We start from the raw sequence: 72089 nt of genomic DNA on the forward strand, positions 1-72089 counted from the left end.
AAAGGCTGCTGAAAAGAGTCTCGCCTCATAAGTAGACCAGCAAATAAGCCTCAAGGGACCTACCAATCGGGTGTTGTGGCTATCCAATCGTACCCACCCACCACACAAGGGTTTGGCTACCAGGTCTCACCGCAACACATGCCCTCTTAGAGGGAGGACACGATTTCCGGGATTCTGGGGTGTGTGTGTACTTTAAATGTATAGTGTGTATGCAGTCTTAGTTACAATAATCCTCAAGGCAAACATTATATATAAACAAGAGGAATATGAAGACCAGTATAACAGAAAGAAGCAGGGGGGGGGTGCATAGTAGTAGTAGTAGTAATACTTTTTTATTTGTATCCTGCCCATCTGCCTGGGTTTCCCCAGCCACTCTGGGCAGCTTACAGAGTGAAAATAAAGTGTAAGATTGCACACTGTCTTGGAATGTATGTATTTCAATAATTTACAAAAAGGCTTCACCTACCAAGAAGCTTATTGGTCTCTCACCCTTCTCTGATTCTTCTATAAATGTGTGAGCTTAGCTGGAAAAGTTACTTTCTAAATTCTGCTCCACTGTTCACATATATACAGTACTTAAACGATTTCTAATTAATGTGATGATCATTAGTTCTGGTTTGATTTAGTTTTGATGTAGTTTTAGGTTAACTGTAAATATAAACTGTCTATAAACTCCAATTTATATTTTGTTAATTTTATGGTGTGTGTAGGCTTTTAGTACTGGATTCGTTGCTTTTTTATATGTTTTAAGCTTTGTATATTGTGTGTGTGTGTCTGTGTTTTGTGTGTACTGTATATATTCTCTCTCTGTCGATCCTTTTTTGGTGATGTTTGATATTTTTTCTTGTCTGATATATTGGCAGGAAGTATGTGATCTATTTTCTGATGAAAAACACTGATGTTTAAAATTGTTTTTTTTTCCCTCTTGGCATTTTTGTGTCTTTGTGACATAGCATTCCAGGTAATAGAAGCCTGGGCTGTAGCATCTTCTTGCCATGTGCTGCCAGGTCTGGCTGGCTTCGGTTCCTGGGTCAAAAGCTCCAGAACTGCTTTAAAAAGGCAAGTCTTGGGTTTGTGGAGTGAAGCAAGGATACTCCACTGCTTGGAAAGTAGCACTACTCTGCTGGGAAGACACAAGCCAGCCTTGCAGATGTGTGTCAGTTTCAGAGAGGTTGGCAGAGTGCAACAGAGCTCAGCTGGGAGAACTGCCTGCTTGTGGCAACTTGGCAGGAAGTCTTACAAATAAATACAAAAGCAAACACTGGCCAGGATCCCAAGGCGGCTTTGGACTTGTAGTTCTCAAATAACATCCCCATCCCACACTCCGCATGGCAAACCTCTTTGGAAATGGAGAGGTTTCAAAAACTGATGGTGCATGACAGTATCCTAACCACGATCCACTGCACACCATTTTCAGTACTGTATGAGGAACAGTATGGGACCCAGGTGGCGCTGTGGGTTAAACCACAGATTCTAGGGCTTGCTGATCAGAAGGTCAGTGGTTCGAATCCCTGCGACGGGGTGAGCTCCCATTGCTCGGTCCCAGCTCCTGCCCACCTAGCAGTTCGAAAGCACATCAAAGTGCAAGTAGATAAATAGGGACCGCTCTGGCGGGAAGGTAAACGGCATTTCCGTGTGCTGCTCTGGTTCACCAGAAGCAGCTTTGTCATGCTGCCACATGACCCGGAAGTTGTCTGTGGACAAACGCCGGCTCCCTCGGCCTATAGAGCGAGATGAGCGCCGCAACCCCAGAGTCGTACACGACTGGACCTGATGGTCAGGGGCCCCTTTGCCTTTACTTTATGAGGAACAGGGCTACAACATAAATCCACATGCCACCAGATCCCATTTTGTGCTGATTCAAGGATTATTACTACATGCCTTGCAAGAGGGATAGGGACCCTGTGGCTATCCAGAGGTTGTTCAGTTCTCAATCCCATCACCCAGCCAGCTTGGCCAATGGTTAGGGATGGTTTTTAGTCCCGTTCTATCTGGAAAGCTACAGGTTCCCCATTTGTGCCTTATACTGAGTACTTGAAGAAGTGTCTCCACCCCTATCATTCAGCTAGGAGGGAGATTACAGGGAACCAGGCAGAAGACCTTCTCAGTAGCTGTACCCAGCCTTGTGGAATGCCCTCCGCTCAGATGTCAAGGAAATAAAAAACGATCTGACTTTTAGAAGACATCTGAAGGCAGTCCTGTATAGGGAAGTTCTCAATGTTTGAGTGTGTGTGTGTGTGTGTGTGTGTGTGTGTGTGTGTGTGTGGTTTTCTAATTTGTTGGAAGCTACCGAGAGTGGCTGGGGCAACCCAGTTAGATGGAAATCCCCCCCTCCTCCTCCTCCTTCCTTCCCCACTGAGTTCAATGAAACTTACCCCCAAGTATGTATGCATATGGTCACACTCACAATATAGAGGAGGACCTCAGTGTCCGGGCTAAGCAATGGAAGTGGAGATGCTCCTTCAGGTATACTGGGACGATGCCATTTAGGGCTTTAAAGATCAGCACCAACACTTTGAATTGTGCTCAGAAACATACTGGGAGCCAGTGAAGATCCTAAAAGATAGAATTGTGCTCTCATTTTGGAGCTCTGTGTAAAAGGTTAAAAATAAGTAAATCCAAATATATTAATGGAATGAATCAGGGGTGGAAAACCTTTGACCCTCCAGATGTTGCTTGACTACAACTTCCATCATCCCTGACTGCTGGCCACGCCCATGTTTAACACTCCTAATAAAACTTGGGTTGTGATTATGCCCTATTTATAGAGATAGATAGATAGATAGATAGATAGAGATAGATAGATTTTATTCTTGGGACAAAAGGGGAACTAGCTTTCTCTGAGCTTCATCCCAGCCTAGAAGATGAGCTCAACATGTACGCAAGTGTGGTGAACTCAAGGGATTTACTAAGCATCAATGAAAGCATTTTATTGTGCGCTCCAATGCTGTCATTCAGTTAACTAACAAATATGATAGGTTTTTAACCTAATCCACCGTGTCCTTGCCAAAGCTCCTTGAGTATTACGTCACCTTGCTTTGGGCCAAGAGTCTGATTCCCCCAGATGGTCATCACAGAGCTGCTGACAGGTCTTCTGACTGAGACACCAGAGAACAGGAACTCTCCCGTTTATCTAGTACTACTGACAAAGGGGGAGAGAACTGCTGATATGCTTATGCAAAAGCACTCTATCAGGCATTACATACTGTCTGTGTTCTCGGAATGTTTGGGGTGTGATAAATCAGAGCACATGCTTTCTGACATCTTCCTGCTTTTTCTCCACAGTGTAGAGTTTCCCTCAGTTGAAACCAGGGTGACAGAAAAAGATGTGGAAAAAGCCAAGTGTGACATCATCAGCCAACTGGTAGCAGTCACGGAACAATAAATAATACTTTGTAGGCTTGTAAAAGTGAATCCCAGATAATATGCGCTCCATAATTCCTCTGATCTGCACATTTGACCTGTTATGCAATCTATGATATTAAATATCAACCTGCTTTATCAAATATTGGGGATGATGGCTGCTTGGAAGCATGGAAGGCAGGAGGGGAGAACATTACAGGCTGGCTTGGACATCAAACAATATTGCAGTGCAAAGCCCCATTTACTATATGTGTTCATACTAGATTTATTATTTATTATTTTAATTATTAATTTTCATTTATTTATAAAATATCTATTTTATTTGCATTGCACCATGAATGTATCAGGAAGTTTTAAATATTTGACATTTTATTATTTTTTTATATTTTGCTGGAAGCTGTCCAGAGTGGCTGGGGAAACCCAGCCAGGTAGGCAGGGTATAAATAATAAAAATATTATTGAATGAGCATGGCACTGTGCAGAAGGACACAAGCAGAAAGAAAGAAAGAAAGAAAGAAAGAAAGAAAGAAAGAAAGAAAGAAAGAAAGAAAGAAAACCCAGCAAGCCTTTCACAACAACAGTGATGACTTGTAGAACCCCAGAACTGAAGGCCAGCCGGACCTGGCAGCACATGGCAAGAAGATGCTACAACCCAAACCTATTTGTATATCACTGGGTGGCCAGTCAGTGCCTCTCAGCCTAACTTTCTTCACAGGGTTGTTGTGGGGATTAAATGAGGAGAGAAGAGAACTCTGCATGCCACCTTGAGCTTCTTGGAGAAAATGGCAGCATATAAGTCCCATAAATATAAGGATCCAGGTGGCGCTGTGGGTTAAACCACAGAGTCTAGGGCTTGCTGATCAGAAGGTCGGCAGTTCGAATCCCTGCAACGGGGTGAGCTCCTGTTGCTTGGTCCCAGCTCCTGCCCGCCTAGCAGTTCGAAAGCAAGTAGATAAATAGGGACCGCTCCGGCGGGAAGGTAAACAGCGTTTCAGGGCACTGCTCTGGTTCGCCAGAAATAGCTTTGTCATGCTGGCCACATGACCCAGAAGCTGTCTGCGGACAAACGGCGGCTCCCTCGGCCTATAGAGCGAGATGAGCGCCGCAACCCCAGAGTCGGACACGACTGGACCTGATGGTCAGGGGCCCCTTTACCTTTACCTTAAGTCCCATAAATAAATAATAAATACATCCCACTATTGATATATGCATGGCACTTTACAGAGTATAAGGGGAATAGCCCCAGGCCTGGGGAACTTACACTCTGAAGTCCGCCACAGAGGAAAGAACAGCAATGGGAGGGAGATGTAGGACTAGGAAGCAGTATCTAGGGAAGAATATACTTCATGACAGATACATTTACCTGGGCTTATGTGGGGTAAATTAGTTGTACCAAAGGCTTCATGGAAAAGGTAGGCCTTTGAGTAAGGTAGCCTCAGGAATTTGTTCTTTGTGAAGAACCAAAGGTGTTGCAGCAACAGGACAAACCAAGCATGCACTTCTATTTTATCCAGAGGCAGCTGAGAAATCAGTTGTCAGTCGGATAGAAGAAATATTTGTTTTAAATGGAATGTGTTTCATGCAGTTTTAGGTCTTGTGGCTCAGTCTCTCGTGGAGGAGAGCTCCGATCACATTGGCCATCCACACATTACTGAAACCCCGATCGTGCTGAATTCCAGGACTCAGGGAAGTCTGTGTGCATATTGAGACTGCCTCACCTCTGACACTTCCCTTTTAGTGCATTGTTTTTGGCATGCTGACCAGCTTTATTTGTGACTGGTACCTGGAGTTGCTTGGGAATTCTAAGAAGCTAAAAATAATCAGAGCAGTTTTGAAAAGTTCATGCCATTGTCTTGATTCACTGTGGCATCCAATTGTAGCCAAACCTGCTCCTTGATCTCAGGTACCATCCCAGGAAACATTGTGGGTGGCTATCTGTCATGTATCATCTAGGCGAGCTTCCTGCTTTGCAGGGGGTTGGACTAGATGACCCTTGAGCGCCCTTCCAACTCTACAATTCTAAGATCCTTCAAAGCTTCTCCATGTGTCTGGTGCATACGCATAGCAAAGAGAATCTTTCCAAAATCCTTCTGTGTATGAATAGCTGATACTCAGATTTGCTGCTTCCCAAATAGTCTCAGTTGCAGCAGTGTAGTGTGGGTTGTAGCGGGGGGCAAGCTACTAATGCCGCCTGAGTAACCCCCCTACTAGCCTGTAGACTGAAGAGAAGCCTGGCCTCAAAAAATTGTCCTTGTGAGCACAAGGAAGGTGGATGGAGCCCTCTGCCTGGCCTGCACAGAGCTTCTGCCTCTGCACAGAGCCCTCTGCCAGCCTCTTCTGGGGAAGTGGCAGCAAGGCCACACTGGGCTCCTGGGCACAGAGACCCCCAGAGGAAGGCAGGCAGGGAAGGATGGGGAGCTGGAGATGGGACCTGCCAGGATGTGGCTGGGCAGCAGCAGCCTACCAACAGACTGCTCTGCTGCCTTCACCAGGGTGGGGTGGGGATCCTCGCAGAAGCTGGCGTCTGTGTGGGGACGCCTTGTTGCATCCCCTCAGAATTGGGCCATGCGCCCCCCCGGGCCTCGCCATGCTGCTCAGTTGCGCTTCCAACCCATGGAATGGGAAGTGTGTGAGAGAGAATGGCAATATATTAATGCTTCCAGGAGCATGCATGGGGCATTAAGATACAGGGACCAGCTACCGTACGTTGCACAGAGCAAAATACTTGGATCAGAAGAGACCATCAAATACTGGATATACTCAGTGGGCCTTGCCTTCATATTAAAGGGCAGCTGAAACAATCTGCTCCATTTTATGGAAATTAGATGCAGCTGTTGCACTCCTGGCAAGTTGTTCCTCCAGAAATATTGGATATCCCGAGTCTATAAATACTGATGCCAATATATATTTAGTCATATCTGTGTTTATTTAAAAGAAACATAAATGGAGGGCCCTTCCCCACCACTCAGGGAGCATTTGAAAGACAAACTATGTGAGTTCATCTCATTCATCTCCTTTCTGTTTTGGCCTACTGTAAGATTTTCAATTTTGGAACAGCCCTTGTTTGAAACTTGCATGGTAACGTAATAAGAAGTGGGTTGTGCTGCAGATGAGAGATTTGGCACAGGGTGGAGTAGGAACAAGTGAGGCCATTGTATCTCTCTGAAGAATGTATGTTCTAGGATCAAAAAACCCTTTGGTGTGAGTGAAAGGGTAAGGCAGGCATCCCCAAACTGCGGCCCTCCAGATGTTTTGGCCTACAACTCCCATGATCCCTAGCTAACAGGACCAGTGGTCGGGGAAGATGGGAATTGTAGTCCAAAACATCTGGTGGGCCGAAGTTTGGGGATGCCTGGGGTAAGGCATTTAAAGAGTCGCTTGTCCATTAAAAAGTCTAGAAATCATAGGTTAAGGTTCCCATCTTAAGTTTTGTGCCATGCAGACTTTAAACACTCCCTACATCTTGGAGTCGCTTCCAACTTAGCCTTCATGTGCCCACTCTTCAGCAATGAGTAGGATGCCTACTTATGCCTGATTCTTCTTCAGGTGTAATTTTTGTGTGTGACCTGAAAAGTGGGGAGGGAGGGAATTGGGAGTGGATACAAAGAAATGCTAGTGGAAACACAGTAAATGTGTGCTTAGAATTTGTCATTTGTGATGATCCAGCAATTGGGTGCTAACTGGGAACAGGGGTAGTGCATCGTGAATCAGGAAGTACTGCCCCCCCTGCCATTGCCATGCCGCACCACCCCCACTGAAGACTCTCATATCTAGGTTACGTGGTGGTGCAGGTTCCAACGAGATCTCAGGCAGATCTTGCCAGAATTTGGTGCTTCTCCACTGGTGCTGTTTCTTCACCAGCAGTGGAGGTGGCATAGCAGACAAGACACTTGAAATGGCTGCTTCACCCCATCTCATGGGTGGGCTGACACCTGATTAAGTGAATTGGAAGATCCCTTATCAAGATCTTTATTCACTACTGCCAGGTTTGAGAATGCTGTCAGCTGGGCCCCCTGTGGTGGCCAACCCATAGTGGTGGCCCTGTTGACAGCATTCTCAAACCTGGCAGTAGTGAATAAAGATCTTGATAAGGGAGGGAGAATGGCCTTCATTCTGCCTGGCAACATACTAGGAGGGTGAGTCAAAATTACATTGGGAGAAATGTTGGTCCAAATCTGTAAAATGCAGTGTAAATCTGTGATGTAATCCAAGTCCATTAGAGTTTTCATGGCAATGTGACCCACGGTATACAAAATGGAGCTGGAGTCTCTTTTTGGATAAAACAGATCCCTTTGCTTCAAACCCACTCCACAGAGTTGAATGCAATTCAAGACAGCAGCCCAAGTTGCCTATTGAAAATGGGATTGTCATGGAAGTTTATTTCATAGGAAATCTAAGCTTAGAGTGTTTGTCATGCCTGCCTCCCCCCTCTGTCTGTCTGTCTGTCTGTCTGTCTGTCTGTCTGTCTGTCTGTCTGTCTCTCTCGCGCGCCTGTTTTTATGGTCTACATAGATATGTTGTGGGGTCAGCTGAAACATTATACTGTAATTCAGCCCCTAAGGTTGGCAAGTATCACCTTAGATTAGAGTCACGACATTTCATGGACAGCTTTTTTTGTGCTCCTAAGTTCGGGATCTTGAAAAGAAGTCTCTTATTTCTGGGTGGTCACTGTCGAGGTAGCTTCAAGCATACAAAATATAAAAAGTATGCATGAAATATGCCAGTATATTAAATTAACATCCTGCAAAAAGCTCCCTTTTTAAAATCCAGATGCTTATATTGCTTTTGACAGACTCTCGGCGGTAAAGTTTTAACTTTAAAGAAGGAGCTTTCTGTTTCTGTTTTCAAGTTAAAAATAATGAAAGGAAAACACACTGAAATTCCCACATTATTAAATAAAACATTTAAATGGCCGAGGGCCAATAATTGTCACGCCATGAACAAATGCCTTACGGTAATATGTTCCATAACTGTTTGCTAAAAACTACCAATTTTAACACATTTGCACATGATTAGACACAATAAAAAGTTACTTATTGAAGCCAGTGAGACAGAAGACTTGTGCCCAGGGGAAGGAAAACTTCACTGCACAACTCAAGGAGAGAGGTGGTTTTGAAATAAGTTCCATGCTGTGAAAACAGATCATAAATACGCAGGCACTGTGTGATTGCCTTTGTTCTTCTGGTCAGGAGTTCATAACACTGCCACTTCGTGACTGCATCCTGGGGGGAATTAAGGAATAAAAGAAATTTTAACAATAAGTATTGGGTAAAACAAGCATGACCCTAGGCAAAATGTATAATTAAAACATCATTTTAATATTTTAATCGTTCTTTTTTAAAAAAAAGAGAAATCAGAAATGTCTTTTATCAAACAGTATGGCTTAAGGTTGATGCATGCATTTAGATTTGTGGTTCAACACACTTTTCAAGGTTTGGGTGCCATTTTGCATTCTTATGAAATTGATGGGGTTGCTTCACCTATTCTCAAGCCATCCCAGGAGGGAGGTGAAGCTGGGAGATGGGTGATTTGTCCATAATTATCCAGGGTGCTTCATTGATGGAGGGAGGCTTAAATCCACATGGTCCTGGCCAAATCCAAATCAATCCACCATAGCACATTGACTTTCTTATTTAGTCTTTTGACAAATCTTGTGGAATCATGATGTGTGTGTGGGATTAGACCCCATATTTCATAGACCCCGGTATTTCATGCCGGGACAACTTAGTGCAAGGTAATGCATTTGAAAATGCTGTATTTAGACCCCAGCTCAAATTAGGGTAAGATATTAATTTCATCCTCACGTTTTGTTTTGAGTAGTCCAGTTAATGTAGGATGTTTGTATTCAGGACACAATTCCCAAACACTTTTAGAGAACATTTTTCCTTCCTAATACCCAGCTTCCAGTAATATTCCTGCTTAATGAGCTTCAAGTTCCTGAGCAAAAGTCCACCTTCAAGAAACAAGCAGCAGAAACTCAGCTCTCTGTGCACAGAAGCAGACGACATTTCTGGAAATGGATGATTGAACATGCACCAGCCGTGGAGCATCAGCACGACACATCAGCATGCCCTGTGGCATATGCTAGTGATGTCAACATGCCCTGCAGCATGTTCAACGCAGCCTCTGAGACCAGCTCTCTCAGCTCAGGCAGGGAGACTGCTGGGCAGTGAGGCAGGCAGCAAACCTAATATGTCCCAATTGCCCAATGTCAGGAACAAACACTGCAGATTCTGTCCCCCGCCCAGCAATTGCACAGAGAACCTGCAACGAGGCTGAGCATCCCTGGATCCCAATGAGTTGTAGTTTGCCCCATGGCAAAACATATTGGTACCCATGACGCGTATAAGAGCTCCAGGAGAGATTTGGATTGGTTCTGTGTTGACCCTTTAAAACCCACAGGGTATCCGATCTCAATTGCACCCGCAGTGGCACCAGTTTAAGGACAAAGGTGCATAAAATCAGAATACTCAATTTACGCAGACAGTAAACCAAAATTAAACTCTGACTGCTGAGTGCCAGCTCAAACTTTGCAATTGGTGGTGGATGGGTCAACCTTCGGAAAAGTAACTGCTCTGTTTCTGGCTGCCAAGCCTGAGACACTGAATTTAGGGTCTGTCTTTCAAAAACTGCTGAGTGCTTACAATCTGAGAAAACAAGCTCTGTAACAGCATTTTAAGAAGGCCATCCAAAATCAATGGTTGTTTTAAATAATATTGGTTTAGTTTTCAGAGATGCTGGGCAACTGTAGCTGCTATTGAGTTCAAATGGAGGTGTTGATACTCAAGACTTCTTAATCCGAGACGACCTCTTTTCATTTGCCTTGCAAAAAGAAGGTCCAGTGTTCAGGATACAGTATGCTCTCCAACCCCCAACCCCACCCCCCGCTGAAATAAGCTATATTTCCTAGCAGTGATATTGTTGCATAGCTCATGAATGGTTTGAGAGAGCTTCCTCAAAACACGCTGCTGAATCAGAAATATTAATAGCAACCAAAAACATTATTTCACAACTTCTGAGTAAACATGGTTAGGATAGCAGCCTCAGCCATTAAGGACACACAGTAAATGAATGTGCTCTCTATTTTGTGCTGCAAATTAGCAAAACCTATTCATCCTCCAGTAGCTGCATGCTTGATGACTGTGGTTTCCTTTCTGCCATAGTTGCTTGACAACGTTTGGAATGCTGTTGTTCGGAATGCTGGGAATGCTGCCGAAATCCAAAAATAACCCAATTCAGGTATGTAGGCCAACGTCAACATTTTCCCCTGAATATATAGGCATGTTTCCTGGAGTCTGGAAATCCTAGCTTCCATCTCTTTTAGTCAATGCACTCCACAGAAAGACATTTCTGCCCAGCAAGGTGCGAACACATTACTTAGTAGTCGCAGAAGGTGACAGCAGCGTGCGCGTTCACCTGCACCCTGCTGTCTTGCATCATTGTTGCTGGCAAATGGTGGTGTACATCTTTCAAGACAGCCAGGATCACTCCCTTCTACAAGGATGCATTGAACACACCCTGAATCTGCTTGGTCGTAACCCCTCTGCAAATTTTCATAATCTGAACGGGACAAAGGGCAAGGAGACATGTTGCTGGCCAGATCATCTCAAGGACCTTGTCCGTTTCCAATGCTGTGGTTTGCAATAAGAGCACATTAGGCATAGGAGCCAATTCCTAGGTGCTGTGGGGAGCTCAGAATAAAATATTTGAGGGGAACGGGCCCCTGCAAAGTTGATGGGCACTCCCATTCAAATAGTTTGTGTGCACTGCGTCATGTGATTTATTACACATGGTGGGGCTTAACTGGGCCCCACAATTTTTTATTCAAGTTGGCATCCCTGCTGCTGACCTGCTTCTTCAAAATGAAAAAAGCAAAGGAAAAAAATCAATCTGTATAAAAACTTGAATTGACTTCATGGGCGGGAGAAATTACAGGTTTTCTGCAGTCACACAATTTCACTAACTCAGAAGTCGGTGAATTACAAATCCGAATGTTTATTTTAGGTGCAGTTAATAACTGTAATACAAGTATTCTATCTAATTAACTTACAAGCAGTACAGGGAAAGTATTCCTATTTTCACATGCCACTTAATGTTTCCAGAGAACAAAGAGTTTGAGTCTTGGTTCTGATGCCATCTGTAGGATGTACACTTTGAAAGGAGGAGGAGGAGCAAAAATGAAAAAGAGAAGCAAAAATGAAGGTGGGGGGAGAGATTAGTAAAAGAAAAGAAGCCAGTAGGAGCTATATGTTCCAGGCAGAACTTTCTCCTGGGGGCTAGCCTAGATGGTGAAGCTTGAAGTGTTTGGTGAATATTAATAAGATGAATTGATTTTTCTCACAGGTTTATTGTCTTTTCCTTCTGTGTATGATGCTAGGAAAAAAGAGGCGCTGAACTACAGTCAGCTACAGTGCAGTTTTTTAAGGAAATATTAAAATTATCTCTAGCAGAGGCAGATTTAGGGGAGTGTGAGTGATTCCACCGCACTGGGCACTGAGCTTGGGTGCCACAACTAGGACATATTGAATCGAGCAGAATGGAAACAAAATTTGGGCCTCACACAGCGCAGCACTGGAATTTGGAAGACCAAAGTCCTTCCCGGTCTCTAGCATTCATATAAGGCATTTGATGTGCAAGCTCTTGAGACCCTGGAGGTTTTTTAAAAAATAAACATCAACCTCCATTTAGGTGGTCCACAAAAAGGTTGTGGTATAGTCCAGAAACTCTGTACTTTGCCCTGCACTTGCGAGACAGAGAGTCTACCCACCAACAATGGAGATCAAGGCCATTTTGACGGTCTAACACAAGGCCCTATTCCAGGGTCCATGGTTTTCATAATATGGTGCTAGGATGGTCTAAAATGACCCTTGGCAGCAGCCTGGCCTAGAGCCTGTGATTTTCATAGCACAGTACTAGATTTGACAATGGCTACATTCATACCATAAATTTTAAGCACTATGATACCACTTTGAACAGTCATGAATTATGGGAGCTGAAGTTTGTTAAGGGTGATGAGAATTGTAGGAGACTCCATATTTCTCACAGAGCTACAATTCCCAGAGTTCCCACTCCCAGGGAATGGGAATTGACTGCTAAAGCACTCTGGGGAATAAGGGTCTCCTAACACAGTGGTCCTCAACCTTGGGCCTCCAGATGTTTTGAGACTACAATTCCCATCATCCCTGACCACTGGTCCTGCTAGCTAGGGATCATGGGAGTTGTAGGCCAAAAACATCTGGAGGCCCAAGGTTGAGGACCACTGTCCTAACACATCTCAGCATATGGAACAAACTACAACTCCCATAATTCTTTGGGGGAAGCCATGACTGTTTAAAGTGGTACCATAGTGTTTTAAATGCATGCTGTGAATGTGGCCAATGAGACTGGTACTGACTGGTACATTGTCTTGAAAGATGTCCAGCAATTCCAAGTGACCCACATGGGGGGGGGGGGAATTGAGCCCGAGGGCCTAGGGAGAGGAGTGCCAGATTAGGAATTTATATGATTCTGCCCTTCCTCGTTTCATTTTTCCTCAGCATCCTTCATCCTGTCAAGCAAATTAATAAGAGTTTGCAGTTGCTGAAAATCTAATTATTTGTCCCGATGCCAAGTCTCTGAAGGTGGACAAATTGCTAGTACAAGGATTCCTGCACTGAATATTCAAGTATCACTTCTCTCTGGTTTTTACTGACCAAACTCCAATTATAATATTTGCCAAAGCCAAGCGGAAGGAGTTATGCACACCAGGGAAAACACATTCTTCTCTTTTGATTTCTTTTTTTTTTAGCAACAAAATATTTTTATGCTGCTTTTTTACATCTCAGTAGAGGACACACTCTGCACACAGAGAGAGAACACTTTTTTTAAAAAAAAGCAACTGTCTTTTAAATTTTTAAACACTTATTTTTAGTAACTTTTACTGCGGGAAATAACAGGACGAGAAAATGGTTCATGTATAGAGAAGTAAGCAAAGTAGGTGCAAGTAGTGACTTTAAATTGGACATTAAACTAATCCAGGGCTATACCTTAATAAAGGCTAGAGCTGGGAATTCTTATGGATTTTCTAGCTCATTGCTGGGATGACAGAGAAATGCAATAAATGTTCTATTACTTACACAAGCTGCTAGTTTTCAGAAAATTAGTCACCAGTGACCTTTTACCCTTTGTCTTGCTCTCCCCCCACAGTAAATGCAAATGAAGCTCCAGGTTTATTTGATGGAGTTTCTCTAGTTTATGCAGTTAGACTCGCCATTGTTATGCTACTCCCATTTTCAGCATTAAAGTTTTTAAATGTTGTTTGTTTGTTTGCCTTTTACAAACGAAAAAGTCAAGTCCTAGTACTTGACTAAGCCATCTCAAATCCAGATCATCTATTGAAAGACTAATCACCATTAGAAATACAAAACTTAACTTCAGCTCGTTGTGCAGGAAAAATAACAATATTTTATTTGAGTACTGAAATTTAACATTTATATTCCGTTGAAGGAGGCACATAGACTGGGCTGGAGAAGGAGGGAGGGGGAAGGTTTACATCGCTCTGTGTGTGCCAACTCCATGGTGGAATTATATTGATTAGTTTTCCAGTTAGCAGGTAGACCTCCTTCTGACCCTATTTTCAGGGTCACTAGATCATAATGCGATAGCACTAAGAGGCTGACGTCCCTCCCATATTGGTTTTTGAGAAAAATATGGACACTGGGACAGGGAGAAATCACACTCTCATTTATTTATTTATTTAGGGAGGCATAAATGCATATATAAATTGCATGCGCAATGTAATAGCATGTGGATGTGGCACATATAAGATAGAAAAATTAATCCAGCCTTCAGCACAGAGAGACCTTTAAAAATTGAATCTTGCCCAACCCTGCTCTGTCTTGTCTAGATCAGAAATATAGCTGTAGATAATCTCTACATAGCTATAGATACAAAATGTTGGCCTTCATATTATATATTATGATAGATAGGTGGAGAGAGAGAGAGAGAGAGAGAGAGAGAGAGAGAGAGAGAGAGAGAGAGAGAGAGAGAGAGAGAGAGAGAGAGAGATCTGCACCTGAGAAATGCAACTTTCCCTAGGGAACTTTTATATAACTTTTTGTTATTCTTCAGCTATTTGCACATCAAGCGAATAAAGAATCCCCCCAAAAGAGGGGAAATACCTTTATTTCCCTCTTCCTCTGTGTGTCAGGCATATGTGCCACTGTTTATTTGTGGGAAATAATTTTGTTAAAGCTCAACACAGGGTTCATAGCTGACATTTTCCATGGCAGGTGCGCAACCCTGGAGAAAAAGCAAAGAACAAGCAAAGAAAGTGTCTAAAGAATGCTTTTAGGTGCTATTTCTGATTGTTATTTGAGTTCTGTAAAGGCACAAAGTCTGGACGCAAGGACTCAAATATCCTCTCCTTAACGTTGGACCTTTCAGTATGCCTTTGAACTCGGGGCTCTCTGAACGTGTTGTAACTGTAGGAGAGCGCATGGATGGTCAGTCGGAGTGGGGTTCTTTTAAAAAATGAAAAAGGCTTAGTTTCCAGCAGTTGCAGCAGCTGTTGCATCTGTCCCTGAGTTTCCTTAACTGAAATATAAGCAGGAAGAGAACAATGAAGAACATGTTACTAGTACAATTATCATTTATGCAGGGGTTGTTGTTTTTTTTAAGAGTCTAGGCAGTGCTGAACAGAAATATTTCACAGCAAATGGCTTCATGCCTTCTTTGGGTAAAGCAATCCATCTCTGGAAAGGAGCAAGGAGAATTTGTTAGGTGGGCAGAAGTCTCTGTTGTGTGGCAAATCAGCAAATGGGGTTGGCAAGGTGAGTATTAGGCAGGCTTCTGCTCTGGCACATTGGAGCATAATGTTCATTTGTTAGAGCAAATAAATGTGCCACCAGAGTTAACAGGCGAAGGATGTTCAGAGAATATCTCACTCCCATGTACACACACATTTTGGAGAAAACAAAAATGAGATATTCCTATATATTTCCTGATCATATATGGAGGAGACCTCAGTTTTGCTTGCCTGATGGAGAAATCTCCCCTCTCCCTCCCCTGAATGTTGTTCTGGGGGTTCTCCCACCCCACCCCAACAATTTGGTGAGGGATCAGGGGGAGCAGAGCAGGGGAACCCTGTCGCACTAGCAAAAGTTCCTGTGCAGACTTCCACTATCAGGACCACTACAGACCCTCTTGATTGTTAAGAGCAGCTCTGGGTAGTGCCACCATACTCAGAAATTTAGGGTTGGTGGGCTGGTAGAGGGCATTTTCTGTGGCAGCCCTCAAATGTCAGGGACTGTGCTGAGGAGGGCTGCACTGAGGAAGAATGGCTGGAGCTACTCCCTCCCCTGATCCTGATCCTGAATCTTCCCAGGAGCAGTAGGACAGTATAGATTTAGAACAGCGGTTTGCAGAGGGGCATAGTTCAGAAGGCAGAAGCTGGGAAATACTGGATGGGGAACATCTAGCAGAAGAAACACTAGAAGAAAGAGAGTAAACAGATTCACAGTCTCTGGATAGCATCCACCCCCTTCTCCAAAGTCACAGAGAGCTCAGAAAGTGTCAGAACAGAAAGCACAGAGGATACAAGCTCAGATTGCAAGACGTAGGAGTGACGTAGATTAATAGGGACAGAAGTGGGGGGGGTAGCCTTAATTGGGAGCACCACCATTTATAGGAAATGTGTTTTTTGTTCTCTCACTGTGATTATTAAAGATTCTAACTAGTAAGGCATTCCTTTCGTTTGATCTCTTATCTATTGCCATGGGGGGGGGAGCCGATTCCCTGAAGCATTACACCAAATTGTGGAAGTCCATCCCCACATAGGTGCACCTGGCACCTTCACTGTGTAGTTATCATCACATTCTGAAATCACAGCGCTTTGCACTAACCCTTTGAGACTTGATGTGAATATTTTTAGAACTGCTCACATGCTGGCTATTTGTTTTGTTTTTGTTTTGTTTTGTTTTTTAAAAAATGCTATAAGTTGACCTGGGACCTTGTGGTGAACAGCAGGTAAGAAACTGTTGACTCTGGTGGGGAAATAATGGTAATAATACAGAGAGCTGATGTTGATATTTAAAGCCTTATACAGTCAGGGACTCCTATACCTAAAGGACTGCCTCTCCCTATACGAACTTGCCCAGGTCTTGAGAGCATCGTCTGAGACCCTCTGTGTGTATAGGAGAGGTCTAGAGGATGGTAATGAGAGAACAGGGTTTTTCTGTATTTGCTCTGCACCTAGGAAAAGCTCTTCCCAGCAAGGCCCACCTGCTACCACCTGTGTCATTGTTTCAGTGCCAGGCAAAGACTTTTTCCTTGCCGAGGGAATTTTGGAAACACCAGTGATTCTGTGTTTTTACTCTGATTTGTGTATTTAATTACCCTTAGGTATTTTTATTCCCATATTTTATTTTTTGTTGTAAATCATTTTGGGACTAATTTGTTGTCAAATTAATAAACTAACTAACCAACCTTTCCAACACAACAATTATATGATTCTATGAGCTTGTTACACAGCTGCTGTTGCCCTGACACAAGGTATTGTGCCAGATTTTCTTAGTTTAGGGTGGTAGGATAGAAGCAGCAAGCATTTCTGTTTGTGTGGTGTTGGTATAAAATTAAATGTATGAAATATATAAAAGCTAACACTTCCATCCATCCGCAAGGCAGATAATGAAATGGAACTCTGCTTTTTTTCCATTTAACACCCGTGCTCAGCTTCCTCTTCCACTTTTTGGGTGTGATAGGAAGAGCCTCTTCTCTCCTCATCAGCATCCAAGACCTTCTAATGCAATCTTTCCTTTTCTACTTAAGAAAGATGTATTGGATTCACTAGTACCGGTTTAGTTGTCAGCTTTGCTGCCTGCATATTATTAACAAGACCAAATGACTTTTGATGAAGAGCCAGAAGTGTTACCATGCTAACAATGCCCCCAAATGCATTTGGTCTGCAGGCAAACAGCTGGTCCTTCTCCAAACTTTGCACAATACAGGTATCACAGAACAGGCTGTCGTTACAGGCAGCATGTGTGCCTTCAGTGATGAAAGCAGAGAGCCAGCTGTTCGGTGCCTAGGGTGCACATATTCCGAATGCATAGCCACATACTTGACACCAGGCAATATACAAGTGATGCTGAATTCATAAATTACTGTCAGTCCAGATTAACATCAGTCTATCTCATCACAGCTATCGGGACAAACTTGCCATTCTATCCCTTCTCGGGTGTTTCGCAGTGAGTAGACACAATGCAATATATACAGTGATATACTTGCATTTGGTTGCCTAGATTAAGGAGCAGAAATCTGCAGATTCTCATTTTAAATGCAAATCCTCGCATTCTGATTGCGAGCACATGGCATTGGACAGCCATCAGCCTCCATAAAAGCATAAACGGGCAGGGGAGAAAAGAGGCATCCACTTCCACTGCAATCCTATGCATGTTTATTTGAGGCTAAACTCCATGGATATCAGTGGGACTCACTTCAGAGTAAACATGCCTAGGATTATGCTGCATGTCTCACAAATGCCATCCTTCTCACCTTCAGAAGAAAAAGGACCTTCTGAAAACAAGGCCAGTTCATATGTTACTGTGCAATAGGCTTCTTGCTTTTCTATTACCGGATCCCATTCCTACTGTGAGGGGTCACATATCATTCGCCTGCCAATGCTACTGTCCCCCAAGAGGCATAGCTGCCAAGTCTCCCGCTGAAAAATGTGGGATCAGCAGCGGCGTGGCACCGGAAGCAACTTCCGGTGCAGCTCTGCCCGATTTTCGGTGCCCAGGCATGGGCGGAGCTACTTCCGGTGCCGCGCTACCCATGTCTGGGCACCGGGGCACCGGAAATTGGGCTGCGCCAGCACCCAAAATGGAGCCTCCCTGGCAGGTAGGAAATCTGGGGGATTTACGGGATTTTATCCAATCCAAGCTGCCAGCGGGAAACGGTTTTAAAATACAGGGGTTTCCTGCAAAAAACGGGAGACATGGCAGCTATGCAAAGAGGTATAATTTGCCTATCCCATATGCTTCCCCCCCCCCCCCGAAAAATAGGTGCTGGTACTCACCATGAAGTTGTTACAGTAAGTGTCGCACTTTTTAAGAACAAGAAAAAAAGAGGTGCCAGTACTGTGCACCCTTGTACTTGCACCAACATGGGCCTCACCCATGGGCCACATCAATCATGACACATTCATAAATATGTCAGGTTGGCCAGGGGCTAGGATGACCCCCCAGGCAAACGACAGGAACGTTTCCAGGCTGTCTCTCCCATCAGCGTGCAGCGTGCAGCTCTAGGGAGTTCTGAACCACCTTCCCCAACGATTTATAGTGACTCATGCCTTGGAGACATTGAGCACACATTCAGAGTCCAGCAGAGATAAACGCAGTCAGAGCTAGGCTGGGGTTGTAAGCACTAAACTACTTTATTAAGCATAAGGCAGAACAAAAGAAAACACGTCTCCTCTCTCTGGTCTTCCTCGGAGAGGAGTCAGAAGTGAAAGCAAAAACAAACGGAAGCAGAGTACAGTAAACATCCGCTCCTGTGATTCCAACAGTTGGTGCTGTTCATCACACAGACATGTGATGAACCAATCCCACATATCTGCACAGTGAGAGGAATAGAAACCCAACAAGATATAGTTCAGGGCCAAGGAAAGTTCAAAATGTAGTAGCAGATGGTCCAAACCTCAAATAGGCTCAATTTCACCTCTGCCACAGAATCTATATACCTTACTTTTTCGTGTATAACATGCCCCTATGTAGAAGACGCCCCCTATTTTGGGGGACACAAATTTAAGAAAATGGGGGAGATTGCCCATAGTTGCTGAGCTTTTTTGGGGGGGGATTGCCGTGAGTTGTTGACCTTTTTTCTGGGGGGGGGGAATCACTCACCTGCATGGCCAACGCTGCCAGTAGCACACGTTGCAGAAGCCAGAAGCCGCCAATCGCCCGCCCAATTAACACAACAACAGCCAATCAACAGCAGCCCTTGACACAGCCACCAATCACCAGAACAATCACTACTGCTGGTTGCAGCAACCAATCACCCGTCCCCACGCTGAACCACCCATGTATAAGACGACTCCAAGTTTTTAACATGATTTTAATGGGGAAAGACCTCATCTTATACATGGAAAAGTACGGTAAGAGTGGGGCTTTCATCACTGTTACCACAAGTCTCAGGAATGACCTCTTCCTATGTGAGATCACAAGCCATGTATCTGCGATGGCATTCCATGATGCAAACTCATGTACTGTGCATGGAATTTAGCAGTTAAGTTCTATGTGATTGAGAAAGGGCATACTGTGGCATTCAACTACACTTTACTCTGAGTCTTCCCATTTCAATTAAAGAATATGACTAAGTTGTCTGCATTAATTTCAATGAGTCTACTCTGTGTAAAATTTAATTGAATATTACCCGTAGTTGTAGGCAGACTAGGAACAAAGGATGCCTCAGCATCACTTGTCCAACTGGTGCCGTCGTTCGGTTTAGTATATAGGGGAAGAGCAACACAATTGAAATGGTGTTCAAAGGGAAATCGCTGCTTGTGTCTGAACAACAATGGTTTTTCTAGCAAATATCTAATGAATAGTCTAGCAGGCTCCCTTGTGTAGCCAGCAATTAGGTGCTGCCCACTAGTATTCACACCACAAAGATTAACTAGCATAAAGTTGCAGCTTACTCTGAAATGCTCCATTTGAGTCATTAAATTAGCAAGTTGACTCAATCACTGTTTTCCACATGTAATTATACAGCGTCAAAACTGGTTACAACAGTTGACCGTTAGATGACTGTGATTGTTCAACTAATGGAATGAAAAGATTCTCCTCTCTAAGACAAAATATGCTGTCTTTTGAATTGGTGTTGTTTTCTGATTTTAAAAAGATGTCTTGTTCTTAGCATTCTCTTGTAACTCTTTTCTCTTCTTTAGTTCTTTTAATTTCTTAGAGACAGTGTAGATTATATTTTTTCTGTCACATACCTTTTCCAAAACAAGCACGTGTGTTGCCGGTTGTTGTTGTTGTTTAGTTGTTTAGTCGTGTCCGACTCTTCGTGACCCCAGGGATGGGTGAATCTGTCAATTCCCATTTCTCCCAGTTTCTCACCCCCCCCAAAAAAATCTTAAGTTTAATTTTCTATGTTTCCACAACAGTTTGCGATTTTTTTAAGTGCTTAAAATTAACCAGCAATTTAGTGAGAATTTCTCCCAATATATACATTTGTATCTAATTTGGCCTAATCACATTTTCACAAAGCAATTTCCCCTAGAATAAAGCATTCTTGTACATTATTTTCACTAATACATGGGCACTTTATTTTATTTAACCAAATTTATATACAGCTTAAAAGGTCTCTAAAAAATTGACAAGATCGTCTAAAATATTCGTTAAAAACAAGTTTCTTTTAAAATATATAATCAGTAATTTTGTTTTATGCTAGTATAATGCACATTTTTTACACATTGCTGGGCTGGAAAGCTGGTTTGCAAAATTCAGAGAAGAGCAGATTTCAAAGGACGGGCGTGTTTCAGTTTTTGCGTTATTTCAGAAACATATAATTAAGTAGGTCTTTAAATGCAATCTGAATTGAATTTGTCTCCCATTTCTATTTGTTTAGGGATGGACATATTCCCCTACTATACCACCTGAAGATGGTCCTTAATGTTCAAAAGCCCCAATGCTAGCAAGATTGTCCTTTCTCACATTCATTTTTGGAACCCATGCTTGTTATTGATCTATGTATTTGTATTTTGTTGTGTAGGTGATTTGCTGGTTGGCTGTTTTCTTCCTCTTTTGAAGTGGATGGTGTGTTTTCTGCCCAAAGCAAGGCTGCTCTCCTCCGTCCATTGTTCCTACGAACATTGTAGATACAATCCACTTGGAGTGGAGCTTGTGGAACAACCAAACCCAAGGGTCTTACTCCATCTAATTATTATATTATATTATATTATATTATATTATATTATATTATTATATTATATTATATTAATTATATTATATATAATTATTATGTGTTTCTACATGGAGGCACTAGATTTATACCCCTACATCTTATCAGGAAGATTGTGTATAAGAGCTTGCTCAAATGCCCTCTCCCCCCCCCCTTGACCCAAATTCTTTTCTATGCTCTGCCCCAATATTATTTTTCATAAGTCGGGAAACGTTTTCCACATGTCTTGCCACACTATCCAAAAGGACTCCGCAGCTGTACTTTTTGTACTTTATCATGTTCAGACTGACTCTGAAGTGCAGACCCCTCCCAGCGACAGTGCCCCATGCGAAAGATCATAACAACACATTTTTGGCACATTATTGTTCTTCCTTTCTCTCTTTGTGTCAAAGCTCCTCAGTGCGCTCCCTCACTCTCTTGGCATATAGAATGAAATGAACCCTATTTCACAAGTTTGAGTAAAAAAAATTGCTATAAACGAACAGCTGAAGAAATAAACAGAAAAGTCTCTGTGTATCTCATTTATTGTCATCACAAAAGTGAATGTAGGTGCACAGCTCTCATAACACAACCCAACAGCCAAGAGTAACTTACAGAAATAAGCAGAGCCACTACAGAGGTTGAAGGGCACTGCAGTTCAGTAGGTGCAGTTTGCTGAAAAGGCAAAGAAGGGTGAGAAGAAAGGCAAAGGCTGGAATCCCACGCATGCTGACGTGGCTGGCATGAAGCCCTATTGAAGTCAGTGGGATTGACTTCTGGGTAAATGTGCATATGATTGCGCTCTGAAAGCAAGATGGTGAAAGAAATAGATGAGATCGGAGAGAAGAAAAGTCACAAAAGGGCCATGTGTGGATGATTAGGGAATGTTGGAGAATTCCATCAAATGGAAACAGAAGCATAAATTGTGGGTGTTTGTTTAATTGTCCCCTATCGGAAATGGAAATCAGCCCAGTCAACACTGTCCCCTTCTTCCCTTTTGCATTGTGTTTTTGTCAGGAGCTGAACTGCAGCAAAATGGAAACATTGCTGTATGCAATGAGCACACACCAGAAGGGAAATGGATGCTTTTTTACATCCCTATTTGCGATGGAGGTGAGATTTACATTGAGGAGTTAAGAATATGAGGGAGGCATGGAGTGAGAGAAGAAGGATGGGGCAGAGATAAACTTTGCTGCTGCCTCATAAGTGTGGGAGAAGTGAAGGGAGCAGGGGAGAAGGGATTTAGGCTTTCATTGTGAGCATGGGGAATGTGAGGTGACTGGGGAGGTAGACAACTCAACGCACTTGCTTTCTACAATCCCTTGCAACTGTTCAAAAAAGGCTACAAAAAACAAGGGGCAAATTGAAGGTTCGATGGGATTTATCCCCAGGTAAATGTATAAAGGATTGCAGCCAAAAAGAGCATTACAGTAATCAAAATACAAAACAGCAAATTGCACTTACACTGATTCGATCAATAGAGGAAAGAATGAATTGTGGGGATATTCTTGAAATGTGTTTTCTTGCTCCTCGTAGTGCATTGAGCTCCTAGCTACATGGCTTCCATGAGCACCACGCAGTTCAAACTGGCATGCAGAGTCTGGAAAAACGAATGGCTGAATAAATAGCTCACTTTGAAAGCATAATCGATCATAAATGCATTCCATGTCATTTTGCCTTTCTAAAACAGATTAGTGAAGAGTGTTAGAGAAGCCACTACTTGCGTCTTTCAAAATATGCTCAGAAATAATACCTAACACATTCTATTGAATTCTGGATGTGGTTCAGGAAAAGAATAATCTCGCATAACTGTGGCACAAGAAAAAGCCCCATTGCTTTTATATTGGCTGTCAATGTGGAATCAATTTACGGCTTCACCCAGGGCACCTAGATCTGAGAAGCACATTCAATGTGCTGTTGAAGATGCGTGAATAAAAACCATCCATATTAGGTGGGAGAGTGCTTTCAGCAAAACAAAAAACAGAAACAACAGGGTGTAGTTCAGCAGTAAAATGTATGTATTCCAAGAATTGGACCCTATGGGTGGAATTCTGCCCATGAGACTCTATCACTGGTAGAAAGGGGTAGCTGGTTTTTGGTTTTTGCCAATTTCTCATTTCATCTGAGAAAATGACAGCATGTTTATTCACATATAAGACTATGAAATCTGATGCAGTATGACTTAAAGCAAAACATAGTTTGTATCAATTTATGCGGTCAAAGTACTGCAAAGCCCATGATGCAGGGGTCTATGATTAAAACAAATTCACAAGCATCTTACTGTTTATGTGACCTTAAACTACAAAACCCATAAGGCAATCTGACTGTGAGTGATAACATCCAGATTAAATTTTCTCATGGGAATATCAGCACAAATGTAAGCAAATAAAATTTGCATTCTGAACTACTTCACTGCTGAAGATTAGGAACTGGAACTGGAAAAATGCAATTCCTTCAGAGGTTTTTGTACATATCTAATTTGACCAAGAAAACAGGAAAGGAAGACAGGTCAGGATCTTTAATGCAAATTCATTTATTACATTTCTCCCCAGTTATCAGAATGTGGCTGGCATAGCTGCCAAGTTTTCCCTTTTCTCGCGAGGAAGCCTATTCAGCATAAGGGAAAATCCCTTATAAAAAGGGATAACTTGGCAGCTATGGTGACTGGCTGGGGAGAGTTCTGCATCACAGGGATCCATATGCTCACGTTCTCACACAGGCCACAAAACTCGGTTTTCTAAAAAGAATGCTTTATTGGCTACAGTCATACAGGTGCAAATGATGGTTACTTCATTCTGGTACTCCTATTATTCACAGTTCATGGCTGGGAGACCATCATCGTCTTAAGCAATGGGCAGTCCTGGCCTGAATGGACTAAGTAAAGCTTTCCTCTGGAGTTCCAGCTCCTTCCATTTCTGGTAATCTCCATGGTGTCATTGAAAGCCACCAAAGAGTTTCATAAATGAGCAGGGATTTGAAACTGGCACGCAACTCAAGCTCTTATAACAATATTTCAGGTGATAGTGGAGAAGCAGGCAAGAATGGATAAAGCACATGAAGAAAAACACAGGTTTATCTGTTTTGTTTTGCTACAACAACCACTCATTGTGAAGACATTTGATGCCATACAACTTTTATAAGTGAAATGAAGAGCATAAATAGTAGGTGATTGACAGGGAAATTGCACTGAAGAGGACAAACCAGACTAGACAGTCTATCAGAAACTGTCTGACCGCTGACAGATGTGTGGAAATGAATCCAAAGAAATGCTCAGCCCTGGCTGTAGCATCTGCCAACCATCCAGATGCTGTAAGTGATGCAAGTTCTTTCAGCAACATGGCCTCCAGGTTGCCTGACAGCTGAACAGAGATGTGAAGGGAGAGAGGGAGGTGTGGTTAATTATTTAAGAGCAAATAACTTCTTATCTCTTCATGTTAAAGTGATTTGTAATGGTGCTTCAGTTCAGCATGCTATTTCTGTTAGCCAAATCTGGCCACATAGTTTTGTGCTTTCTTTTTCTTTTCAAAATGCACACAGAGAGCCAGATTTTCAAATGTTCTCATAAGCCCCATCATTATTTATGTCCATATTTTTTGCTTAAATGAGCACAACATGCGGAATTGATCTTGCCACTCACTTTGGTGCCTAAATGGTAGCAGAGTGCTCATGATAATATGAAATGTGGGTGGCTGAGCCCTTCCAAATACTTGCACACACATGAGCCACAATTCAGAGTTCCCAATGCATACAAAGAGAATGTTGTGTTTTTGACATATACTACCATTGACAGATTGCTTAATGGTGCTACTTCAGGACAACACTTCAGGGCAAAGATTCAGTCATCATGGAATGGCCACTTGCTTGTGATACAGAACTGGGCAAAACCGTTGGAGAAAAACAAATACATTTACTTCTCACTGAACTTCTAGCTAATGTGTGTGTTACTTTAAACCACATGAGAGCACTGCTTCTGTGGCTTCTTTGTCTAAGTTAACTCCTAAAAGCTGAGCCATTTTGTTGTTCTCTCCCAACCTGTTGAGATATGGTGTCTGCTATTTTCTCTCTCTCTCTATTGTCTCCTCATGCTATAATACTTCATGCCAAGATAAATCTGCTCCTGCATGAATAAAGCCTTTGAACTCCAGAAATTGTAAGTGACTCACCCAAGCTGCAAGCTCTCCTAACAAAAGCCACCTCACAGAATAGGATGAACTCTTCATGCTGCAAGTGGACACCACAGACATGACCCTCAGCAAGAGCTTGCCTGGCACTTGCTCATCCATCCTAGATTATTTGTTGGGCATATTAAGTGAGAGAAACTGAAGACATTATGGGAGATGAGGTAAGTTTGTGGGTACAAGTAGGCTTGGTGCACAGTTGCACATGAAGAAATAGAGGATAAGTTCAGACATCTCAAACTCTTCCACAGGAGGTGATTTTATGGATTCTGCCATGTGAAATAAATGATGTTTCATCTTGCACATTCTTGGAAATGGGTATTGATTGCTAGCTGTGATTTGCTCACACAAATAACCACATATTGTTATGGACACTTCTGCTGGTATATTTCTCCTCTACATTTTTTATTTTAAAAATGCTTTGTGTTTCTGTGCCTGATCTTACCCCTTTCTAAAATTTATTTAGGTGTTTTTTTTCTCTTTTTGTAAATCTGCCAAGGAAGAAAATAAAATAAAATTGGGATTAATGGGTTTTCTCAGGATGGTGAAGGATGTGTGTGCTGTGACCCTTTGGTGTAGTTGTGGTGGCACTTGCCTTTCCTCTGATAGGAAATGCTCTGCAGTGAGAGGGCAAAAAATGGGGGAGGGGGTTGAGGAGAGTCAGTTGTGGAGAGGGTTGCAATGTCCCTATTTTCATCTGAGGAATGTTGGAGAGTATATGGTAGGCCTTTTGGGACGATGTTATACATATATTTTTCACAAGATGGTGTTTGCATAGAAAAGGACAGATTTCTGAGACTCTGATTTCAACCTTCTAACACACGTGTTGTCATGTTCTTCATCATGTTCAATATTATATTTAATAATAATAATAATAATAATTTATTATTTATACCCCGCCCATCTGGCCGGGTTTCCCCAGCCACTCTGGGCGGCTTCCAACAGAAACATTAAAATACACTAATTTGTTAAACTTTCATCATTAGCATTGGTTGTTTTAAAATGTTTATGTACATTATATTTTAGGTGCATTATGAAAACAGAGTACTTTTCTGCCCCACTTATTACTGACAAAGAAATCCTGCTATTGAGATCCAACATATAATGCAGTTCAGCATTTTTCAAATTACATTGGGTGTAGGATGCTTAGAGTAGGCCCATGAAAACAATCTGACTTATGATTAATTGAAGTCCTACAGTCATGGTTCCCCCAGAGAATTCTGGGAGCTGTAGTTTGTTAAGCATCCCAAGAGACCCTCTATTCCTTTCATTAAGTTACAATTCCAAGAGTGGTTCATCAATTCCTATTCTGGCAAATGTAGGCTCTGAGGGGAATTAGGGTCTTCTAACAACTCTCAGCACCCTTAACAAACTACATCTCCCATAATTCCTAGAGGGAGGCCATGCCTGTTTAAAGTGGTATAAGAGCTTTAAATGTGAATGTGACCTCAGTCTGGTTCCATCACATAGATTCTTGCAAAATGGAAGAACATATAAAGCTGGAGCTGGGAGACGGCCATCTATACAAAAACATGCAGTAAATAAATAAAATATATGAATCTCTGATTTTCTAAAACTGCCATGAGTCCCCCACCCCCACCCCTTTTACAATCAAGTAATATATAAATTTTATGAAATAGATGAAATAACATGAATGAATTTCAGACAGTGGACAATATGGCTTAGATTTTGGACATTACATGAGATGTTTAGCATTAGGAAAGCTCAAATGTGTAGTGGAAAAAAGAGCGACAATTCAATGGTTATTTAAAATAATACTTTTTTAAAAAGTACCAGTATTTTGAGGTACTGAGATCAAGCAGATGTAGTTTAATAGCAGAACACATTCTTTCTATATGCTAGTCCATGAACTTAGTCTCCAGATAGGGCTGGAACACAACCCTGCCTGAACTTGCCAGTGGGTACACACAACATTGAGCTAAATGGACCTAACTTGGTATAAATGATCGAACTTGGTATAAGGCAGCTTCTAGTGTCCCTTCCTATTAAGAAGTTTCCTTAAACACATTAAGCTCAAAACAAATGGTTTCAGGTTAAGTGTGTGTGTGTGTGTGTGTAGCTGTACTATACCTACACTGAAAATAATACTGTGACTGGTTTAAACTGAATGGAACAATATTAAAGCTGTTGACATAACAGTGTCGGCTGTGCTGCAATTATGATGACATAATTTCAAGAACCTCTTATTATAATGAAAACCACAGCTACAGCAGTAGAAAGCAGATCATCTGAATTTCAGACTTTAAGAACATATCCTCACCACCACCCCACAAATAATAAAGTGATACAGTCCTTGCCTTTATCCACAGTAAGCGCATAAAACTGTTGTATTAACTACTATTTTTTGGGAGTTATCCGTAATCTTCCATTACAGATCTGTCACATAATATGCATGTAACCATGATGACATGACGGTGACATTGGCAATGCATGGTATTATTAAGCTTAGGCCCACCTAGGCTTCAGGACCATGATCTCTCCTTTTTCTTTTTCTTTGTCTTTTCAATTGAGAAGATATAGAAAGCAACGAACTGAAAATCAGATTTACCTTGGGAGATTCTGTCTTATTCATTACCGGGGGCGGGAGGAAAAAAAAAGATATTTAAGGGTGAAATTAGACATGACATGGTGGTTTCGTGTTGGGGCTAAATGCATTCTTATTTCTGAAAAAAACACCATGGGTCCCAGATGAAGGGGGTGTCTAATACTTGCCCCTTCCCCTGTGCTATGCCCGCAATCCGTATCCCACCACCACCAAGTTTCTATGAGTCCTGCACAGTTTTCACTTCCAGCGTCTCAGAAACACAACAGGATGGAGATATTGAAAAGATTTGTTTAAAAGATTTATATTATGTCACCATTTGGGGTCAATGCACATTGTGGTAAGGAAAGTCTTATATAGTTTTTATAATTAAAATAAATAAATAAAAACAATCTAAATATATAGAACGTGTGTATGTGAAACCCATGAAGGAAACAAGGGAAATTATCAGATGAGCATAATTTTAAATTTTAAACCAGCTAAAACCTTACAAGCCCTCCAGCCAGAGCACTTGAAACATTAGTCGTCAAAGCCCATTTAAAGACTTTTCAAAATTGCCAGTCTTTATTCATCCTACTGTTTATCTCAACCATTATTTCCCTGGGCATCTAGGAAGGTTGCAGCGTGTAGAGTACAGAGCCAATCCAACCATTAGGTACGGTGAAGCAGTGGCCTCAAATCACGGAAGGACAAAAGGTCACATCCTGCTCGCCCCAGCACTTCTGGTGCTTGGAATTGCTGCTCATCTTCCCTATCCCTGGGGGAGCAAGTAGCAAGGCCTTGCAGAACATCTACTTCTCATTGGCTTTCTGCAACAGGAGGGCATTCCAGTGGCAGCAGAAGTGGTGGGGTGGGAAGGATGCAGAGGCAGCTGGGGGGGCAGGAGATGGCACATTCTCATTTTGCCTCAAGGGGCAAAAGGGGATGGGCTGCCTCTGGTAGGCTAGACTACTGAAGCAATGATTTGTAGAGTGATATAAAGGACACTCACAAACACTCCTCAGACAGCTCAGATGTATGATAATCACAGTAGAAACTCTGCACCGCACCCAAGAGAGTTTCAACAACAATCTCTGGGCAGATCTACACTTGTGGTTTATAACGTTAAAATGTGTTATTAAAATGTGACACCAGAGGGCGCTGCAGTGATCCACCAGCAAAGGGAAACTGTGTTAAACGTTATAGAATGTTATATCAAATAACATGTAAAAGATCGATGTAGATCCAGCCTTTGTCTCCTTTGATAATTTTCTAATGCAATTTCTTTTCTCATTATGATGCAGAATGATCAAAAAAAGAGGAGACAATGTAGTTGGCAACACTAATTCAAAAGGCTCTGGGAAACTTTGGTACTCTTCCAGTCACCAAAAAGGTCTACAACATGGGGAAAGGAGGGGGAATTTTTTTTTTTTTTTTTTTTTGCAGATTCTGTTCTGCCCCCTGCCTGCAACTCTCTCTGTTCCCTTCCATGCTGTTCTGGAGGGTCCCCAACTCTCTGAAGCAGATGTTAGGGGTGAAGTGCGAATCAGAGAACATCACCCCTCCTCTCCCCTTCCATCAAGTGGAGGGGCCACTAGATCAGATGCCCTTCTGTGAATAATAGGGAGCCATTGCATTCAGTTCATTCAATTCACTTTGTTCTGTGTTGAGGGCATTAGACCTAATTTCATTCATTATTTTATTATCATGTGTTAAATTTCTATACTGCCCTTCATCTGAAGATCACAGTGTGGTTTGCAATATAATAACACAAAAATACAATAATAACAAACCAAACAATGCCCCCATAGTATTATTACCTATTTCCTAAACACTTTCCCTACTCATGGGTGCTTTTTACAGCAGACTTTTAAATCTTAATTTAATAGTAATTGCATTTTTATGCTTAAAAGGTTACTTGCATTTTTTTATATTTTCTGCACCCACCTGACTTTAATATATGATGATGGCAATTCATGTCTTTAAATACAACAACTACTACTATCAACAGTACCAGCAATACAACTATACTATGAGTGCTGAGGGTGGAGGGATTTATTTTGTAGAGCAAGAAATCATCAGAGGAGCAAGAAAAAAGGTAACAGCTAAGATATATTAAATGTTTAGGTGCATTAAGACTGCTTGCTTCTGTTTCGCAAATGATACACTGTGTTTATCTTACAGGCCTTGTAAAAATATTAGTGGGCTGTCATAAATGATATTCCTTATGAAATGATACTGCTTTTCAGAACCTGCTAATCTGTCGTTATGCCATTTGGGGAAGGGTCCGGCAACAGCTGTTAGAATGTTGTCCCTGTAGGTCAGAGACTGAAGATGGGAAAATCCTTAATAAAATGTTGTCAGAAGCTACAGGTGGGAAATAAAGACGCTCTTGTGACCTGTAATCCTATTCCCTCATAAAGTCACAGAGTGCACAGCCGTTCCAGTGGTTGAAATTAGACAACACACTAGTGGTCTTCCTATATCAACTTTTGCGGTTTGCCTTTTTCGCTCCTGGTGAAGACAATCTAGGAGAAGGACAGTAGTTTTGCTTCTGTCTCTCCCCCCACCCCTTCCTTGCTTGCCTTTTAAAAGCACCCATAACAATAGGAACAAGTCCCTCTTAGATGGTTTAATATGCATCATTTTTTTAAAAGGAAAATAATATTGCCATGGTCAAACTTCTGTATAGTAAATTTCACCCGAATTATTTGGTTATTCAACTTGCCTTACATAACAAGAAGTGTGGGTCATATCGGGGCAGACCTCGGTAATACGGCACCCTGAGCAAGGACAAAATTTGGCACCCGTCTTGCCTTCTGTTCTGCGCATGCTCTCAAGTGCTCTTATTAATAATAATAATAATAATATTCTGTTGGGAGCTGCCCAGAGTGGCTGGGGTAATAATAATAATAATAATAATAATAATAATAATAATAATAATATAATTTGCACTACATCAGGCATAGGCAACCTTGGCTCTCGAGATGTTTTGGAACTACAACTCCCATGATCCCTGACCAAGGGCTCTGTTAGCTAGGATCCTGGGAGTTGTAGTCCCAAAGCATCTCGGGAGCCAAGGTTGCCTATGCCTGCACTACATCATAGTTGCAGCAACTCAAGCACTCTCTCAGCTCAACACCCTCTGTGGGGGAACTGTCTGCACCACCCTAAATCCAGCACTGGTCATATCCTTACGCTTATTGAGCAGTCTCCTTTTTCACTGATATTACTGGGAATACTTATGAAATAAATCATTACACAGTAACAAGCAAGGATGAGGGGGGGGGGGGAATCTATACAACTTTTGTATGCAGCTTATATTTTCAGAAAATGAGTCAATCCACATTCTTGTTAAGATAAAGGACCCACATCCTAAGCTTTTGCATCAGCAGAACTACACATGAGATAGATATTACACCTCCGACCACCATTCATGTGATATTAGTTTAATCACACTCCAGCTGAGCAGGAAGTGTCTCCCATTCTACTTTAAGCATATATCGCCTTGTGAAGCAAATGTTAGTATAGGAACAACCCATCTCTGATTAATCTATTGAACTCAGCAAAACAAAAGCAGCACTGTCGAAATACATGTATTTCTTTCTGACTAAAGTGGAGGTTTTTTTTGGGGGGGGAGAGAACAGACTTCCAGAGGTGGATTTTCAGCATTTGGAATGAAAATCTCTTTTTAAAAAACCAAAAAACCCTTAGTCCTTCATTCTCGGTAGGGTGCGGTGAAAGAGGGGTCTTTGCAGGGGGAAACTCATCTATCTAGTGTAGTTTTGCCTGTTTTAGTTTCTTATCCCTCCCCTTCCACCCCAAATTTGTCCTATAGTATGAATGGGAGTAATATTGTACTAGACAGAATTGCTAAGCAAGCAATATTATTTCATAAATGACACCTGCTTCTGTAGCCCATTCATTTCTACCAGTGTTTACATTTTAAAAATTCCAAGAAGATTACTTAATGCTAAGTAGGCAATCAGTTAGGTTTTGAAATCCATATTTAATCACATGTGATTGCATATGATTTCTCATTAGAGGATGCAGCAAATGGCTAAGGAAAATAGAACTTAGTGCTGGCATCATTATTAACTGGCTCCAAAAAGAATAAATTGTCATTGCTAAAAATGTAGTGCCATCAAAAACTCCTTTTCCACTTGCACGAGGAGCACTATTGCTAATAGACTTCGGAGCTTGAAATAAATAAATCTTTGGAATCCTGTTGCATCTCTTGGGGTGTGACATTTGACAGTCTTTTATAGCGCCGAACGAAACAAGTTTGTGAGCTGGAATTCAATTGTGGTGTATTGATTCCTTGCATCAGTCATTATTCCCTGCTGATTGACAGCTGAAAATTGGTTACGTTAAGTATTTCATATGTTATATTGGCTGACATTTGCTTGCCTGCTCTTGTGTCAATATTGTTGTAAAGATCTCCAGCTCTATGAGATAGCAATATACACCGACTGTGGCTTTTGTGTGATGTTCCAGTGTTTTTCCTGACATAATTTAAGACATATTAAAAACCAGCAGCATCTTCTCTCTTGAGGAGCTTAATGCCAATATTATTGTCTTCCAGGGGAAGATCATGTATGCCCATAATCGGGTGCTAATTTCCACCCATATGCTCATGTTTAGGCATTAGGCACTATAACTGTAAAACTGAGCCTGATTGATTGATTCATGTCAAGCCTCATCTCAGCTCATGCAGTGGAAAGTCATCCAGCTGACCCTTTTTACACTAAAGAAAGAGATTTGTGTTCCTTTCTTTCACCTGGAACCATCAAATTGACTGAATAATCTGTAATACATTAGTGCTGACATTTGTTAGGCGAGAATTAAACAAGACACAGTAATCATTCTCTTGAATAAAAAATGTGTTTGATTTCCAGCAGAGTTCTATTAAATGAATGATAGAGTTGTCTGCTTCAAAGCAGAGAATGGTGAATATTCTCAGAGATAATGAGCTCCATTAACACTTTAGTGACTCAGGATCACAGTTTCCTCAGCTTGGCTGGTACAGCTGAACTCAAGCTGAAGGGTTCTTTAAAATTAAAAGAAAAACCACACACACACACACACACACACAGAGAGAGAGAGAGAGAGAGAGAGAGAGAGAGAGAGAGAGAGAGAGAGAGAGAGAGAGAGAGATGAATTGCCAGTGGTCAATAAATAAATCACAAAATGAATATATCATAAAGTGGGTCACCATCGTTGTTTTATTGATTGTGTTATCACAAACATAAGGCTCTTATGATTAAGACTTGACTCATTTAGGAATCAGCCACCATGCACTTATTACTATGGGTGTCTCATGCAGCAGTGACCCCCATTAATTAATAGTCCCTTTTCTATTAAAATAAGGTAGTTTATCTAGCCCTATAGCAAGTACACAGTTTTAGAAGATTGTGAATGGGTTCATGGGAAGCAGATTCGTGGAGATGTGGAAGGCCATGACCATTCATCTCTGTTGATGTATAGAGCTGTTTGCCCCATCAGTGGTGGGTGTAGTGGTTGATGCTGTCTCATCACCGGTGTGAAAGTACAATTCAACTGCTAGTTCATTGGCTTCTGGCATAGTGGAAGGGGCCCACCTTGTCCTCCAATTCAGACAGCATAAAGTCTTGGGATAGCCCTCATCATGATGGACTGGAACCAAAGAGTCCCTGCCGCTGATTGAAGGACCTTCCACCATCAGAAGGACTCTGAACATTAACAGACTAAGTCCTGTCATCAGAGGAAGGGAACTTTTGGTCCTAGTGGTGTGCACATGGCCCAAGATTCATTTTGGTGTTTTGTTTTTTAAAAAATCCAGTCTGTTTCTGAGTCACTCTGTACTCTCTCTGCTTCAGTCTGTGGTCTGGATTCCAACCTGCTATGAATAAAATGAAGTTCTGTGTTTCCCATTCACTATGATGAACATTTAACTTTTCCCTCTTTTGGCCAAAGTGGACAATATTTACAAGCACAGAAGCCCTTCCAGAGTTGATTAAACCTGTCAAATCATAGGCAAACGTATCTAGGCATTTTCATGCAAGGCATCTTTAAAGCTCTATTCTAAAGAACAAAACAAAGTATATAGCTTTTTCATTTTCTGCCATAATTGGATGCATTTTTCAGGAATGGCCACCACTTCTGATGGGATGAATCCTTCCAAAATTTAGAATGGTAGTTTCAATGGTTCTCCCACGAGGGCTGACTTGATCATTTTACAATAGTAATCATAGGAGGGCAGATTGGGGGGAAGCAAAGATCCCCAAGAAAGAATGTGGTGGTAAGAATGTCACCCCCAGAGTTGGGCTTCTCCCCTCTCCTGGGTTGTTTTTTTTTTGGGGGGTGGATCCCTGTAAGAGGGATCTATCCACTGACTTGCAGAGGTTAACACTGGGGTGTGTTAAATGTCACTCTCTGTTACCCCAAGGGTCATTACTGGGGGTGGGGTGGGCTTCTCCCTGCCAACAGATTTTGGAGGCTTCAACAATCTCAATTTTGGAGATTGAGCATGGGAGAGAGCTCAATCTCCATGCGCTTGCATCAGGGAGGGTAGATAGGGGAGGACAATGGATCCCTAAGAAAGACTGAGGAGAAAATGTCACCTGTCAAGGCCTATGTTCATGGGGGAGGATTCTGTTTCCCATAGATACAAGAGAGAGTGCTCCTGCCATCAGATCCTGCTTGTGAGCTTTCCATAGGGATCTGGTTGTCCCCTGTGACAACAGGATGTTGCATTATATGGGCCACTGTTCTGATCCAGCAGGCTATTCTCATTATCTCAACCCTACTCCCTACCTATGAGAATTTCACTGAAATTTCCTCTCCCTTTTGATAATTTCTGAATGCAGTTTGTTTTTTTCCATCAATTGATGGAGAATGATAAGAAATAAAAATGCAGCAGACATGTTCAGCACAGCACTGGTTTGGCTGGGACTTTCCCTAACCAACAAGGTCTGATGTGGTCTGATGTACGTTCTGGCTTATTACTCAGCACTGACCTCCTGGCTCAGCTCCTGGCTCCTGGCTCCCAGCTGTTGGCTTGGCTCTGACAGCTGCCCACAGCTCAGCCTTGACAGAAGGTCACAAGAATCATCTACGAGAAGCCAGAAAGACACAAATCTCTAAACCAGATTTTGAACAAACTCGAGAATTAGCCTCCAAATCTCAAAGCCACGGGCATGTTTTGCATTTCCCCACCACCAATAGTTGCATAACGTTTGTAAATGTAAATGTAGCAGAACCTCAAGGCATGTTTTCTGCGGTGAATGTCAACAGGTGAAATTGGGACAGAATAGCATTCCCCCCCCTTTTTGTGTGTGTGTGTGTGTGTGTGTGTGAGTGAGTGAGAGAGAGAGAGAGAGTATATCACAGAATGACGTTTGAAACTATTCAGAAACAGAAATTGCTATTTGATTCTGAGGCCAAATTCACACAGTTACAGTTACACACACACACACATGTTATGGAAGTCACTTCATGATACAGTACCATGTGGATTATTAGTCATTCCAGTACTTCACCCTTTGTGAGCACATTGCATATATCTGGATGAGGGTTGCAGCTTTTTTGTTTGGTATAACCGCCAGAAAGATTACTTCAGATAAATATTTGTCATTCAATTTTAACAAAACAAGATGTCAAAACCTGTGATCAAATGTTATACAGGCAAACCCTCAAGTAACTTCATTGGCTGAGACTCACAAAGACTAAGAAGGTTGAACTTCTTCTGACCAGAAAGAGCAACAGAAACCAATGTTGCAACTTAAATGTTATTTTAAGCATGTCACATGCTACAAGAAAACATATTTTCTGTTTTAATAGATTGCAATTAAGTGTGTCATCTCCTTCCTGCAACCAGATTATTTCATACGAAAAGGACTTCAACCTACAATGCTTCAGGTTCAACACGTGTAATGAAATTGCTAGAATAATCAACAAGATGGCTGCCACGCTCTGAATGAAATCAACATGATTTCTTTTTAAAAAAAGAAAGAAAGAAAATGTATTGGTTTTTTAGTTACAGTTCTGAAACTGCATATGAGAATATCTGCTAAAGCCCCAATGCAGCTTTCAGAGTACTTGCTTGTAGTAACAGTGTGATATTGGGTCCTCCCTAACAAGAGGGCATGTGTTGCGGTGGGACCGGGCAACCAGACCCCGTGTTGTGGGGGGGGGAATGTTTAGATAGCCACAACACCCTATTGGAGGTCCCTCGATGCTGGGAGAAATCAGACCAATGGGATGCCAGCGAAAGTACATCGAGTCACCTCTATTTAAGCCCATGCACGTATCTCTGAGCTTTCTCTTTGGGGCTCAGTGCATCGGAACACCCGCCCACCTCTCCCTATATTTAGGGCTTGCGCTTGACCATGCTATGCCATCGTGTGTCATCTGTCATTGGGACAGGGGCACGGCAGGAATTTTCCCCACTTGGTTGATTGGCTGGTGCCACTTGGGTTTCTCCTTCTGCATAGCAAATCGTCACAACTTGTAAGGTTGTGGATAGGCGATAGGGGTATTCTGCTAAAGGAATCCACTGACTCACTGGTTGGTCTTCCCTGTGAGGGGTTGTGCCCTGAGCCTGAGTCCAGGGGACATCTGGGTGGAGGACTAGCAGGGCTCCTGCTTTCCACTGTCCCAGGTGTTCACCCTTGGCTGACCTATGCTGGTGCCTTGGGTCAGTGCTACCTGCCAAGGGTGCAGGGAGCTAGTCGAACCAGAGCCTATGCAACCACTCACGATTGTAATCAATAAAGTTGTGGCCTAAATTCTGCCAAAAACCAAACCAAAAATTTGAGTCTTGTCTGAATTTATATCGGGGGGTGGTTAAAAGGTCTCCACACACAACAGGCACTTCTCTGAAGATGTAAATTAAGGCAGCTGTCAAAGGTGGAAAATAATGGTTGTACCTCTTAAAGGGCTTGTCATTTTGGTTGCCCTTTTCATAAAAGCATGTTTAGAGCTGGCATTCATTATTTTGAGAAGGCTTAACATCTTTGAACATTGACAGCATTCACTTCCTTTGTAGCAATGTACTGACTTGAGTTTCCCCCTCCCTTTTAATTTGTTTGCATTTGTTTATAACATTCATTTATTTATTACCATCCCATTGAAGGGGGGGGGGGTACTTCTAGAAAACATGAATGGATTGTCTCGTTTCATTCTTACAACAACCTAGTAAGGTTGGTGAGGCCATTAAATCATGACTGGCCCAAGGTCCCCTTGAGAGCTTTGTGGCTGAGTAGGAATCTCAACCCAGTTTGCCTCGGCGATATACATCTAAAATTTTCAGTACATGAAATTTTTTAATGAGATTTTAGAACAGAAATTGCCATTAGCATTATTATTGGATTCCTGCATTCCTAACCCGGGGAGTAAGCCCTAGTGAATTCAATGGGACTTACTTTGAGTAGATGTGGTTTGGATTCCAGCCTTAATCACACTTTCCCAATTTAAAAATTCGGGGGTGTGCCAATTTCAATATATTAACGTTGACCATAGCTGCCAAGTTTTCCCTTTTCTCGCGAGGAAGCCTATTTAGCATAAGGGGAAATCCCTTTAAAAAAGGGATAACTTGGCAGCTATGACGTTGGCCTATTTGCAACTTCCAATGCTCTCCACTTTTCATATGCAACAGACTCCGCTAATTTACTATAAGAAATAATTGCAAGGAATCATGTCTGCAAAACTCTGGCAAACTGGAAGGACAGCTTGTCACACTTTGTTCTTGCAAAGACAGAATTTGCCTGATTTGTTTCATATTTCCCCAAAGCCTTGAGAGGAAACTTGCCTCTAGCAATGAGCTACCTAACTCTTCCACGTCCATCTTCTGGGGTGTCACCTGCTAAGGTGAGGAGTCTGGAAAAGCCTGGACACTGTATGCACGGGTGGCCTTGTGTTTACGGCAGACAAAGGCAAAATCCTCTGGATTACCTGAAGATATCATATAACACACAAGATGGAGTTACTATTATTCTCTTCTAAGACATATTGTGTTTCCCTTGGGCAGAGAAAAGAACACACAGCCAATCCTGAGAGGGCAGGTCCTATTAAAGATTTATGCAAGCCTGAATTATTTGGCTTTAAACTTTGTCTTTTTCCATTTTTTAATAAGAGGGATGCTTTCTTTGCACTGCAACCTGAAGTAGATGGTATCACCAGTAATCCTTGGCTTAGGCAGAGAGCTTCTAAATGGATTGAATTAGGTGCAAGATGGAGCTGTTTGATTTTTTTTCTCCCCTTAACCTCCCACCACCATCCCCCCCCCCTGTTTATGCTTTTAAGGATTCGTTGCAAAACTTCCCACTAAAGCGGCATTTAAGGTGGGGTTTCAAGTTGCGTCAAAGTCATTTAGGCCTCTTCCTTCAGTAAGCATGCTAGAAGCTGTTGAAGCTGATAAATGTTATATTAACACTTTGCCCTTTGATTTTAGGCATTGGAAAATGGAAGTTGCAAAAATCACTTTGGGGAGCAGGAAATGAAGACATTCAGAACAGTAGCAAAGCAGCAATAGATGCTAATTACTAAATTTATGGGGTACATCATTATGACATTTGCTTTATGCTTACCCAAAATATTGTTGTGATATATAAAAATCAAGAGAATCATTCTGGAAATTGTTTCAGAATTTTTTTTCTTTTGTTATATCAAATCACTCAGTTTCCATGCTTTATTTTTGGATAAAGGTAAAGGTACCCCTGACTGTTAGGTCCGGTCGTGGACGACTCTGGGGTTCCAGCACTCATCTCGCTCTATAGGCCGAGGAAGCCGGTGTTTGTCTACAGACAGCTTCCGGGTCATGTGGCCAGCATGATTAAGCCGCTTCCGGTGAACCAGAGCAGCGCACGGAAACACCGTTTACCATCCCACCAGAGTAGTGCCTATTTATCTACTTGCACTTTTATGTGCTTTCAAACTGCTAGGTGGGCAGGAGCTGGGACCGAACAATGGGAGCTCACCCTGTCGCGGGGATTTGAACCGCCGACCTTCTGATCAGCAAGCCCTAGGTTCTGTGGTTTAGACCATGGCGCCACACGCTGTGGATACGTCTCCATAAACAAACAAACAAACAAACAAATAGGTTTTGCTCAGTGAATTCATTCACTTCTCTCTGCAAAACTCTCCATTCTTCTTTCATGAATTAGGCAGAAAAGAAGCAATTACTCAGTGCAAAGCAAGTCTAGAGTCTGGACCTTCTAGAGGGGTTGGGAGATGGGGGCACTGTCATGCAATGGTTCTGCTCCTTCCTTCTGGGCCGTGTTCAGAAAGTGGTGGGGGTGGGGGTGAGTGTTCAGACCCCTGGGCTCTCACTTGTGGGGTGCCTCAGGGTTCTGTCCTCTCCCCCATGATGTTTAACATCTACATGCAGCCTCTGGGAGAGGTCATCAGGGGGTTTGGGCTGGGTGTTCATCAGGATGCGGATGATACCTAGCTCTACCTCCCTTTCAAATCAGAACCAGTGAAGGCGGTGAAGGTCCTGTGTGAGTGCCTGGAGGTGGTTGGAGGATGGATGGTGGCTATCAGATTGAGGCTGAAACCTGACAAGACAGAAGTACTCTTTGTGGGGGACAGGAGGTGGGCAGGTGTGGAGGACTCCCTGGTCCTGAATGGGGTAACTGTGCCCCTGAAGGACCAGGTGCGCAGCCTGGGAGTAATTTTGGACTCACAGCTGTCCATGGAGGCGCAGGTCAATTCTGTGTCCAGGGCAGCTGTCTATCAGCTCCATCTGGTACTCAGGATGAGACCCTACCTGCCTGCAGACTTTCTCGCCAGAGTGGTGCATGCTCTAGTTATCTCTCGCTTGGACTACTGCAATGCACTCTACATGGGGCTACCTTTGAAGGTGACCCGGAAACTACAACTAATCCAGAATGCGGCAGCTAGACTGGTGACTAGGAGCGGCCGCCGAGACCACATAACACCGGTCTTGAAAGATCTACATTGGCTCCCAGTACGTTTCCGAGCACAATTCAAACTGTTGGTGCTGACCTTTAAAGCCCTAAATGGCCTTGGTCCAGTATACCTGAAGGAGCGTCTCCACTCCCATTGTTCTGCCCGGACAGTGAGGTCCAGTGCCGAGGGCCTTCTGGCAGTTCCCTCGCTACGAGGAGCCAAGTTGCAGGGAACCAGGCAGAGGGCCTTCTCGGTAGTGGCACCTGCCCTGTGGAATGCCCTTCCATCTGATGTCAAAGATAACAACAGCTACCAGACTTTTAGAAGACATCTGAAGGCAGCCCTGTTTAGGGAGGCTTTTAATGTTTAATAGATTACTGTATTTTATTTTTCTGTTGGAAGCTGCCCAGAGTGGCTGGGGAAACCCAGCCAGATGGGTGGGGTATAAATAATTTATTATTATTATTATTATTATTATTATTATTATTATTATTATTGAATAGTATTAATTAAATCCAGAGTCATGAACCTGTGGCCTTCCAGATGTTCTGGACTACAACTCCCATTATCCCTGTACATCACTAGGCTGACGGGGGCTGTAAACTGCTCCAAGATTTCTGCTGAAAAATGAAGTTGTATGCAAATCAGAGAGAGGGGGAGAAAGGGCGTATGTGTCTATTTCAAGGACTTTCATCTCCTTTTTTTCTCACTTCTTTCTGTGTACAACAGTGAATCCAGACATAAGATATTTCTGTATTCCTGCATATTAACTTGGTTAAGTGTTACCCTAGATGGACCGGGAATGTGAGGCTATGATTTGTTTGTTTGTTTACAAGCATCTATAAACCGCTTAATATTTTGAAAATCCATCGGTGTTCTACAACATAGAAACAAACAGTACTGTTAAAACAAAAGTACAAGCTAAAATTAATAAAACAGCTGAAAACAAGCACATGAAACAAGAATCCAGAACGTTCAAATGCTCTTATGGGTCATAGAAACTGTATGGGCAACACAGTTATTTTCCACTTGCTGTGCCACAATAAACAGCAGAGATGTGGAGGGAATGCTACAGCTGTGTGGCCCATCTTATGTTTCTGCTGAAAGGTGTCACTAATATCCTTGTGTTAACAGCGCTCAGGTTCAAATATTTTCTCACTCTCCTCCTGCCCTCCAATCAATGGGTCTCATTTCTACCAGGCTTTTTTTTTTTAAAAAAAAAGCATATATTTTCATTTTTCCACGTTGATGCAAAAGCATATTTGTGTTGCTCTTGTTGCTCAGCAACTGTGATCTCTTCACTAGGTCTGACAGTTGCTTTTTCTTCAAGGGAGCCGAAAAGCAAGAAAGAAGCATTGATCCTCAACATATTCTCAGATCTTGTCACACACACTTTCAGAGGCTGATAGCATCTAATAATGTTGCTCAAGGCTCACTTTACACATCATTGAACTTTTATGGCTAAACCTGGGTGGGGAATTGCCTAGTGGGGAGGAGGAAGGTGTGGGTGGCTGCCATACACTTGTTTAATTGTTTAAAGGGGTCCTCCCCCCCTTTCTGGAAATTAAATGAGGCGAATGGCAGGCTCTCCTGTGTTATGTTAAACATAAATTGATTGCTTGTTATTAGAGGCGATGCAAAGTATTCATGGGAAGGTACTTGCAAAAGCAAGGGGAGCCTCTGCCTTTGCGGTCCTACAGGGCTTAGGTGGAATGAAGCTCACAAATATTTAAGGTGAACAATGGTCTTTAGTTGGAACCATAAATATACAAAACAACAACACAATTGTACACAAAGAGCTAGACACCTAGGAAACATGCAAACAATGCAATGATCTAGCTGAGGTCAACGAGAAAATCAGATAGCTCTTGGTTGCAAAGTTTGTAGTCAGCCAGTATTGAAGTAAAATTCAACAGCCAGGCAAGTTGGTGCCATCTTGTCTTTCACTTCAGGTTGCAATATGTCGTGGGCCAGACTGCTGTCACTCCAAATAATGCTGAGGGAGAAGAATCATAGAATCATAGAGTTGGAAGAGACCTCAAGGGCCATCCAGTCCAACCCCCTGCCAAGCAGGAAACATCATCAAAGCATTCCTGACAGATGGCTGTCAAGCCTCCGCTTAAAGACCTCCAAAGAAGGAGACTGCACCACACTCCTTGGCAGCAAATTCCACTGCCGAACAGCTCTTACTGTCAGGAAATTCTCCTAATGTTTAGGGGAAATCTTCTTTCTTGTTGTTTGAATCCATTGCTTCATGTCCGCTTCTCTGGAGCAGCAGAAAACAACCTTTCACCCTCCTCTATATGACATCCTTTTATATATTTGAACATGGCTATCATATCACCCCTTAACCTTCTCTTCTCCAGGCTAAACATACCCAGCTCCCTAAGCCGTTGCTCATAAGGCATAGTTTCCAGGCTTTTGACCATTTTGGTTGCCCTCCTCTGGACACGTTCCAGCTTGTCAGTATCCTTCTTGAACTGTGGTGCCCAGAACTGGACACAGTACTCCAGGTGAGGTCTGACCAGAGCAGAATACAGTGGTACTATTACTTCCCTTGATCTAGATGCTATACTCCTATTGATTGAATAGCAGCAACTGCCTTTTAAAGCAGCCATTTAGCCTCCATTCCATCACTTCTGGCTCCTTGATCTTCTTTCCTTTAAGAGGAGAGGAGGAAATAACCCCCAGGCTGGACACAGAGGGATGAGGATACATTTGTTTTTTTTACAAAAGATGGTAGATTTTTAGATTCACCTCTTCTTCTTTAAATTGAAAGGGATTCTGTGGGCACCATGGAATACCTCTGCATGTGCCTATATGCCCACATGCACCACATTGGCAACCTCTGCCTTAGAATACCAATAACTAGAATATGTGTGTGTGTGCTGCCTCTTATTTATTGGCAATGCTACTTTGGACCATTCTGTTATTTTTGCTCCAATGCGAGGATAGCATGTGGCTTGTGAGGCCTTAGGACAGTGATGGGCAACCTTTTGAGCTTGGTGTGTCAAAATTCGCCAAAAAACCGAGCATAACTCGGGTGGTGTGTCACTTCGAGAAAAAAACCATAATTTCACAATATTTATAGTTTAAATAGCAAAAATGTATAATTGTAATATATAACTGTATTTAATAAACCAAAAACTAATTATTTAACCAAACCAACCCTTATTTATCACAAAGTGCCCAGAGTTGTTGAGCTCTTTGGGGGGAGCTGCTGACCAAAGTTTTGGAGGGTTTTTTGGGGGGTGCAAAAGTTGCTTTGCTTTTTTGGGGGGGATGCCCCAAAGCTGCTGCGCTTTTGGGGGGTGGGGAAAGAGAACAGAAATAAATGATGAATAATACCTTTGCTGGAACTAACACGCAGCACCGACATTGTCTGCAAAAGCGCCAAAAAACCCATCACAGAACAGGTTAAAAAACGAACCCTGTTACACCCAATCATAGTCTGCCAAAGTGCCAGGAAAAAACAGCACAGAAAGGGTTAAAAACCGATCTCTGGCTACCAGCAACAACAACAACAAAAAAGGATCCGGGTTTTAACAGCAGAGACAAGCTGTAGCGGAAACAAACTGTAGGAGGAGCAGGAGAAAAAATGGGGGGAAAGCAACCACAACAACAGCATGAATGGGCCGATGGGGCATGGCTACCAGCAGCAGCAACAACAACAAAAGGATCGCCATCACTGCCTTAGGAGTTAGCATATAAGCATACTTTTTTAAAAAAAAGTTTTCCATTCCATAAATTAAAATCAGATTCGTGGGTTCTGTGCTGGCTATGCCTGAAATGCACAGGCTACTTCAAACATGAAAAGCAGCCGAGCAATTAAAGTGCTCCACCAAGATTAGCTGATAATACAGCAGGCTTCTGGGTGCGATGTCAAGATGTAAAATGAATAAACATAAATTAAGTGTAGTCTTTATGTCTGGCCACATCATGTCACAACAAATTATAATACAGATTACTCAGTGGCAAAATTGATGCACGTCTGTTCCCCTGCATGTGGTGCGGCTGTACATGTTCATTAGCGAGGAGGCTGTGCATTTTCTCCCAAAGATTCCAGGCAGAAAACAAAACAGGAAAGAGAAGAAGAAACAAAGACACAAAAAGAGAACTAGACAATTATATCATTCTTTGAGAGGGGGGATGTGCTTAAGTGTTCTTTAAATGTATGTATGGTGTGTATGCCAAAGAATATGGGCCCTGTGGGAATAACAATATAGGAAGGGAAAGTGGGCACACATAATAATAATAATAATAATAATAATAATAATAATAATAATAATAATATTTTATTTATACCCCATCCTCCCCTGTGAGAGCCAGGCTCAGGGCGGCTGACATCAATAAAATTGCAATAAAACGTAAAAGAAAGAAAAACAATTGATTAAAATGCAGATTAAAAATACAATTTAGATTTAATAATTGTTTTAAAATGCAGCCTCATTTTAAAATGGCCCAAATCAAAACCCAAAGGCCAGGCGGAACAGCTCCGTCTTGCAGGCCCTGCGGAAAGATGTAAAATTCCACAGGGCCCTGGTCTCCTGTGAGAGAGCGTTCCACCAAGTCGTGGCCAATACTGAAAAGGCCCTGGCCCTAGTTGAGGCCAATCTAGCCACCTTATAGCTCGGGATCTCAAAAAAATTGTTATTTGTGGTATGCCTCTGCGGGGCATACCAAGAGAGGCGGTCCTGTAGGTATGAGGGTCCCAAGCCGCATAGGGCTTTAAAGGTCAAAAACAGCACCTTAAATCTGATCCTGTACTCCACTGTGTGTGTGTGTGTGTGTAAAAGCCTATTCAGGGTTGGCCTATGTTCATCTCCCTCATTTCCAGCTGAACAGCCACTGCAGCTTCAGGTTTAAAGACCCTTTTCACATAGTCACACATTTCCCTCTTTCCTTCTCTCCTTCTCAATAAATTACATGGGCTGGATCCAGAGATCCACTTTTGTCGATGTAAGGAGCTACAGTCCTGCAAAGGATTCCATGGATGAAAAATGAGGGTTTTTGTGTTTGTGTTGTTTATACCAGATCCTCACTTCTCCCTGAAGCCCCCTGCACCACCTCAGATGCTGATCTTCACAGAAATATGTAGCTGGAAGGGACCCCAGGGTCACCTAGTCCAGCCCTTTGCAGTGCATGAACACAGCTACAGAATCCCTGACAGATGGCAATCTAGCCACTTTAAAAATGCACCACCTTCTGAATTAGTCTGTTTCATTGTTGAACAGCTCCTAACCACCAGAAAGTTCTTCCTAATGTTTAGTCGCAATATCCTTTCTTGGATTTGAAGGGCCATGTGACAGCCCTTCAAATATTTGAGAATAGCTATCATATCTCCTCTCAATCTTATATTCTCCAGGATAAACATACCCAACAAACCATCAACTGTTCCTCATAATGTTTTGTTTTCAGACCCCTTTTCATATTAGTCTCCTTTCTCTGCTCACACTCCAGCGTCTCTGTGTCCTTCAGGTCCCCAGTACTCCAGAACTGAGTTTTGACATTCAAGGAGCATCAGGGTTAGTTCATGAAATTAATCTTCCCTCCCGCTTCTTCCATTTGTGGGAGCAGAGCCAAGACCCCCACGTTCCAGGAGAAGGCCTCCACTCACAGATCTCTTGAACCAAATTCCATTTTGAACCCACAACATCATTGGCACGTACTTCTTATGTAAAAGGAAATCAGTGAAAGAAGACATTCTTTGCAGTTTGTGAGGATCTTCAAGCAAAGGCACATGGTACAATCATTGTGAAACTATACCACTTTATATACTGCAGATGGAAAGCAGCATTTAAATGCACCCATGGTGAAATTTCCATGCAGGCACAAAACCCACATTAGGGGAAAGGTTACTGAGCCCTCCTGACATCAGTCCCCCTGTTGGAGAGGGGGAGTGCAGGTCAGCTATGCCTCCCTGTCAAACATCTGTTTAGCAGGGGGAAAGGAGAGGGAGATGTGCACCCCAGTCCACAGACCTACACATCTGTCTGATTTTATCTTGCTACTTTTCAAACTCTTCTGAACCATTCAGAATGCACCAGATTTGCAATCAGATTCTTTTATAAAGATAGGAAAATCCCGAGCAGCTGAGCATGCTTTATTGCAATGAAGTTTTTCATCAGCTATTTAAATCACACTCACCCATAAGGCTCAGAGGGGTGGAGGCTGGGATATTTTTTTTTTAAGGAAATCAAATTAGTTTGAATGAGTTTCCACCATCTGCAAATCACAAGTAATGAAAAGTGATTTTTCACCAGTCATTAGGGGTCAGGTCCTGTTGATTAAAAACCACATGAGTATTTATTTATTTTTGTCCTGCACCTGCATACTGTCTTATCCTCTTTGACTTTTTGGAAATTGGGAGATTGGAAGCATGGTTGTAATACGAGGTTGTATATCATAAAGCTAAGTTGATCTGCGCAATAAATCAGGGCTCCCTCCTATAATGCTAACTAAAAGGTGTCAGCAAAAATGTCCCTCACCTGTTTGCAAGACAACTAGAAATCCCTTCTCAAATTATCCAAAGCAGAGGTAAGCATGAATAAATAGGTTGTCATTAGGCTTGGGGAATACTTGAACGATGCAGCATCAAATGAGGCAAAATAACCAGGACATATTGCAGAAGTGTTTTCTCTCCACTAATGTTTAAATTCTGCAGTGATGTCTCCATAATTACAAACAGGACGATGCAGTTGTGCTGAGATGAAACAGGTTTTTATGATTAAGAAACCATAAAACTAGGAAAGAATATGTTCTCCCTTCTCCCTCCCCCTTTTTAATCAAAGGTGTTAACACATGCAAATTATTGTTATTTCACTTGAGAGATTTATAATGGTAGTGAGTGCTTGACAAAAATCAAATTAAGCAAATAAGAAGGGGAGAAACCACAAGAATGGCTGGTCTGCCTGCTGCATTGTTCGAATTTCATTGAAGTCTCCTGTGGCTCTACATTTAACTGCAAAGGGTAACTACAAAATTCTGCTTTCAAGTATACACATGAGTGCACACACACATATATTACAAAGAATACATTAAAAAGTTTTATAAGAGAAGAGGGAAAAATTGTCTCTTTATTTCCTGTTAACATCTAATCCAGTAGCTATTTGTACACTTTTGACACGAACTGCTGTAACACTTCCCCCTTGTGCGGTGCCAAAAAATTCCTAACATTTTTTTTAAAAAAACCATTTCCCATCAATTGGTGACAATATGAAATTGTGATTGAAAAATCATAGAAGTGAAAAATTCAGTTAAATTCTCATGAGTTGGGTGCATGGTTCTTGTGCATGGTACCTTACTTTCAAGGTGACCTAGGGGTGTTTGTGAGTGTCCATTCATTAAGTGTACAAATAATTTCTCCACTGACTTTCACTCCCCAGCTTTCCTGGATGCCTTTGCTTCTTGAAAACTCAGCTGGCCCTTACTGTAAGCACAGGAAAGTGGCAAAGCTGTGTACCATGCTGTTAGTTGTTGTTTTTAGTGGAATCTTTTTCTTTGAAAGAAATCACTGTGGAAATACTTTTTTTAAGATTCAGGAAGGACTTTAAAAAGAAAAATTGGCAACCCAATCTGCTTCCGGTGCTTGGTAGCCAACCTCTCTGACTTCTGGTGCTTCAGTTAGTGCTCAGGGGAAAATGTAATGAGGAACTTCTCCTATTGGGCTCTTTTAGATCAAGGAAGTGCTGGCAGCTGAGGAGGCTGCAGAGTGCTGAGGAAATGTTTAATGGGAGGAAAACTACACACCTCTCACATGGCCACCATACACAGATAAGCTAGCTCAACTGGACAACCCTACAGAAATTCTGACAAGTATTGAGAAAGAGGCAGAACAAGAGAAGACTCTTTCACAATGGTGGGAGGGGGGGCTTGCAAAAAAAATGTGAGACAGGTTTCATCATGGCTCTAGTTATTCTTTTGCTCTTTGACAGTGTCCATGTTGGGGTGGGTGAATAAGAATTCTCGGTACCTTCACCAAACAGGAAAGGCCATTTTTTTGTGAAACCATAAGTTCTGCGTTTAGGCCGTAAGAGATGTAACAATAATTTAGTTTCAGGGAAAGCCCTTCTCATACCCTCCCCACAAAGTTATTTTAACAACTGCTATACAAAAGCCATTTTCTCCCTAGTCAGGCCCTGTTGAGTAATATTCCCATTTTTTTGCAGATGAGAAACTGAGGTTGAGATATAGTAAGATGTTCAAAACCACCCAGAACCAAGACAGGGCTGGAATTTGAAATCTCCCAAATCAGCACCCATCATTCTAGCCCAGGCACCCCCAAACTTTGGCCCTCCAGATGATTTGGACTACAATTCCCATCATCCCCGACCACTGGTCCTCTTAGCTAGGGATCATGGGAGTTGTGGGCCAAAACATCTGGAGGGCCACAGTTTGGGGATGCCTGCTCTAGCCTGTGGACATCAACAGCTGTCTAGTAAGGCACTTAAATGTATGGTGTTTTTTTCACTTGGATCTTCAACTGATAAGAAAACTTATTAACTGGGTTTGATTGTTTAATTGATTTATTCAGGTCACTTTCTCAGGTTGGCCTTTATTGGCATTCTTAAAAATAAGGTGTGCCAGTTTTCCAAATACCTTCCACCATACTGTAATCACTAAAGAATACAAGGAATATCATTTTTTCCCCAGTTAGGGTGCACTGCCAAGAGTTTGGCAGATGTTTAAAAATATGCATTTCCTGTAGATAATGGTGGTGTTAAAAACATAATATAGTATCAGATCACATTACACAGCTATGCAGAGCCTAAGCCATTGTTCCAAAGCACAAAGCTGATGAAATTGTTATTTAGGTTAATTTCTTGATAGGACAGAAAGAGTCAACGAAGAACATGACATAAATCCAGACAAAGTGTGTATTTAGAACATATACAGGGTGCTTTTCTATTAAAACAATATTCAAAACAACTCACAGAAGACAAATACCAGCTATGATAAAAGAACAAAGACAACAAGGACAAATTAAAACTTAGGATCTGTTAAAGCACGAAAGAAGATATTTATTATTATTATTATTATTATTATTATTATTATTATTATTATTATATTATATTTTACACACTTGCACATTGGGCTGGCACATCAGGTGAACATGGAGGTGTTGCCTGAACTCAATTTCCTCCATGTGATGGGCCAGCTCAGGGGAGATGTATCATCCAATATTTCATCCTATCTGCAAAGATATGGATCAAGTCTCTCCATTGAAATAAATGGTAACTGCTGTGTACAATAAATCTGCAACTGAGCTTTTCCATCCAGAACAGACTGTTGGATGGGACAAAGTGGACAGAATGTGCAAAAAACATTAAATCACTGGAACTTAAAACAAGGTTAAGCACTTAAGTCACATTATATTTCAAGAGGACCTGGGTGCTTAATTTTATTTTGATTGAGAGCTCTGAGAGCAGTTGTAATATTGATCAGCTCCTTTAAAAAAAGAAGAAGAAGAAGAAGAAGAAGGCACTAAAATTTAGCTATTGAAATGGGAAGTAACTAATTAAAGCAAAGTACAATGGATTGCTATCCAATGTTTCTAATCTGAAAGTTCCTTTGGAATCAATAGAATAGTTAGCTTCCAAATAAACATGATCAGGATTGGAGTGTACATGGCACAGACAAGGAATTAGGATTGGGGGCTGCGGGATCTGATAAAAATGCAGGATCATTAATTATCCTGCTGTTTGACTCAATATGTGATCTTTATACTAAGGAAATGCCATGGTTAGCAATAGTTCTCTGCAAGGTTGTCATAATTCTTACTTTTAACACTAAGGCACTGGTGTTTACAAAACCATCATCATACACTGTGGTTTCTAAGAAAGACACAGGTTCTCAAACACTCATTTCTCAACGGTCTGTTTCTGACTGTCTGACACCTTTGTGTATAAGTCTTCCTTGTACCTCTTGTCTAAGTGTGTGTGCAAAGCACTTAGCTGATCTTGCTAAAGAGAGTGGACAAAGCAAATTTCAACCAGGGTGAGGAGAATAACCAGCTGGGTCATTTTCCTACAGTGCCTTTTAGGTCAGTTGTGGTCAAATATTTCATATAAAATCAGTGGTGTAATAGAAACCCATGAGCCTGGGGTTGCATGTTGGAGAACATGGCTTCAAATGCATGGCAAATCATGACAATCTCAGGTTTTCTTAAAGCAGCAAGTTCCTCATTCTTGTTGGGGGGGGGGGGCAATCCCAAACTAGAAGTAAATGAGTATGTTGATCTATATTCTGCATCAATGTTTATTCTAAATTAAAATATGGAAGATCACATTTATTTAATGCATATCTCAGTGCTCTTGTCCTTAGACTGTGGACAAAGTTAGTAAGACATTTCATTATCTAAAGGTATCAGGTTCAACCCCTCCATCACATGTTCTTATTGAGTCCATGTGGTTAGTAACCCAATTATATTTTCCTCTGATTCATGAAAGGACTGGAAATTATGAATAAGAATACCCGTTGCCCCCACCATGGTTGCATTAGCTAGGATGAAAACATGCATGATATCAGCCTCTGTGCATCAGAGAATAAGATAATCACTAATTGCAAGGGTGACTAGATGATATCACCTAATACAAGATTATGGTTTTGAATATTGTTCCGCACCTGCATGACAGAGATGAGCCAACTCTAGACCACTTCTATCCTGTTTCCTTATGAGATTGCCTTCTACTTGTTGTTGTTGTTGTTTAGTCGTTTAGTCATGTCCGACTCTTTGTGACCCCATGGACCAGAGCACGCCAGGCACTCCTGTCTTCCACTGCCTCCCGCAGTTTGGTCAAACTCATGTTCGTAGCTTCGAGAACACTGTCCAACCATCTTGTCCTCTGTCGTCCCCTTCTCCTTGTGCCCTCCATCTTTCCCAGCATCAGGATCTTTTCCAGGGAGTCTTCTGTTCTCATGAGGTAGCCAAAGTATTGGAGCCTCAGCTTCAGGATCTGCCCTTCCAGTGAGCACTCAGGGCTGATTTCCTTAAGAATGAATAGGTTTGATCTTCTTGCAGTCCATGGGACTCTCAAGAGTCTCCTCCAGCACCATAATTCAAAAGCATCAATTATTTGGCGATCAACCTTCTTTATGGTCCAGCTCTCTACTGGGAAAACCATAGCTTTAACTATACGGACCTTTGTTGGCAAGGTGATGTCTCTGCTTTTTACTTAGTCAAGCTAATAGAGAACCCATGCCCTCCCCAAATACTGTAAGACTCCCATCATCCAATGTAGGAACGATTTTAGGGTTGTGTTGGCAAACCACACAAACACATAATTAATAGTATTGCACTGGCAGGCCATGCAATACATTAATATAAAAGTACAGGTTTCTGGAAAGAGGTTGAAGGGACATAGCAGGATAACAATGGAAAGGTGGTAAGATTCTGGAAAAACACCAAGAGTCACAAGATGGAGAGGAGGGGGTGTTTAAGGAGTAGGCATGTGACAGGGAGAGGTCTGAGGAGTGTGTGAGGACCAGGCACTTCCTCTATGGCAGAGTTTTAGGGTGTTGGCAGGATGTGACATACCCAAGAACACCACCACCTCTCTTGGAGTTGTCCAGCTGTCATTGGATGAATGTGCTGCTTGTTAATCATTAACTTTGTGACAAATTCTTAATAAAAGAGAGCTCCCGCCTCATTTTGGGGCCGGCTTCCACAATTTCATCTTGTCATCAGGGTTGCGTCGTTATTGCTAGTGTAGCACCCGCTGCTACAATCCACAGCTAATGATCAGGGATGATGCAGTCATCGTCCAACAAAATCTGGAGAGCCATAGGTTCCCCACCCCTGCCCTAGCCCATCAATCCTAACTATCAGAAGCTCTTCAAAGTGTCTTGGCTACATCTGTTAACCAGAGTTAACGGGGATCAAAGATGGGCCCTTTGACTTGTGAGCTTACATACCATGTACTTTGTTACAGAGCAATACCCAACCCCTGAGGTCAGACCTTTCTAAGCAGGTTCCACAAGCACAGTCAATGTCATGTCAAATGAACAGCTTCATTTCATTCTTATCACTTCTTCATCCACCTGTGTTCATTTTTTTCCTTCCTCTCCTTTCCATTTTTGGCCCATTAGTTCACGTTTACAAAACACTTTAAGGCCTTATTTAGTCCAAGTTCTTGAGACATTCTAAAACATGGATAATCAATGTGGTTCTACTACAACTGCCACTGTCCCTAGCCTTTAACCATGCTTGGTGGTGATCATGGTTATATATAAAGGGCTTCCCAAGTTCTAAAATTTAAGAGTGATGGAAGAGTTTGAACACAAAGTTGCTGCATTCTGAAGCATTTGCTTTCACAGTAAAGAACGCTCTGTAGAGTTGTGCAACAAGATTCTTGATCTGGACTCCTGTGCAGAAATGAATTCTCTCAGCAGAAGAACGAGTTTGTAAAGCTTTACTGCACAGTCTTAAATACTAAGTAGAAAAATAGAAACATTACAAAACAAGAAAGTAACATATTGTTGGCAATGACTTTAAGTTCTTAAACTTTCCCCTCCCTCTGGTCCCAGAGAGAGATATTAAGCATCTCCGCTAAAATGTAGTTTCAGTGCTAAAATCAAATTGCATCTGCTTCATTCCTCTGTGTGTCAGCATCTCACATAGGCAGGCACAGTAGCTCTTAAGTAAACATATACAGCTTCTTGAATTGCAACAGCAGAAAGTCACAAGGTAAGTCATGAGACTGCTTGCCTAATTGGAAAAAAAATGCCAGCCTTTTGCAATAGCCTTCTTAATGTACAGATTGTGTACATTAAATTTATAACTTTAACGTATCATACCTAGAATAACCATCTGTATTTACTCAGAGGGTATGTTAACTTATAACATTCAACAGAGGAAAATCGGGACACCCATCTTTCAGGGTTGCGCTCCCATGCAAGCCATGTGATTTGTGTGAGAATACAGCCTCCCAAAATGGGTGTTTTTTGGGGGGGCACATCCTTGTGGGAGCCAGGTGACTTTTGCAAGAGCATGGGTGCCCTCAAATGGGTGTTTTTGGGGGGCTGTGCTTTTGTGGGAGCCAGGTGAGTTGTGCGAGAGCATGGCCCCTAAAAACAGGCATCTTTGGGGGCTGCACTCTTGGGGGACACAAAACGGGACAGCCCGGGATCCAATCAGAAGCTGGGGTGACTTCTGTAATTCCAGGATGTCCTGAACAGTTCAGAGTTGGGTGTTACTCCAAATAACTGTACTTCAGTATCAAATAACAGGAGGGACTTGGCCTGGAAAGGCAAATAAGAGGCACCCGGCTAATTTTCCTTAGCAGGAACATTAATGGAAGTGTTAAGTGTACCATGCAGTATGGTAAGGCTGCACTGTATGGTTGAGGAGCCTGGGACCCTTCATATGTTGCTGGACTACAGCTCCCATCATTCCTGACCATTGTCCATCCTGCTAGGGAATGATGGGAGTTGGAGTCCAACAAACATCTGGAGGGCTGTGTGAATCCTATCCCTGCCCTCCCATAACAAGGCGTCCTTTCCTTCCTTTCCTTAACTCACACATATCTATTTTTAATCTGTAGTTTCCTGCCTTGTCCTTTATACTGCTTTGCACAATGCCATAGACAGTGACTGTGACGCATGAATAATAAGTAACATACTGTACTCTGTAAGGTCGAATAAATAATATACTCTAAATAATATACACAGCACAATATTTACTCATGAAACATGAGCTAGAAGCAACCATAAAATGATGCAGATAATCTGCACAAGGAAATTTGCACATAGCCCCAACAACAAATAATAAATAAACGGAATAAGGATATGGAATGGAGTTATTCCAATCTGCAATGTTTAAAATGTATTCTCAATGAACAATGCAATCCTATGCATGCCTACTCAGAAGTAAGGCCCATTGAGTTCAATGGGATTTACTGAAAACAATGATACTTACTGGTAGCAGGCATGAGTTATCCTGACTTATCCTCAAAGCATCAATGAAATTCACAAGAGTTGTAGTAGTGGAGCCACCTGAAGAGTGGGAGGCCCATAGAAATTGTTAGACAGCAAAATATTTTGAATCATGTTCTGCATTATTTGCAAATAGACTTTTAGTGGCTAATCCAGATGACTTTCCTTAACACACCCGAAACAAAAATAAAATAAAATAAAATGGAGTGGGTTTAAGTTGTCAGTTGCATTTAAAGCAAAATGGAACCTCGTCGGAGGCCACAAGCAACCCAATACCAAAGGTACTGGCAACCCCTAAGTTAACTACAAGGCATCTGATCTCTTTATTAAGTGTTAGAAAACAGTCAGCAAACTCCAAACATATCTGATTTGTTAGTGTGCATGTGTCAGGGAAAAAACCCTAGGCGTTAGTATATATAAATGACAACTTTAAAAATAGTAAAGAAAGATGGTTAAAATAATTTGTTCATACAGCTTCACAGTATATTTTCTTTGAGGCAAATCTGGGAATCAAGGCAAGATATATATATTTTTTGTAAACTAAGCAGATGTTTATGATTAGGTCTTAGTTAACATCACCCAGCTGTCCAATGATGATTTTATAGAGGGGAGAGCATTGCAGAGTGCCACATGTTTATATAAATCATGGCTATGGCAGTTGTGTTACTGGGGCAAAAGTGCTACATTTCCCATTTTAGGTAACCTCTTCAAATCACACCATATAACACGGCAATAGGCTACACTCCCCAACACAGTATCTGCTTCCAGTTTCCTGTAGGGAACTGATGTGTGCCATTATGCATAAGCCAGCATTGTATAAGCTTACAAAGAATCAGTACAGCATCTAGTGGGATATGGTGTGTGCAAATCCTGTACCCCACAGGATTTGGAGTATACAGTATCCACACCTGTAGGATATGAAGTTCTTGATACCCCTAAAAAAGTGTACCTTTAATTAAGGGGGTTGGGGTTCCAGTACTGTTATCTGAACAAGCTTCACTTCACAGATATACGTGCTTTTTCGTCTTTGAATCAACACTGTTCTGGTTTCACTTGCATTTATGCTTTGAAATTCATACTTTTTCCAAATTGGCAATGAATGCATATTATTTCATAATGCATACAGAAATACTAGGGTAAAGTGTGCGTATAAAATTGCATATATTAATGAAACATACAAAAATGCATTATAGGATGGAAAATTGCTTGCAAGAATGTGCATATTAGGCATGGGTGTAGCCAGGATTTTTGTTGGGGGGGGGCAGGGCTTTTGTTAGGGGTAGCAGAACCAATGTGATTGGCCAGTTAGTTAAGTATTTCTATTGCTTTACCGTACTTGATGTAGGCCCCTGCCCTCCCCCCCCCCCGGCGAAGCCCATGATATTAAGCAAACTTGCATTAAAATGTGGTGCCCGAAAGCTCATACCAATGACAAACTTAGTTGGTCTCTAAGGTGCTACTGGAAGGATTTTTATTATTATTTTGCATTAAAATGTTTAAATTAGGAGAGGTTTGCACTGAAATGCTGCTGAATTTTCATGAGAACTTTTTTAAAGGCAAAATGATGTGGAAATGTGGAGAGCTGACTTTAAGACTGGAAAAATAAAATGAGAGAGAAACTGAGACTGACAGTTTTATGCACCCCTGTGTCAAAGTACATAGAAATAAACAGGGATATTTTGTGAAAACAGCTTTTCTATCCACATATGTTGTGGGCAACAAACTTTGCTATATTTAAACAAAGAAAAGCCAACAGCATCCAGCTTCACCACCTCTCAAAGTTCGAGGGAGCCTAGGCTTTGAATTTTCTCTCTCATTCTGCTCTCATTTCTTGAGTGCCAGTGATCTTACTTTGCTGCAAGAAATAGCAGCCAGCCTGTCATTTGCAAAGTGTCTAAAAGAACTCACCATACTTCATGTCTTTCATGACTTTACAAACTGTAAAAATCTCTGAATATGAAAAAAACCCACACACAAGCCAGCAACCAGTCTCTCTCCCTCCATCTTTACAAAGCCAGCTAGTTACAATATGCCAGGAAATGAGACTTACTTTCAGTAAGATGAATAAATATAGACATCAAACATATTCCTTCATAGATCAGTATCTCACTTTTGCAAATATCACGCTGAAGAGACACATTCCAGCTCTGTATAATGAAGGGGGATAATATGCTTTGAAGCTTTGGGCCCAACCATATGGTTCACTTGCTTCAGTTCACACTTTTGACTCTGCAGGATATTATTAACTTGTCGATATTGTAAACCTGGGTATCTCTTGGATTGTTTGTATATGGGTTGATTGGGTTGGAAAACCTTGGTGGAGAAAGGGACTAGCCTTGATTTGCCATATTTTGAATCTAGGTAGTTGCAAACTTCCATGTTTTACCTACCCGTTAAATTCCCTGTTTTTGTATGGCATGTGTCAGGAGTTCCATCTGTAGGGTTGCTATATGTCTGGAATTTCAACAACTTTGATCCCAAAAAAGAAAAAGAAAGAGCAACAACAAGGAAGGGAGGAAGGAAGGAAGGAAGGAAGGAAGGAAGGAAGGAAGGAAGGAAGGAAGGAAGGAAGGAAGGAAGGAAGGAAAGAGGGAGGGAGGGAGGGAGGGAGGGAGGGAGGGAGGGAGGGAGGGAGGGAAAGCTTGATAACTTTGCCCCCCAAAAGCTCAATAACTTTTGTGTCTAGATTTTCACTTTTTGAAATATGGCAATCCTACCTTTCTGAGTGTTTTAATAGAGTACGGCCACTGGTTTTGCCAAGGCCATCTCAGCTCACCACCCACTACAATACCTGCCTACCTACACATGTACTGTAGGCTCCAACAGTGATGAAGGTGCTCATTTGTGAAGGGAAGCCTACACACATCATGCAGGTCCCCCTGCTTGCTTTCTGCTCCATGTAATCTTAACTGTGTAGTTTAGAACACTCAAACAGGGCAAGTATGATTGCTGAAACATACAAGGGTGAGTATAAGCAGCAAAAGTGCATGCAGTTGACACACAATCACCAATGTGTGGGTTCTTTTGGATGCAGAAGAAGGCAGAATGGGGAAAGAATGGGGAGCAGGGCAGGGCAGGGCAGAGGCAGTGCAGCTGACTTTTATTCACTGACAGTGGACCAGAGTGAAGACTTGCTCCCTCTGGACTGCCACCAAAGCCCCACCCCCTGCAGAGGTCCTGATTGGGCCAAAATTCAAACAGTCTTGGCTGGCAATTCCAGGAGCCATCATGGCTGGCCGATGAATCCAACAGTCGGCTACACGGGTGGATGAATTTTGGGCCCTGAGGGGCCACCGCAATGGGTCACAGCCACCACCCACCCTGAACTGGGTCAGCGGTACTTGCCTTCAGCACTTGCCTCTTCGAATTGGTGAATCTGCCAATTTTTGCTGCTCTCCGTTTCTCATTTTTCTGGTCCATAGTTCTCTATGTTTGTGAATTCATAATAATTTTAGCGCAAATTTCATCTTTTATACACATTTTCAATGGGAATTTTCAAAAAAACCCACATATTTTTGCAATACCATTACCCCAAATACAATGCATTTCTGTACATTATTTTCACTGATATATGTGTTTTTATGCATACTTTAGAATGTGGTTTTGGCACACTTTTGTTGGCTGTAGAACTGCATTGCAAAATTCAGAGATGTGCAAATTTCAAAGAATGTCTGTTTTTCAGTGCATATATTGTTTTGGAAAGTGCCAATTATGTAGGTTAACCTTTAAATGCAATTTAAATCTCATTCCCTACCCAAGCTCTACTTGCACGCAGTCCTGGTTGCACAAGCACGCTGCTGTTTTATGACCTCATGGTGGAATACAAATACTGTTTTCCAAAAGACAAATTTCCAAGTCTGCACTCACAGATCAAGGCCGATGTTTGAGCCAAATTTAAGGGTTCTTTTTAGTTTTAAAATATTCAACATGGTAACTGGTTCATGCTAAAGTTATTGATACCTGGCAGATGGTTTACAAAAAAAAAAGTGGTGGAAAGGATTAATGCCCAAAATATGAGTGTTTATGATGGAAAACCTTTGGCTCATACCCCAAAGAGGACTCTAGCCTAACTAATCCCTTTGTACACCTACCAAAAAGATGCTCCAAAGAGATATGGGCCAGAGAGCTGTCATATCCAACTGCCAGATGTTTAATGGTAAGACTGAGTGGGGAAGCAGCTCTCCCTAATATCCATTACAGGATATGTCAAAGAAACAATATCTGAGCATTCAAAACTCATGAAGTGTTTTTGGATCACATTTAGGAGTGGTAGGTTTGAGCAGAAGATGAAGAACAACAAATGAGACATTTGATACCAGAATACTAGTGGAACATTTCCAAAGTTGATTGGCGATGGAGCATCCAGATGTGAAATTTCCCACCTCTGTTCTGCAGTGATATGTTGCTTCATTTGATTCTCCTACATGTGCTGTTAGGCTCTGAGTCCTTTTCAGACCTTCCAATGCAATTAGAGATATCAGTCTGCTGTCCAGCAGCTAACTCTTGATGAGCCTCTGCTCTTCCCTTCGGATGCCTCTTTATCTTTAAAGTGGACATCAATTGGACAGTCCATCACAACCTCTAAAATAGGACACATGACCACCTCAAGTTCCCTTATCCAAAACTTTCCTACCACAGATAGGTCCAGTTTGGGCATTCAGCACAGAAGGAGGCTGCAAAGCATGACTCTGTGTTAGAATCATATAATTTATGATTCTAGAGTTGAAAGGGACCCAAGAGTCTACTAGTCCAACCCTCCACAATGCAGGAATCTCAACCAAAGCATCCATGACAGATGGCTATCCAAGCTCTTCTTAAAAACCTCCAAGGAAGGAGGTTAGTTGCGCCAGTTCTTCATAGAAGTACATCTCTGACTGGATCATTTATCTGGTAATGGGCACAAAATCCAGTGCCCTGCTTAGCTGAATTAGGAGGGCTCCCCAAATGTGGTGGCTATATGTCCTACTTTACAGAGGACAGCCCTCTGTTTTGAAGGACTGTTGAGGTCCCCTGTTTGAAGGCTCTCCAGTCTAAGACATCACACAAGTCATCTGGTATCTTCGCCACTATGGTGAGATGTATTGCATTTCCCTTTAAATTATAGTAATTATTTACAAATGCATGTCTATGCAGATACCTTACTGTATGCAAAATCCATGCATGTTGGTGTTCTCTTTTGCTATGTCTTTTGGCCATGCATCACTGGCCACCCTTCCCCAAACACAGCAGAATTTGCTTAGCACATTCTTTAAGTGGTAAATCCACATTACCATCTGATGAATGACTGCCCCTATAAAACTATTAAGTCCAGAGTCTAATATCACCCGCTCGGGTCTCCAGTAACAATCACACACAGCACTGAAACACGACTGCAGGAATGGTATGCGAATTGCACCCCGGACTATCTGAAGGACAGGCTTAACACTCTGAATATAGACAAATTCACATTATGTTTGCACATCATGTCCTTGGGAAAATGCCTGTAATCTGGGGCAATGCACTGGAGCTGCCACTAACAACACCAGAGAGCTAGAAATGCCTCTGTTTATACTTTAAACCTAACATGATGTATCGTTCTGCAGGACAGACCTGTCTCTGGATTGCACTGGGTGATCATAAAGCCAAGGCACATTTTCTTATTGATGCAGCTCCTCATTCCTCAACCAATTGGTGTCATGATTTACTTAAACAAGGAAGATCCCAGATGTTTTTTCTAATGTTCTGCAGAGATTATTTCAAGCTTTAAAGCCAGACGTGTGACACTCGCTATTTTCTGAGCTAAATCTACTGCAGTTTTAGGCAAATGAGGGTATCAGTGTTAAGTTTGTTTTAACGTCCTTGATCAAATACCTCCAAAGTAATAAAAAGCATGGAATATTTTGGTTCTTTGCTCTCCATCTAAATGAGAAGCTTTTTAAAACTCCAGTAATCACCGGCAGGTATAGCAAAGGGGAGGGAAGCAGGCCTGGTGGGTGGTGGGGAGATAGAAGGGTGAAGGCAATGCAAAAATCCAAACACTGATGCTGGGTGGGGATGTTTCCAGCTGGATCTAACTGCCTGGCAGAATTGCCATTTCAGTGCATTCAGTCCTGGCAAATCGGGACATGCCGGGTTCTGCAACCCATGATAAGTTCTGCTGGTTGGCACCAGTGCCAGCTATGCTGCCCATGTACCAGGCTTCCTATGCTGCATGGCAGTGTTCAAAGGGAAAGGGTCCTTTTCTGTTGGATGTTTTCACACATTTACCTTCTCCCCGCAGTGGTAACTATTTATATATTTGTACTGGTGTGCTTTCGAACTGCTACTTTGGCAGAAGCTGGGACAGAGCAACAGCAGCTCACCACCGTTGCATGGATTTGAACTGCCAACCTTCCGATCGGCAAGCCCAAGAGGTTCAGTGGTTTAGACCACAGCGCCACCTGCGTCCTTTACCTTGTACCTTGTTTTTTACCAGGCTTCATATTGTTGTTGATGTTGTTTAGTCATTTATTTGTGTCTGACTCTTCATGACCCCATGGTCCAGAATACGCCAGCCACTCCTGTTTTCCACTGCCTCCCGCAGTTTGGTCAAACTCATGTTCGTAGCTTCGAGAACACTGTCCAACCATCTCGTCCTCTGTCGTCCCTTTCTCCTTGTGCCCACAATCTTTCCCAACATCAGGGTCTTTTCCAGGGAGTCTTCTCTTCTCATGAGGTGGCCGAAGTATTGGAGCCTCAGCTTCAGGATCTGTCCTTATAGTGAGCACTCAGGGCTGATTTCCTTCAGAATGGATAGGTTTGATCTTCTTGCAGTCCATGGGACTCTCAAGAGTCTCCTCCAGCACCATAATTCAAAAGCATCAATTCTTCGGCGATCAGCCTTCTTTATGGTCCAGCTCTGTTCAAAGGGAAAGGGTGGTTTTCTGTTTCACACAACTCGCCTTGTATCCCAGGTCAATATTAGAGCCTTCAAAAATTTGCACCTACCCAAATTTTGTGATACAGCCACCCAACCAAACAGCATTTAGAATGTTTCCAGAGGTGTTTAGAAATAATCCCAGGGAACTCTGGGAACTGTACCTCTGTAAAGGGAATAGGGGTCTCTTAACTACTCTCAGCACCCTTAACAAACTACAGTTCCCAGGATGCTCTGGGGGCAGCCATGATTGTTTAAAGTGGTGTGATAGTGCTTTTAATGTATCGTGCATTTGGGGATCAAATCTAGATCCTCAGGAGCCCATTCAAGGGAATGCAGCACATCTTGATCAGCTAAACTTAGGTTACAGCAGGCTCCACATGAAAAAGCAGACAACATGTCTACATTTTATACTACTAAAAGTCTTCCAGCATATCCACACAAGCCTCGCCTGTAGTCATACGTGCTGAGGAAGACAGATCATTTGGCAATTCACCATGAGGTAGGCAAATATCCACTGGGCACTTTAGTGAGATAGCAATAATTCTGCGAGTGACCTAAACCTCATTTGAACCCCAGGTCTTCAGGTGTGAGAGGTTAATGCATTAACCCACTGCAGCATTTAGCTCCCCAGCCATGGTACCTATTTCAATATACTTTAGCGCTAGTCTGCAAATATGACATTCAGAAGTGGTTCCCAAGAGAACAGGGCACATCAGAGATGGTATTGCCCTGAATAATGCATCACACAAAGATGTCTTTGGCTGTCTAGAGAAAAGACTTTGGTACTCTAATGGCACGGGAAGAGCATGGCTGTTATTTGCAGGTGGAGTGCTGTGAAGGTATCAGGTCTAGTTGGGATTGTATTTTTGCTGGTCAGAACACAAAAAAGTCTCCCTGTGCTATCAGAGACTAGCGGTTGCATCCCATGGTAGTTATACATAGAGGAAACCAATTGAAATTCATGGACCTGGCTAACTTGGGTCTATTAATTTCAGCGGGTCTACTTTGAGTAGACATTACTTGACTACAAGCCTGAGTTTATTTTTTAACAGAGCAATCCTAATTATAGAAAGGAATTGGGAGGAATTTGACTGGCTTGGTTCAGCAGGGTTGCAAGATCACGGGGTTTGGAATGGGTGTAAGCTCTTACCCTGTCCCACCATATCTCTGGAACACCCCTTTGGGGGGGACTTACACCTATGTAAATTCTGCAGGCTTAAATTCTACCAGATGAGGGACTTAAACCAGGCATCCTCAAACTGCGGCCCTCCAGATGTTTTGGCCTACAACTCCCATGATCCCTAGCTAACAGGACCAGTGGTTGGGGAAGATGGGAATTGTAGTCCCAAACATCTGGAGGGCCGAAGTTTGGGGATGCTTGACTTAAACGTATCTCTGGATTAACAAGGGTTAAGCACTTATGCTGCTGTAGCCCCGGATCAGCTGGGATAGCCCAAGATCCACGGAATCCAAACTCCACCATCCCAGTCAATCTTGGGTTTGGATTGTGCTGTAAGTAGCCAAACCCTTGGTGGTCCCATGTCTTTTTTTATTTCCTGTGCTGTGGGTGACATTCCAGCTATTTGCTGAAATTATAGTTACTGAGATAAAAAATGGGTAGCACCACAGCACATTCCAAAGTAGAAGGTGGAAGGTTTTGTAGGTGATTCATTTCTAAGCATGGCAAATGTTGAAAAATAGGACTGAAGCCTCTCAACAAATTTCAGTATGCAAATTCTTTTTTTTAAAAAAAGAAATCTTTATTTTAACTTCTGTGTAGCTAATTGTCAACATCAAACAACAATTAACTGCAACAGCCAACAATTAACTGCAACAAAGCAAGCAACAAAATTTAAATGGTAATTACAAAGACATGGTTTGTTGTGTTTTCATTCATAATTATTTGGTATGCATATAATCAAGAGGTTGGAATAGTATTATAGCTCTGTGGGAAAATCTTATCTGAGGGCAATGAGTATCTATAAATGTGCACCACATTTTTACAGAAGCTGTGTTTCAATAATTCTTCTTAATAAGCAATGGAAGGGTTTGGGATTTGTTTGTTTGCTTGTGGCTCCATGTCAGTACTTTGTTGCCTAAGTTACACAACCAGTGACTGGCAGCCTACCCTTGACAGCTAGGAGAGAGCATAGAAAGCCTGCCATTTCCCCAATGAGTTAAACATGTCTCTGTTGGGAAGGAATAGCATAATCAGCAGAGTGGTAATCCGGCTAAGCCCTTGGTCTGGCATGCTAGAAAATTGGAATGTAGCCCCTACTATGATGCAGCTTATGATAGCTTATTGGGACTCATCCATAGCGCTAATAAAGGGGATCAGATGTACTGTTTCAGTGCATTCAATCCCTGCAGTAAACATGGGGAGGGTCCTTTAGCCTCTGGTCCCTGCAATTCGAGAAGGCTGGTAGGATCCGTTGAAGGTCCAAGTACTGCTGTAAACCTTGGAAATGGCTCTGTGTGTATGTCGGGAACTGCCCATACACAGAATTATTTGCCACGGCATCAGATCAGGACTATGTGAAGATGCTCCAAGTAACATAGAGTCACATGCTCAAAATCCTCATAGTTCATTCTTCACAAATAATGTCTGTCGATATGGAAGAAGAAAAAGAAGGCACCACATGTAAAAGAGTGATTCAAACTGGATGCTTCACAGTGACAGGAATACGTAAATTTTGATAGAGGTGTATAAAATTATGCATCGTGGGGAGAGAGTTGATAGAGGTTTTCTCCTCCTCTCATAAAACTAGAGTGGACACTATGCAGTGAAGCTGAACATGGGAAGATTCTAGACAAACAGAGTTAAGTTATAAGATGTAGTGATGGCGACCAACCTAAACGGCTCTAAAAGAGGATGACTCTTGTTATATCTCCACTGTGAGAGGCAGTCTGCCTCTGAATGCCAGTTGTTGAGAATCACAAGTGGGGAAAGAGCTGTTGTGCTCAGGTCCTGCTTCCCAGCTTCCCGTTGGCATCTGGTTGGACAATGTGAAAACATTATTGGCTTTATCCAGCAGGCTTTTCTTACATTGTGTTCATAAAGAAGAAAATCATTTCTTCATGAAGAAAAAAATCATGCTCAAACAAATGCTGGACAAAACTAAGGGCAATGTAGATTATCCAGAAACGACATTATTGCTGTCATTATTGTGGAGACAACAACTTTGCTCATTTAACGCTCCCTATTACACACTGCAATAATATTTATTTGGCATCCCATCGACAGTGCTGACTAAATACCAGACAAAGATGGCAAAGCCCAGCTGCTTGTCCCCCAGCCAGTCAAACTATAGTCTATGCATTGTTAGCCAGGGTAGTTTCATGGCTAGAGTACTGGACTAAAACATGGAAGACCCAGGTTCCAAATCCCCACTCAGACATGAAGGTGACCTTGATCCTGTCACCACCTCTCAGTCTAACTTATTTCACAGGAGGAAAGGCAGGATACAATAAAATATTTTCTTCCAAGTTGGCCTCAGAGGATGCTTCTGGATGGTTCTTTCCCCTGCAACAGAAAATGGAGAAAAGGAGGCCTCAAGAAAAAGGGACCTAGGTATGGTTATGATGACAAAAACATAGAATTAAATAACCTGGATGCATTCATTCTTTCAGCAGCGTCTGTGGAATTTTTAAATGAGGTAAACTGTTAACCTCGAAGTCACTCTGACCTCAAAAGCTTATTGACTTGTTTAAATCTAGGCAACTGTCAACTCTTACGGCCCAAAACAAATAGCCAATTTAAATTGTCTTGCAGAAATGTTTCCACAATATGTGTCATCACCACAAATCTGCTGGAGTGACTAATAAACCAAGAATTCTTATGCTTCCAAAGGTGTGGCCAGTTGTGAAACTCAAAGCTTCACTTTACAAGGAAGAAACATCCCCAACCTCACAATTAATCCAGAGGTCTGCTTTGCCATCTATTTGATTATGATGCAAGATATCCTTCTTAAACCATCTAATACAGGCACCCCCAAACTTCGGCCCTCCAGATGTTTTGGACTACAATTCCCATCTTCCCCAACCACTGGTCCTGTTAGCTAGGGATCATGGGAGTTGTAGGCCAAAACATCTGGAGGGCCGCAGTTTGAGGATGCCTGATCTAATATATGCAAAGGAAAGTTATTAACTCTTTTGGTGATTTCTGTCTTATAGGAATACTTCAGTATTACTAAAGATAATGATACCAGCAATTCCTCTTACCATCTTGTGCTGTTGATAGTCATCATGTGTAGATGTCTTTAATGTTGATGGGACATTTCATTGGGAGGGGGGTGGAACTACTTCATTTTAAGGATTTATCGTTTTGTTCCAGAATATAGACTGAGATCTGAAAAAACATGATAGAGGGAGGATGGGGCAAGATTTATTTATTTATTTATTTATGTAACCCTTACAGCTGTAAGCAGACTGGTCTTTCCAACAGATGGGGCCCCGCAAATGTCCTGGAAAAACCGGAATATCCCATTTTTTCCTCACCAGAGGATGACAGACTTTTTGGGTTCCACGATCTCATGTGGCTTTGCACTTTGATTTCAGGGCTGTGGAGCGAAAAGGCATGAGATCATGGCACCCGAAATGGCTGCCGCCTTCTTGCAAGAAAAATTGGGAAGATGGCGTCCTGGAAGATGGCATCCCAATTTTTGCCTCCAGTGTGTTGTAGGGTATGATTTAGGATTTATCTAGCTCTTTATGAGATTTGCTATGGATGCCTCCACTGGACCTTTATGAACTGTGGCATCCAGTTCTGTGCAGACCCCAATGATCTTATCCTCAAAGTGCGTAGCAAAACTGCCATAGCAGGCATCCAATCTTCCACTGTCTGACAAGATTTAACAAGTCCAGATTTAACCAGCAGGAAAAGCTCTGATGATGAAGATGCAGTGAAGGTGGAGAGGTAGTCTTTCTTTGCCGCCACCAACATTGTATGATATGCATGATGATGTACTCTTACCTGCATTTGCCTGTTGTCTTTGTCCATGGCGTTTTCTTGGCAGGGATACTGGAGTGGCTTGCCAGTTCCTTCTCCAGGTGGATCACGTTTAGTCAAAACTCTGCACTATGACCTGTCCATCTTGGGTGGCCCTGCATGGCATAGCTCATAGCTTCTCTGAGTTATTCAAGCCCCTTTGCCACGACAAGGCATTGATCCATGAAGGATAGTCCGAAGAATTGATGCTTTTGAATTTTGGTGCTGGAGGAGACTCTTGAGAGTCCCATGGACTGCAATAAGATCAAACCTATCCAAGGAAATCAGCCCTGAGTGCTCACTATAAGGACAGATCCTGAAGCTGAGGCTCCAATACTTTGGCCACCTCATGAGAAGAGAAGACTCCCTGGAAAAGACCCTGATGCTGGGAAAGATTGAGGGCACTAGGAGAAGGGGACGACAGAGGACGAGATGGTTGGACAGTGTTCTCAAAGCTACCAACATGAGTTTGACCAAACTGCGGGAGGCAGTGGAAGACAGGAGTGCCTGACGTGCTCTGGTCCATGGGGTCACAAAGAGTCGGGCACGACTAAACAACTAAACAACAACAACCTGCATTTGGTCAGATTCACCTCAGGATTTGTGGCACTCATATTCTGCCTCATTAGTGCAGTAGCAAATTTAGAAGTGCAAGATCCCTTCATGATAGTCAGAGCCATGCCTCTCACAGCCACACCGTCTTCTAAGATTATACAATCTTATAATTATACAGTTGTTGTTGTTGTTGTTGTTGTTGTTGTTGTTGTTGTTGTTGTTGTTAGGGATGTATTGCAGCAATCAATCTCCAATGTTGATCTCTTATTTTCTATTCCCCATATGCAGGCAAATGATTTGGCGTGCTCCTCGATGTTCTTTCCATGGGTCTTCTCCAGAGAGTACCTAGTAGTGAACGATGATCTGTAAATGACAATGGGCTTATTACAACCCTCCCCTCACTGTACCGAGGGCTTTGCAGCTGCTCACTCTGCAGTAAACACCAGATCAAGGGTGTGTCCTGCCATGTGAGCTGGGCCTTTAATGAACTGTGACAGCTGCATGATAGTCCTGGAAGCCATGAAATCTCAAGCTGCACCTGCAGAGGCAGTCTTGGCATGGATGTCAAAGTTCCCCCAGGATCTCTCTCCTCACCCCCTGCAAGCCCTCTAAATATTTTCAGGTGGTTCTCCAACCGTCTGGGGTAGGCACAGGAAGATGAGAGGAGGGAAAGTTCTATTAGCACAAACATAAATCCTTGAGCTAGTGGATTGAGGACAATGGATACCACCCAGGGCTTGACAAGAACCTGGCAGGCTAAGAATACATGGTTGATGCTCTGTTTTTTAACATGATAGGTTACAATTAAAGAACCTTTTAATGAGGGTGAAAGAGGAGAGCTCAAAATATGGTCTGAAGCTCAACATCAAAAAAACTAAGATCATGGCCACTGGTCCCATCACCGCCTGGCAAATAGAAGGGGAATGGAGGCAGTGAGAGATTTTACTTTCTTGGGTTCCATGATCACTGCAGATGGTGACAGCAGTCACAAAATTAAAAGACGTCTGCTCCTTGGGAGAAAAGCAATGACAAACCTAGACAGCATCTTAAAAAGCAGAGACATCACCTTGCTGACAAAGGTCCGTATAGTTAAAGCTATGGTTTTCCCAGTAGTGATGTATGGAAGTGAGAGCTGGACCATAAAGAAGGCTGATCGCCAAAGAATTGATGCTTTTGAATTATGGCGTTGGAGGAGACTCTTGAGAGTCCCATGGACTGCAAGAAGATCAAACCTATCCATTTTGAAGGAAATCAGCCCTGAGCGCTCACTGGAAGGACAGATCGTGAAGCTGAGGCTCCAATACTTTGGCCACCTCATGAGAAGAGAAGACTCCCTGGAAAAGACCCTGATGTTGGGAAAGATGGAGGGCACAAGGAGAAGGGGACGACAGAGGATGAGATGGTTGGACAGTATTCTCAAAGCTACAAACATGAGTCTGACCAGCTGCACGAGGCAGTGGAAGAAAGGAGTGCTGACATGCTCTGGTCCATGAGGTCACGAAGAGTCGGACACGACTAAACGACAACAGGTTACAATTTGTGCAGGCCTGTGACAAGATGGCCATTGTTTCACCTCCTGGGGCTTGTATATTGTGATTCAATGTATTTTTTTTACTATCCTTGCACTTTTGAGCATGACTGTAAACCAGGTTGCTACTGCCAAGAAGTGATTAATAAATATAATAATATTGGCAAGTGGAAGACTCAACATTGTTAGCCTTCATAATTACTGGTGGGAATGCAGGTAACAACAGAGTAGCTCTGTTCTTCCCCCTTTTTAAGGATTATGGGAATTATTTTGGAATTAATAGAATATTAGGCATGTAGGAACAGACTATAATTAAGTGTGTGTGTGTGTGTGTGTGTGTGTGTGTGTTTACAGTCATCTCTTTGTTTTCTGAGCTTTGTTAAAATGAAAGTGTCTCTTATAAAGTTTCCTTTTTGGGAGTCACTGCAGCTGTTTAACCATAAACAAAATACCTCAGTTTTCCTTTTACTCAATTGTGAGAAAGTCATGGAACAGGCTTCAGACACCTTCACAGCAGCTCAAAGAACTTCTCTGCTGACAAAAGGGAAAAATAGCTACAAAAAAACGCTGTCATTAAGAGTAAAGTGAATGCGCTCTGCTCCACTTAATGCCAACATCATCATGCACCACACCTTCAAGAATCTTCAGTTGGGGAAAATCACACTTTCTGGTTGGGTTTCAGAAGTAAGCAGCCTAGACTGGGAGATCCCTATGGCCAGATTCCCGCAACCTGGTGACCTCCAGATGTTTTGAACCATAACTTTTGGAAGGGCCATAGCTCAACTGAAAGGCACCTGCTTTGCTTGCTGGAGGTTCCAGGTTCCATCCCTGACATGTCAGGTTGGGTCGGGAGAGACCCTTGCCTGAAACCATGGAGAGTTACTGCCATACTGTGTAGCGACAATACTGAGTTAGTTGGACCAAAGGCCTGAATCAAGTTAAGGCAGCTCCTATGTTTGTTCATATGTGCTCGTATGTTTGTTCATATGTGCTTACTCTTTGCGCCTTCCTTCCCAGGTTGGAAATCAGTATTCCCAAAACACAGACATTGCACTCCATCTTTGTTAGCTAGCAGTTAAGTGCTGTCAATTGTCCATAAAGTCCATAGTGACCAGTTTCTGGATAACATCCCATTATTCGGTATGTTGGTAGTGGACTTCTCCACCTCCAAACCAGATGAACGGGCATCACAAATGGCATATGAAGCTCAATGTAAGTATTAAGTGGAAATCCTTTCTTGGGGTGGTTGAGGATGGCTCAGTGAAAACTTTGACCCAATGTGTGAAAAATCCCATGCTAGGGAATGGGATTATCAGCAAAAGGATTGAACAGAACTGCCAGTACCTTACAGCCCACATGCAATTCTATGATGTGCTCCCATTTGGAATCCTGTGTACAGACTGATCGCTTCATCTCAAAAAGAGTATTGCAGAGGTTAAAAAAAAAAGTTCCGAAAAAAGCAGTCAAAATAATAAGCAGAGTGAAGCACCTTCCCTAGGAGAGCCTTTTAGTTTCCAAAGAGGAAATGAAGAAGAGACTTGATAGGCATTTATCAAATTAAGCATGTTGTGAGGAAGTGGATAGGGAGAAGCTTCTATAACTCTATATTAATTCTGCCCTTCCCTCTCCCTCCCTTCCCCCCCCCAGTACAGTGGGAAATGCATTTAGTCCTAAGTAAGTGAACACAGGATTGCAGCCCTGTCAGAATGGTGGATAAACCGTGCCTTGGCGTGTGTGTCTGTTTACAGAGGAATGAGTCCAGGGTTGGGCCAGCATTAGGCAAATTAATGGAGACATGCCGACTGTGTTATGTCTTCACTTTCAGAGACTGAATGCCTCTGAATATCAGTTTCTGGGAACTTCAAGTAGGGACAGTACAGCTGAATTCAGGTCTTGCTTGTGGGCTTCTCATAGGCTGCTGGTTGGCCACCATAAGGACAGGTTTGTATACTAGACGGACCTTTGGCGTAATCCAGCATGACTCTTCTTATGTTATCAGGTACCTATTGCTGGGTCTCCAGAGCTTGTCCAAAATAAAATTAAGCCCTGTGCTAAAAAGTTGTAGCTGAAAGTTTGATGCATTTCATAATAACTGAAGTACCTCCATTTGAAAAGTTACACTTCCCTAAATTTTAAAATGGTCCTTTCACATTATTCGCCAGCACCCAACATGTAGACTTAGGATTCAGCTACATTAGTCGAAAAACTGATTTTTGAATGCATTATAAACATGCAACATCAGATGGCACTGGACGGTAAAAATAATAATAATAATTCTTTGCGATTTTCCATAGCAGTTTTTTTCTTTTGTTAGAACCATTTAATTTCTGACTTAATTGTAGCAATTTTTTTTTCGTGTGTGTAGATCCATGCTTGGTGTGTGTCTATGTTTCAGTTCATCTCGATGGAAGCTTTTTTCATATACTTCCATTATTTGCCCTCCATTCCCCAAAAGTAAAACTTTCTGTCTGCCTTGAGCTGATGATGAACAAATCGATATAAATAAAATTGTCTTCTAGAGTTCAACCCAAACCTGAGCAGAGACGTTTTTGAGGTTTCAGGGGTTACTCTGACTGTTTTTCTTCCAGAGAGATTTTCAATTTGATAAGCCTCTGCACTTTCACATTCAGGAAGAAAGCAGAAGAATGAAGCTGTGAAAGGAGCTGGGTTCCCCCTCCCCACCAGGCATCTCCCCAGATGTGTGGTGCGCCCGATAGTTGTTGAGAAAATCAGCTCTGGTGAGATTTTCATCCTAGTTCTTCAAATGTAAGAAGCAGGGATAAGATTCAGATCAGTTTCCCCAGTCTGAATCTCTGATTATTTTCAAAGTTCACCTTTCAGTATACGTATGACAGACACTGTTAGCTTACTGGTTATCAAAGCAAAAGGATTTGCTTCTCCGGATGTAGACTGAAGAAGTAGGAGTTCAAAACTGAAGCATTGTTTATTCTTGTTTCGTTTTCTTTTAAAGTCTTATAGCTCTTATGGTTATCAAAAATTGCCAAAGAATTAGAAATCAGATCAAGGGTGCCAGAAGCCCAACCTGGTTGTTCTTCCAATTTCAAGGTTAGAAGAAGAAGAAGAAGAAGAAGAAGAAGAAGAAGAAGAAGAAGAAGAAGAAGAAGAAGAAGAAGAAGAAGAAGAAGAAGAAGAACCATGAAAGATGCAAGCAAAGTGGTCAGAATCAGGTGTTTATAATAACATTTTTAGGAACGCTTTGATAATGAGGTTTCATACATATTAATGGCGCTTAATAGAAAGTTTGTTTCAGATTGCATCTATCTAGGCTGTGATCCAAAACAAGCTGACTTGGGAATACAACCTGTTGGTTTATTTCCTTATTTATTTCAATTTATGCATTCCCATCAGAAATGACACACACAAGTGACATGCACAGTAAAATGAGACAAAATTAAAACAAACCATGCAACAAATCAATAAAACCATAAATCAATAAAACCGAACCAGCAATAGATCAGCACAGGGTGCCTCCAGACTGCCAGTATTTTGCGAGATTCAGACACAAACTGGAATTTCAAGAGCAATAAAGGGCCATGTTGGACTAGTGCAACAAATCAACTTTTTAAAAAAAACAAAAAAACAAAACATTGAGGTTTTGAAAGAGATGTGGAAATGCATTGAAAAGTGTGGGATGAATCAGCGACTAATCTGATGCCATTTAAACAGCCTGCAAGTAAATCAGGATGAATACTCCTTGTCTTATAACTTCCTGGTAAACATAGGAGCCAACTCCTAGAGGCAGAGGTCCCTTCCACCACCACAGCTCCTCCAATAAATGAGCCAATCAACCAATCTGACTACAAAAGTAAAAAAAACTGACCAAGTTACCATTATTCTGCAGAGGCTGAAATAAAACAATAACATTATGATTGAATGATATTAAGAGATGTCAAAAGCCCTAGGAGAATAAAATAATATTTGCCTCATGCCAAGAAACCATTCAAGTATGCACCAGACAAGCTTATCCATGAGCTCTACCAGTCCCAGTGACATTTATTTTGGAGGAACGAACACACTGGTTTACACAAACACTATTCTTCTTTGCTGAGAAAATTGTTGTTCTTGCTGCTGTTGTTGATGGTGAGGATGATAATTTTGTTGAGTCAGTGGCTTTCCCCTCTGTCTGTAGTGTACTCGTTTCCCCTTTTGACTTAATGTGCTCCTTTGGTGCAGGTTATGGGTCCCCCCGGGCCCTGTTCATAAAGAAATATTTTCCAAGTAACATTCTAGCACGTGCTATTAGCTTTACAAGTGTCGAACGTGTTTGTATT

The sequence above is a fragment of the Zootoca vivipara genome, chromosome 9 (genome assembly GCF_963506605.1).
Source record: "Zootoca vivipara chromosome 9, rZooViv1.1, whole genome shotgun sequence".
Classification (NCBI taxonomy): Eukaryota; Metazoa; Chordata; class Lepidosauria; order Squamata; family Lacertidae; genus Zootoca; species Zootoca vivipara.